The sequence below is a fragment of the Elephas maximus genome, chromosome 14 (genome assembly GCF_024166365.1).
Source record: "Elephas maximus indicus isolate mEleMax1 chromosome 14, mEleMax1 primary haplotype, whole genome shotgun sequence".
Taxonomy (NCBI): domain Eukaryota; kingdom Metazoa; phylum Chordata; class Mammalia; order Proboscidea; family Elephantidae; genus Elephas; species Elephas maximus.
This window is the reverse complement of record NC_064832.1, coordinates 60746243-60818331: the sequence shown is the minus strand read 5'-3', so window position 1 is coordinate 60818331 and position 72089 is coordinate 60746243.

Sequence of the window (72089 nt, the reverse complement as noted above, 5' to 3'; positions counted from 1 at the left end):
AAGAGTGGAGCAGATTAAAGGGTGAATGGTTCCAGTAGCCAAAGGCTTCCACTTACAAAGGCCTGAAAGAACCACCAACTAGAAAAATCACCCACACTGGGAGGTCCAGTAAGGCAGACTTTATATCTTTGAGGCCTCAACCCAAGTCAGGTAATGTCCTTGGCTTTCCAATTAGAGTACATTGCATAGAGGGCTGGTAAGGAATTGTTCTAGGCTCTAAGAAGTAAATGACTATACAATAATAACTGAAGGATTGATTAAAAAAGAAAAAAAAAAAAAAAAACTCTGGGGTGGGAGGATAAGGAGAGAAACTGGGGGTTTAAAAGCTTCTTGTCTGAGACTTAAGAGTTCAGTAGTGTTCAGAGAGTTTCCCTACCTCACAGGCGCTCCTGCTGGATTCCAGTTTGAATCCATGGTATTTCCTTTTCATTCGCCAAATGTTAACTATAAGGCAGATAATAGAGGCATATTTATACACGGGATATCCAGCGTGCCACCAAACGAAAGTAGGGCACAACATGGTCTCGCCTCATTAGCATGAGGAGACCAGCTCTCCCTCTATCTAGGCATCCAGGATACTGGTGCCTAATGATTCCCAGTGCTAAGCCTTGTCATCTCCACCTCACAGTCATCGACCGCATCACAAAGCCCTCCGGTGTCATAAAGCAGGTGTGGTAGCAAAGCCCTGTAGCTGTCTTAGGGAAGGTTATGTGGTGATTCAGTCTGCATGTGAGGGCATCTGGTTACCTCTGAGAGTTTCAGAGCTTGCAAGTAAAGATGCCATGGCCAGGCCACAGGCAGTGTCTACGCTCCCATTCTCTCTCCACTCTCCACACTCTACACTAGCCTGATGACTCAGCTCTCTCTGTTACAACAGTCTGAAACTCCCCAGAAACTGAACGTTTAAGCACACAGGGCACCTTATAAGAAAGAGTAGCCAGGACAGAGGGCCCTCCACCAACTCCTTCACCTGTAGGAGAAACTTACCTGAAAAGTACACAAGAGGTTAGGGCAGGCAGAGTCAGGTTAAGGCTTGGAAACGGAGAGCTTTGATATTACAAGTAATGGGTGATTGGTAATGAGAGGTGCAGGAAGGGGACCAAGGCTGAGGTACAGGAAAAGACCAAAGCAGCAGTATCTTTAAATGACCTTGTGGGAACAAGAAAGGGATGGCGCCAGGCTGCGTGCAGGAGAAGAGATTGTAAACGCTCCTTCTGTGGAGGTAGAGGAATGAGCCTCACCTCTGGAGGCCTGTCCGAGGCCTGGTTTTCCAGAGCTGCCCTTACAGATGTTACAGCCTTTGCCTCCTCCGGGAGATGACTACCTACAGAGGTGGGTTGGTGGCCACTTCCAACTAAGGGCCACAATCTAGTTGCTCGTGGTTAGATCTACTCATCTACTCTGGATGCATGCTGTTTGACTGGAGAAGTTTTTTGTTCTGTTTTGTTTTAAGCCTAGATTCTGGAAATCTTTAGGGAGGTAGGTGCTTTCCGATTCAGTCCCAGGGCCCAGCATTTCTACCGTCCGCCCTTATTTTACACATTTACGTTACCTGCTTGGCTCCTGTCGATACTGTGATATGCTTCTAACACCCCAGGTATTCTGCGTTTCCTTGAAAAGGCCTTTCAGTGAGACTGGTCTGACAGCCAAACAATTCTTGGGCTGATAATCTCTGAAGAGGGTGTTTGTTCTTCCTCCAGTCTCCAGTCCTCCACCAGCAGGCATGTTGAGAGCTTATTTTCAAATGTGAAAACAACCTGCATTTCTGCAATAAACCTTGTCGTGATGCTTAAGGTTGTGTGTTAGCTTGGCAAGGCCATGATTCTCAGTGCTTTGGCAGCCATATGATGTTGTGATCACTTCCATGCTGAGATTTGATATAATGTGATCACCTCTGTGATGGGATCTGTTGTGAGTAGCCAGTCGGTTGAAAGGGAGTTTCATTTGGCGTGTGGCCTGCATAGGATATAAGTGGACATTCTGGCAGAGCTCATGGGCTTTTGCTCGCTCTGTATCCTGCAGCTGGCTCCTGTTTGTCTGACCTCCGGTTCCCTGGATTAGAGCTAGCCACTTTCCTGCTGTCTTGTCTGGCGATCCTGGGCTTTGTCGATCTTTGCAGCCTGTGAGCAAGAGCCCTGCTCTCTGCCCTGCTGGTCTTGGATCCATCAGTCCCTGTGGCTATGTGAATCAGGGGACTCCTCTGTTCTGGCTTGGGATGTTCCAGCCTCTAGAACCTTGCGAGCCATTTCCTTGATATAAATCTCTCTCCGTATATATTTATATGGTTTTTTTTGGTATGATGCTTCTCTAGAGAACACAGCCTAAGACATGTGTTTAGTCGCTAATTTTATTTGCTAAAATTTGTCAAGAATATTTGCATCAACCGTCAGGTTGCACAACCTATTAATGCACTTGTTGTCAATAAGTTGTACACCTGTTAAAAGCAAAATTGGCAAAAATTGAGTGATAGATATATTTACAACAATAACCAGAAGGAAAAAAAAAAAAAAAGGGTAGCTGCTGAAGCTGCTTATGTACAACCAAATACCTCACGGGATTTGGCTCCTTGGTTTGGAGGTTTAGGGTCATGGTTTCATGGGACATCTCAGTTAATTGGCCTAATAATGTGGTTAGTGCTTCTGTTGTGCGCCCAAGTTCACTGAACAGTGCCTGTAGTCTTAAAAGCTTGCAGTCATACAAGGTCCGACAACTGCCTCCTTTGCCATGAGATCAGAAGAACTGGATGGTGTCTGGCTACCATCACTGAACATTTTGATCAAAGATTCTATAGAAGAATCTTGATCAAAGGGGCAGCAATGCAGAACAGCATTTCAAATTTTCATAGAACCCATAAGTTTTGGAGCCATGAAGGCTGGATGAACCCCTGAAACTCTTGCCCTGAGATAATCTTTAGACCTTAAGCCTGAAACAAAAAATATCCCCTGAAACCTTCTTAAAACCAAGCTATAGTAAAGAATGTCTGCCTTGAGCACTGGGATCAAATTGACAACAGCAACTCAAAAGATTACATGGGAGACTTAGGGAACAGTGAAGTTATGTTAACGGAAGAGAAACAATTTCGAAAAGAGAGTGAGAACAGTTGCACAACCTGAAGAATCAGTGTCACTGAATTGTACATGTAGAAATTGTTGAATTGGTGTATGTTCTGGTGTGTATATTAACAATGACAAAAGCAAAATTAATTAAAAAAAGAATTTTTGCATCTATATACATGAGGAATATCATTCCGTAGTTCTCTTATGATGTCTTTGTCTGGTTGTAGTGTCAAGGTGATTTTGGCTTTATAGAATGCATTGGATGTGCGTTTCAGTTATCACTGTGTACCTTCAGGTGATATTATGCCACTTCACATACCTAAGAACCTTTGTGGCAGCCTTTTGGTATTGTTGCCATATTTTGAATTCTACGTATGTTATAAATTCCACAATACAAGGTTATCTTTTCTGAAACAGAAGATTATCTTTTAAACGTACTTAAATTATTAAGAAAGCTCGTCCTGGGGTGCAGGGCCATGATTGTGGAGTAGTCAGAGTCTTAGTCCCTCTTAAAACAAAGATCTCAAAAAAACAGGTGAATCCATTATATAGGACCATCTAGGAGCCCTGAACATCAAAGGCAAAGTTAAAGAATTGGACTGAGAGGCACGGGGAGGAAGAGACAATTCAGAATCAGTGAGGAGTTGTGAGACCTGACCTGGCGGGAACTGGCACCCTGCAGACCACATGTACTGGCGAGAGCACGATGAGACAAGCAGTGGCATTTGGGAAGTTTTTTCCACTTCAGCAGAGAAAGAGCAAGCGGTGGAGAGTTCACTCACGCCTCCAGAATCAATGAAAAGCGGTGTTCTGCACATAAGATAAATACTTGAGTCTAATCTACTGCGCAATCTAAAAAACACCCCTTTGGAAAAAGCTCCCCATTTAACTGACCCTTCCCCGCTCTGCACAGGGTCCTGAGACGGCTTCCATGATAACCACTTTCCCTGTGGCAGAAGTAGGACCTGTTGCATGCCAGGAGGCATCCTCCCAGCCTCGGAGAAGGAACAAATTAACAAACAGGAAAAAATAATCTGTCATCTCCCCTAAACTGGGAATTTAAGGCCAAAATAGCTTCTTTGCCTAGGCACAGACATAAGCGGTCCACAGACTTTGAATGTCTCTCACCCCTGCATAGATCTGTTTGGGGTCATTTTAACAGTGTAGGCCCTCTTTAGCACAGTACAACTGGGCATACACCTGAAGTCTAACGTCAGCTGTTTCGGCTATATGGTGGAGAGGCAGATTTGTGACGTTTGACACCACTCTGCCTGTGAAGCAGGGTCCTCACCTTCCCACATCAGGGGCCTGAAGACTGGTGGCTTAAACCCATGCCGCCTAGCCACCCTCAATAGGGGTCATCCAAGGATAAGTGGTGCCTCCCGGTCCTTACAGCCAACAGCATTGGGTGTCCATAATTGGCTGCCAAACCCACCCACCTAGGTGCTCTAGGAAATAGGGACATGGTTTCCTCACAGACAGTCAGGGGCGGTTGTCAGTCCCCTGCCTTTCTCAGTGCATGACCCCCTACTGCAGCCAGATACCTGTGCCTTACCAATTACCCTCGCTCATCTAAGACTGTAGGTGAGAGCCTGTACCACACATGTGATACCAGCTACCTCAAAACCTGAGCTGAATCCATACAAGAAAAGTAGATGAACTCCTGGGCTTATATACCTAGTAATGGTTCTAACCATCTGATGACAGGATGTTAGAGCTTCAAAGGTGCTCACTCGGGCAGCCTATTTGGCATATCAAAACAAAACAAGAAGCTAGGACACAGTAAGCAAACATAAAATAAATAATACAACAAATTATTGATAGCTTGGAGACAACGGTCAATATCCAGTCATCTAAAGAGGTAGACCATGATGGCTTCAGTAAGCTCCCAACACAAAGAATCAAGAAATATTCCAGAAAAAGAGAACTTCTTGGAAATACCAGAGGTAGAACACAGAAGATTAATATACAGACCTCTTGAAGAGATCAGGAAGGAGATCAGGCAAAATGCAGAACAAGCCTAGGAACACACAAACATAGCATTAGAGGAATTTCGGAAGATGAGGGAAGAGCATAATGACAAATTTAACAGGCAGCAGGAATCCATAGAGAGACAGCAAATAGAAATTCAGAAGATTAACAATAAAATTTCAGAACTAGGCAACTCAAGGAAGTCATCAAGTCTATCAAGAGAAATAACCTACGAGTGACTGGAATAACAGAATGGGTGTGGGGGGTGGATAGGGATAATAGAATTTAGAGAGAGAATTGTTGAAGATTTGTTGGCAGAAAACTTCCCTGATATCGTGAAAGATGAGAAGATACCTATCCAAGATGCTCATTGAACCTCACACAAGGTAGATCCCAAAACAAAGTCACCAAGACATATTATAATCACCCTTGCCAAAACCAAAAGATAAAGAGAATTTTAAGAGCAGCTAGGGATAAACAAAGAGTCACCCACAAAGAAAAGTCAGTAAGATGAAGCTTGGACTACTTAGCAGAAACCAAGCAGGCAAGAAGGCAATAGATGAGATATATATAGCCTTGAAGGAAAAAAATGCCAGCCAAGAATGATATATCCAGCAAAACTGTCTCTCAAATGTGAAGGTGAAATTAGGACATTTCCAGATAAACAGAAGTTTAGGGAATTTGCAAAAACCAAATCAAAATTACAAGCAATACAATGTGAGTCCTCTGGTTAGAAAGTCAGTAACATCAGATAACAACACAAGACTAGAACGCAGGACAGAGCCACCAGATAACAACCCAGAGAGGGAAATCACAAAAATAAATCAAATCTCACATGCTCAAAACAGGAAAACAGAGATGTCATTATGTAAAAATGACAACATTAAAACAATAAAAAGAGACTAAGAAATGCAGTCATAGGTCTTCCGTATGCAGAAGAAGTCAAGGTGATATAAGAAATAAAAGTTAGGTTTAAACTCAGAAAAAAAAGGGAAAATCTTAAGGTAACTACAAAGGAAACTAACAATCCTACACATCAAAATAAAAAACGAGAAAAATATAAAGACTCAGCAAATACAAAAGCAACAATGAAAAAGGGAGAAAAGACAATATCTAAAGAAAAACTACTCAGCACAGAACATTAAGTGGAACAAAGAAACTGTCAACAACACACACACACACAAAATCATCAAAATGAGAGCACTAAACTCATACCAATCAATAAGTACACTGAATGTAAATGGACTAAATGCACCAATAAAGAGGCAGAGTGGGAGAATGGATATAAAAACACAATCCATTTATATGCTGCCTACAAGAGGCACACATTAGACTTAAAGAGACAAAGAAACTAAAACTCAAAGGATGGAAAAAAATATATCAAGCAAACAATAATGAAAAAAGAGCAGGAATGGCAATATTAATTTCTGACAAAATAGACTTTAAAGTAAAATCCACCACAAAGGATTAGGAAGGACACTAAAGAATGATTAAAGGGTCAATATACCAGGAGGACATAACCATCATAAATAGATACGAACCCAATGACAGGGCTCTAAAATACATTAAAAAAAAAAAAAAAAAACTCTAACCACATTGACAAGAGAGACACACAGCTCCACAATAATGGTAGGAGGCTTTAACAGGCCACTTTCGGTGCAGGACAGAACATCCAGAAAGAAGCTCAATAAAGACACGGAAGATCTAAATGCCACAATCAACCAACTTGACCTCACAGACATATACAGAACACTTCACCCAACTCCAGCCAAGTGTAATTTCTTTTTCAGCACACATGGAACATTCTCAAGAATAGACCACATCTAATGTCATAAAGCAAACCTTAACTGAATTCAAAACACCAAAATATTACAAAGCATCTTTTCTGACCAAAAAGCCATAAAAGTAGAAATCAATAATTGAAAAAGCAAGGAAAAAAATCAAACACATGGAAACTGAAAAACACCTTGCTCAAAAACTACTGCTGTATAGAAGAAATTAAGGACAGAATAAAGGAATTCATAGAATCAAACGGAAATGAAAACACTTCCTACCAGAACCTTTTGGAGACAGTAAAAGCAGTGCTCAGAAGTCAATTTACAGCAATAAATGCACACATCCAAAAAGAAGAGTGGGCCAAAATCAAAGAGTTATCCCTACAACGCTAACAAATAGAAAGAGAACAGCAAAAGGATCCCTCAGGCACCAGAAGAAAGCAAATAATAAAACTTAGAGCAGAATTAAGTGAAATAGAGAACAGAAAAACAATTGAAAGCATTAGCAAGAACAAAAGCTGATTCTTTTTGAAAAGAGCAACAAAACCAATAAACCATTGGCCAAACTGCCGAAAGAAAAACAGGAGAGGAAGCAAATAAGAAAAGAGATAGGCAATATCACAATAGGCACAACTGAAATTAAAAGAACTCCTTGGAAACCCTGTGGGTCGGTTCTATCGTATAGGGTCACTATGAGTCAGAAATGACTTGATGGCAACGGGTTTGGTTTGGTTTTGGTTAGCAGAATACTATGGAAAATTGTACTCTAACAAATTTGAAAACCTAGAAGAAATGGACAAATTTCTAGAAACACTGTACCTATCTAAACTAAAACAGAGGTAGAACAACAAAATAAACCTATAACAAAAGAAGAGATTGTAAAGGTAATTAAAAAACTCCCAACAACAACAACAAAAAGCCCTGGCCCTGACAGCTTCTGTGGAGAATTCCCCCCAAATTTCAGAGAAGATTTAACACCACTACTACTAAGGGTATTTCAGAGCATAGAAAAGGATGGATTACTCCCAAACTCAATCTGGGAAGCCTGCATAAGCCTGATACCAAAACCTGAAAAGACACCACAAAAAAAAAAAAAAAAAGGAAATTACAGACCAATATCCCTGATGAACTTAGATGCAAAGATCCTCAACAAAATTCTAGCCAATAGAATTCAAAAATGTATCAAAAAAAATAATTCACCATGACCAAGTGGGATTCATACCCAGTATGCAGGGATGGCTTAGCATTAGAAAAACAATCAATGTAATCCATCACATAAACAAAACAAAAGGCAAGAACCACATGATCTAATCAGTGGATACAGAGTAGGTATCTGACAAAGTCCAACACTGATGCACGATACAAACTCTCAGCAAAAGAGGAATAGAAGGGAAATTCCTCGACATAGTAAAGGCCATTTCTACGAAGCAAACAGCCAGCATCATCCCAAATGGAGAGAGAACGGAACCAGGCAAGAAAGCCCGGTATCAACAGTCCTAGTCAACATTGTGCTGGAGGTCCTAGCTAGAGCAATTAGGCTAGAAAAAGAAACAAAGGTCATCTGAATTGGTAAGGAAGCAGTAAAAGTATCTCTATTTGCCGATGATATGACCTTATACACAGAAAACCCTAAAGAATCCTCAAGAAAACTACTGAAACTAACAGATTTCAACAGAGTATTAGGATAAAAGATAAATATACAAAAGTCAGTTGGATTCCTCCACACCATCAACGAGAACATTGAAGAGGAAATCACCACATCAAAGCATTTAGAATAGCCCCAAAAAGATAAAATACTTTGGAATAAATCTATCCAGAGACGTAAAAGACATACATAAGAAGTGGAGCCAAGATGGCAGAACAGACAGATGCTTCTGGAGAGCCCTCTTAAAACAAAGACAAGAAAAAACAGGTGGAACGAGTATATTTATGAGAAGTTTTAGGAGCCCTGAATATCAAAGGCAAGCTTAGAAAACGAACCGAGAGGCAGAGGAGGAGGAGACAGTTCAGAAGAAGAGAGGAGTTACTGGACCTGAATCTCAGGTGCCCTCAGGCACTAATCCTGGGAGAGGCAGCAGCGTGCTGGTACTAGTGTTGGGCCGCAGTTCCCTCAGGGAGACACAGCCAGCCACACAGCCTACTCACACCTCCGGAACCAGAGAGGAACAGCGCTCTTGGCAAAAGCTAAGTACTTACATATATTTTACCGTGCCTCCCCCCTACCCGCTCCCAAACCGGATTCAGGGGCTGATTTCCCTGGACGTGAGATAGGCCCTGTTGAGTGCCTAGAGCCATCCTCCCAGCCTTGGAGAAGGAATAAATTTCAATAGGGGGAAAAGATAATTTGCCTGCTCCACGAACAGGTCAAGCTCAGGACAGAAGTGGATCCTGTCCAGGCATAAACGGTCCATGGACTTTGAGTACCTTTCCCCTCTGCATGGACGTGTGTGGGCATATTTCAGGAGAATACGCCCTTGTTGGCAGACTCCAACCATTTCAGCGGTGCGGCGGACAGGTGGCTGTTTGAGATTTAGCATTGCTTTGCCTATTAAACAGGGTCCTCGCCTACCCACCTCAGGGGCCTAAGGACTGGTGGCTCCACTCAGGTCACCCAGCCACCCGTGACAGGGGTCCAAGGAACTGGTACTTCCCAGTCCTTACAACCAAAAATACTGGGTGCCCACGATCTGTCTGCAGAATCCACCCACCTGTACGCTCTAGGGAACAGAGACACGCCTTGCTCAGAGACAAATGGGGGATGACTCTCAGCCCCCTGCCTTTTTCAGAGTGTGACCCCCTGCTGCAACCAGATACTGGTAGCTACGCCAATCACCCCCGCCCCTCTAAGTCTATAGGACAGAGCCTGTACCACACACTTGATGATCGGGTACCTGGACACTTGTGCTGAATTCATACAAGAAAAGTGAATGGACTCCTAGACTGATATACCTGATAACAGCTCTAGATATCTGGGAACCGGACGTCAGAGCGCCAAAGGTGAAAATAATCAAGCTAGCTTACTCAAGCAACCCATGTGGGCATGTCAAAACAAAACAAACCAAGAAGCTATGACACAGTAAGCAAACATAAAATAAACTAATACAATAACTTATAGATGGCTCAGAGACAACAGGCAATATCAAGTTGCATAAAGCAACAGACCATGATCGCCTCAACAAGCTCTCAAAACAAAGAATCAAGGGATCTTCTAGATGAAAGTGCCATCCTGAAACTACCAGAGGCAGAATACAAAAGATTAATACACAGAACCCTTCAAGATATCAGGAAGGAAAAGAGGGAATACCCAGAATAAGCCAAGGAACACACAGATAAAGCAATTAAAGAAATGAAAAAGATTATTCTGAAACATAATGAAAAATTTAATGAGCTGGAAAAATCCATAGGCTGATAGCAGTCAGAAATTCAGAAGATTAACAATAAAATTACAGAAGTAGGCAACTCAATAGAAAATCAGAGGAGCAGAATAGAGCAAGTGGAAGGCAGAATTTCTGAACTTGAAGATAAAGCAATTGGCACTAATATATTTGAAGAAAAATCAGATAAAAGAATTTAAAAAAAATGAAGAAAAGTTAAGAATCTTGTGGGACTCTATCAAGAGAAATAACCTACGAGTGACTGCAGTACCAGAACAGGGAGGGATAACAGAAAATACAGAGAGAATTGTTGAAGACTTTTGGTAGAAAACTTCCCTGATATTGTGAAAGATGAGAAGATATCTATCCAAGGTGCTCAACGAACTCCACGTAAGGTAGATTTGAAAGAAAGTCACCAAGACATAGTATAAGTATAATCAAACTTACCAAAACCAATGATAAGACAGAATTTTAAGAACAGCTAGGGATAAACGAAAAATCACCTACAAAGGAGAGTCAATAGGAATAAGCTGGGACTACTCGGCAGAAACCATGTGGGCAAGAAGGCAATGGGATGACTTATTTAAAAAATTGAAGGAAAAAGATTGCCAGCCAAGAATCTTATATTCAGCAAAACCGTCTCTCAAATATGAAGGTGAAATTAGGATATTTCCAGATAACCAGAAGTTTAGGGAATTTGTAAAAACCAAACCAAAACTATGAGAAATACTAAAGGGAGTGCTTTGGTTAGAAATTCAATAATATCAGGCATCAACCCAAGACTAGAACACTGGGCAGGGCAATCAGAAGTCATCCCAGACATGGAAATCGCAAAAATAAATCAAGATATGAAAAATGCTCAGAACAGGGTAACAGCGATGTTATTACATAAAAGAAGACAACATTAAAACAATAAAGAGGGACTAAGAAACGTAGTCAAAGATCTTCCATATGGAGAGGAAGATAAGGCGCTACAAAGAAATAAAAGTTAGGTTTAAATTTAGAAAAATAGGGGTAAATAATAAAGTAACCACAAAGGAGACAAACTATTCTTCGCATCAAGAAATAAAATACAAGAAACAAAAATAGAGACAGCTTTTTCTCTCTGTTGGCTCCAGCGGAAAATCATACTCACCAGTCTTCCCCTGGACTAGGAGCTTCACCATGCATGAAGCGCAGTCCCAAAGGATGCTTTGTGCTCCCCGTGCTTCTTTCTTGGTGGTGTGAGGTCCCCACTCTCTGCTTGCTTCCCTTTCCTTTTATCTCTTGCAAGATAAAAGGTCATGCATGCCACACCCCAGGGAAGCTCCCTTTACTTTGGATCAGGGATGTGGCCTTATAAAGTGTGTTATAATCCCAGCTTAATCCTCTTTAACAAAAAATTACAGTCACAAAATAGAGGACAACCACACAATACTGGGAATTATGGCCTAACCAAGTTGACACATATTTTAGGGGAACACAATTCAATCCGTGACAGGTAAGAAGAAAATAAAAATAAAGATTTCCTATGTTTGTATACCACTTCATTTGTTATATTTATTAGATGATTGTTGGTTTTGTAGAACAAAATTGTTTCTTGATTTAAATAAGAATCTGTTAAATTCAGTCTCTAATAATTAACACTTTGCTCGTATTCAACGGGGAAATCTTGACTCCAAGGAAATCAACACAGAATTTGTATTCATGAGGGTAAGGAAGGTTAGAAAAATTATATTCCAAGAGTGGCGTAATCCATTTCCTATAACAAATTTTAAGAGAACTAAACTTAATTTTAAGAACCTATTAACCATAACCTTTTCAATTTTTATTTCCCATTAAATATTAGCAAATATATAAAGATCATTTTGTTTTATTTAGATAAACCACCTAGTTTTAAAATTTTAGTGTTTCTAAGGTCACTAGAATATAATTGTTCTCTAATTCGTTTCTCCTTGACCTTGTCAAGGCAGGCCATTTTAACACTGTGGTTAAACTCTACAAGGCTTAGGGTTATAGAATATTACAAGTAATATTTTTGTATAACTAAGGTCAGTGCAAGTAATCAAGAGTATGTTTTCTGATTTCTGCATTCTTATTTTATGCCTTGTTTACTACTACTTTTTTTTAATAAAGATTTTTATACAATGAAAACTGTGAGAGCTGGAACTCCACAGGACTGCCTTGTTTTTATGGGTCTTGCACCCACCTTTGACGGGGTGCACTCTTACCACTTTTCCATCACTTCCTATTACTGGAAAATACTTGAGTTTTTCTTCTCTGACAGGTTTCTGCCTTACCCAGTTTCCAGCTTTCATTGTATTTTCTCAGCAGTATGGTACAAATTAAATCACTTTATATCTTTGCATTATTAGAACATATAAAAGAGCAATTATTTTTATATATTACCTTGGTAATATGTAGTTTACAATTTTATAATACATTACTGGACATAGAACACAAACTTTAATTTTTGGCCTGATGTAATCTTGCAGGACATGTTAAATATAAGTAAGCAATTTTGGATAATTTGATTTATCTGGAATGATCATTACTTATAAAAGAAGATACATGATTTTTTTTTAATTTAAATACTAAATTTGTCAAGTATATGGTTTTGTAGATATGTAGTTCTTATAGTGGCCAGTTACTGTTTGCCATGGAGTTGATTCTGACTCTCAGTGACCCTGTGGTTGTCAAAGTAGAACTGTGCTTCATAGGATTTAAAAGAATGATTTTTCAGATGTAGATCTCCAGGACTAATTTCCACTGCACCTCTGCGGGGGCTCGAACTTCCAACCTTTCAGTTAGCAGTCAGGCACATTAATCGTTTTCACCACCCAGGGGCTCATCTTAACAGTGAAAATCTCTGTAATTATCTGTTACAAAGAGTGGTGAATGCAGATTATTTATTTGCTTAGGTAATGTAGTTAGTACAATACTCAATACAGTTGAGTGGGTTTTAGCCATAGTTTTTCATTTACCTATAATGTTATGTCAGAATAATTCTCTGATCTCATGGGGACATGTTTTTTAAATCATGGAAATTAAGAGTGCAGAACTAGCAATTGGAGACATTTTAAAACTTTGTATACTCAGATTTATTAGAACAATAACATTTATATTAAAATGTCCACCATTCATTTGACTTTCACTTGGTCTTAGTAGCCAGTCCCTTGTATGCTGCAGTGAGAACACCTTCTTACTGTAAAATTAAAATCTAATTATCATACCGCATGAGACTATCCTGGGGGATCAGTGTAGCAACTAGTGAAACGTCGTTAGAATTGTATCTGTGAAATAATTGCTTTAGTGGCTAAGCGTCTAAGTGTGTTAGATTTCTTTTTTTCAAGCAAGAACAGGTTACATTTATTTATATTTTTTTATTATGTCTTAAGAAAAGTCATTTATCAATCGGTACAAGTGATTAAGCTCATCTCTGGTAAAAGGCTGCAAATAGACATAGAGGAATATGAAGGAACCCAGGACGTATTTGGTGTCATTAAATGGCTGACTCTACTACTGCGATTTTTAGGATTGTATGCCTTCGAGTTGCTTATCTAATGATTTTCTCATATAAATTAGTCTTGAAAAATGCCACTTTTTATTTTTAATATTTAAAAAGTATTCTTAATATGCCACACTCTTTGCAATGCAGTGTGATGAGAGACCAACTTGGATGGACTTGGAGCTTCATTTACTTTTCCCTTTTGAAGCCCTGGAGGCACAGTGGTTAAGAGCTCAGCTACCAACCAAAAGTCAAAAGTTCAAATCTACCAGCCACTCCTTGGAAACCCTACGGGGCAGTTCTACTCTGGCCTATAGGGTTGCTGTAAGTCAGAATTGACTCGATGGCAACGAGTTTTTGATAGCTTAGTTAATCAGGTGGACAAAGGTAGTCTGCAAAGAGACACCGAGGATGCTAGATGTTGTCCTCACCCTTGGGAACTAATTTGTTCTGTACAGAAGGTGCAACCAGAACAAAGTGATTTAGTAGGGCTAAAAATAACTTTCTGGAGATATTAATATCAGACAATTAGAATAAGAGAAATATGAATTGTGATCCCCATACCAAAGTAAAAGCCAAATGAAAAAGCATTAACTGTGACAAGGAGAGACTTTTATTAACGTTAAAATCTACAGTTCATACCAAGTTTACAGTTCAGGGAAATAATTTTCACTGAGAATTATTACATGCCAATGAAACTGTCAGTTGGACATGTTCTACATCTAAGTACAGCTAAGTCTGGTTTTGCTATAGAATTACCATATAAGCCGCCTCTCCAAGACTCCAAAGGAGAGTCAGTTGTGATATGCAGCCATAATATTATCCTTGTGGCTCAATGATCAAGAGCTCACTGCTAACCAAATGTTTGGCAGTTTAATTCTACCAGCCACCCCTTGGAAACATTATGGGGCAATTCTACTCTATCCCATAAGGTCACTATGAGTCGGAATCAACATGATGGCAACAAATTTTTGGTTTATTACCCCTATGTCCACTTTCCTTTAACATATCCAGGCTCTACTGCTGCTTTTAAAAGACATTCTATTCACTTTTACATTTACTAAATCAAAAATCAAACCCATTGCCATCAAGTCAATTCTGATGCATAGCGACCCTATAGGACAGAATAGAACTGCCCCATAGTGTTTCCAAGGAGCTCCTGGTGGATTTGAACTGCTGACCTTTTGGTCAGTAGCCGTAGCACTTAACCACTATGCACCAGGGCTTCCATTTACATTTACCAGACATAGCCAACTGACATACCAAGCAGGAAGTGACAATCTGCTTCCCACTGTCTCCAAGGATTGTCTTGTAATCAGTCAGATTTTGTAGTATGGTTATCATTTGTGGTGAAGCTATATTCCTTCAGCTGGCAAGATAAGTGCATCCTTGGCCCCAAGATTGGGCAAGAAAGAAAAAAAAGTAAAAGAAATTTCTGAGGTTATAATCATGACTGAGTTTATAAATGAGCCTATATTTGTGCTATGGATGTTTAAAGTCCTTAAGTAATCCAGTATATCTTTTTCAAGGAAACAGTTATGATATTGTTTGTGCAATGCACCTACTTATCAAGTCCAAGCCTCACTCTGCTAGACTGTGACAGTATGACAGTGAATTCTAGTGTTCCTTTAGCAATACTGAAAAGTGTGCAAGAAACTATCCCACATAAATGGAAATTGTTCTTGGTTAAAATCAGTAGTAATAATGACAAATGTAATGACTAGGTATAACACAAATACTAATCCCTTTTGTCTATAACCTTACTTTACATTATTCACCATGTTGAGTATGACTGAAACTATTGGTGAGATCACCTCTTTTAACCTCCAATTGCCCACGCTATCAGCCTCCAGGTATCATCTGCTTTGCCTATGACCCAGTTAGGGGAATTAAAAAAGGAGTTAGTGACAATAAAAATTCTCACTTCACCCATTACCAGTAACTTCTTTTTGCTTTCAAAATTACTGTATTGCTTAATAAGTATTACAGAGAAGGAACTGGGAAGTTCCACAAGTTCATAATTAGCATACTTGACAAAAACTCTGTGAGGAGTAGACTTTGTCCGTCTTTAATTACAGAATGATAGAGACAGAGCTCTCTTTTCACACATAATAAATCAAAACCGGTTGCCGTAGGGTCGATTCCTACTCATAGTGACCCTACAGGACAGAGTAGAACTGCCCCATAGGGTTTCCAAGCAGCACCTTGTGGATTTGAACTGCTGGGTTTTTTGGTTAACAGCTGTAGCTCTTAACTACTATGCCACTAGGGATTCCTTAGAGACACCTCAGTTATGCATCCCGGTAAGGTGACAAACCATGGAAATTCCCTCCAGTGAGATTTCCTATTTCATGCTTAAATAAGACCTTAGTATTCTCCAACGCAGCATCCTTGTACCCTCCATATTTATTTTAGAATATTTATCTGTCTTCCTTTCATGAGGATTAGTATTCTTGGCCAGCCTGTGTCTTGTAATCTTCCAGATCCTCTTGCCCCTGTCATTGAAAAGGGCTTTGGAAGTCCCAGTGGAGTTTACTGAGCCAAATCCAGCCCTTTGGTCATTCATTTTTGTTTTATCATTTTAACTGAGGTGGAACTTCAACCCCTTTTTCAAGTGTTTTTTTTTTTTTTATTCTAATTGGATACTTATAAATGAATTTGAGTATATTCTAATTTAACCTGAATCTTTAAGGATATAATTGGTCACAGCACCTTTTTCTCATCTCTTAGGCATACAGAATATGGTAGCCATTAAACTATCAATTCTTTCCTTCTTTATTATCATTATTTAGACATATTTTTAATATGTCTAAAGTCTTTTGCCACTTCATGTCAAGGATAGGTAAGGAGTCGTCCCAATAAAACTTTCTCTTCTAATGTTTCTTCTTCCCTTTCATTTCCTTGACAAAACAAAGAAACAAATGAACAAAGCAAAAAACATTATCCGCTATGGTTTTGGGGTCTAAAAGGCAATCCTACAACTGTCATCATTCTGTATTACCAAGGACTGTATTGTCAAAGAAAATTCACTCAAAGTGTATTTATTAACCAACATCAAAGCTTTTTTTAATTTTTTTTTTTAAAATCAAAGGATTAAAACAGAAGCTAGCTAAGAATGCAATATGCCTCTCTGGAGGAACCCTGCCTTGTCTGGAGTTTGGTTTAGGATTAATAGATAAACTCTAACAATGGGAACATAAGAAATCAGATCATAGGCAACTGCTTAATGTTGGGACTTCTTGCTTTTTTATACTTGCTTAGTCACAGAGAAGAAAAGAAATTCTGTGACTAACTTCTACTGGCCAGCCAGCTGTGATTAAGAAATCCAAAAATCCAAGTTTATTTACAGCAACCACTTTAGACAAAATAGGCATAAGTTGCTAAGACGCTCTTTGATAAGAACTCCATGGGTAATCTACCAACTACTCAATACTATTAGAATGCTTAGGGAAGTTCTAGTAGTAGTCAGCTGCCCTTGATGTTGTGTGTATTAGTTATTCAAAAATTTATATTAACATTAAAAAGAGAAATCTGATTTTTACTCAAAGCAAAGGGAGAAGACATGTGCATTTCATAGATTTGAATGTATCAAAATTTGACCTCACTCTTTAAAATGTGTGTTTGTCACAGTGGCTTTTTCTCATTATGGGGAAGGAGCATAGAATGGGCTTAATTATTTCTAAAACATTCAAGGAGGCTAATTTAAAAAATAGATGTTTTCACGTTAATGTTGAGGAGGCATAGCCTAATAAAAATGTAGTTTATATCCCAAACTGAGAAAACAGTAGAATGAATATTTCACACAGAATTCATTTCAAAAAAGTTGTGTTAATTGGCATAAGCTATAAATTATCAACCAAAAAAGGAACATTTAAAACATGTAGTTACTTCATCCTACTTAGATGTACTGAACCATCATCTATAGGTAGTTCCCACACAACAGGTATGTCTCTATATCCATATACAAATACATTATTTGAATTACAGTTCCTGTGGTATAAATATTGTGAAATTGATGTTACTCTTAGTCTTGGAGAAATGAGTCAACATAATAATGTAGTTTGTGTGAATCATGAAGAAGTTTTACATGAAGCTTTGTAGAGCTAAAATGATCAAGATGTTATTTTCCCTTTCTGGCTAAGAAATTAATTTTGCTTTGCAATTCTTCATGAGCTATTCAAACACTATTTCAATAAATTCTAATTTTAGTCATATTATGTATTGACTTTTGTACTTCAGACTAAACTAAATTATTGAAAGAAATGCTTTTGATTAAATGGATTATATTTGATCCCAAACAGCACTAAATCAAAACTTTACAAAATTAGCATTAATGCTCTTTGTTCTTTATTTCTGAATTTTATTCGATTATAGCTCATATGACATGTGTTTCCTTTAGACCTTTTGTGTATACAAAAATGTGCATTTCTATATAGAGTGAGCAGAAACAGTCTGGCTGATGAATTTTAGATTCTGCCTCTATGTGGCAGTGTAAAGTGTAATGTGTTTGAAGGAAATTCAATAATAGTACAGACAAAAGTTAGAATTTCTTATTATATATATATAAAGAATGCAATTTATATGCTTACAGGGAGCTACTAAATCAGAGTATACCACACTATTCCAATCAGAGGCAAGCTTACATAGTCTCGAACTCATATTCAGTAACAAATGTATCCAGCTACTAAATATATCACCTGATGAAGGTCAGGATACAGCCAGGTTCACCAAGAAGCTCGCTCATCCAGCTTAATCATCCATAAGTCCCCAGGTGTTTTAATTGTTTTGGAGACTCCAAGTAGATTCTTGAAACCTCACAAGTTGCAAGAAAGAGACAACCTGAGCACCCTCTGAATGTTTACAATAAGCTAAGGTGAATTGAAGTTGCGTTTCAAAGGTAGTGTGTCCCCTAGTAGATCCAGAACCACTGCAGTTCACTCCTGTCCCTCAGTATGAAGTTTATTGTTCTCATTCTTTAGCTTTTAACATATATTGCTTGCATATGTGATAAAAAAACAAACAAAAATGCCCATATAATAAACACAATTACTACAAAAATTCCCAGTGATGAGGAGAGGTTCAATTTGAACAGTTTAAAGAATTCTGCACTCCTTATGTAAATTAATTAGTTTCTCCCTATTTTGATCACTTTGGAAGAGAAATCACCGCCTCCACTCTTTCCAGTTACAAGTAATCATATGTGTAGGTATTCAGATTGCCACTATGTAAACAGTAGTAGTGTTCTCTTCGAGGAGTCCTGGTGGCTCCGTGATTAAGCTCTAGGCTGCTAACCAAAAGGTTGGCAGTTAGAACCCCAGCAGCCGCTCTGTGGGAGGAAGACCTGGTGATCTGCACCTGAAAAGGTTCAGCCTAGGAAACCCTACAGGAAAGTTCTGTTCTGTCACATGGCATTGCTATGAGTTGGAATCAACTCAATGACAACTAGAAGCAACAACAGCCTTCTCTCATCAAGATGCACTGTATAAATGCTGTATTCATACACACCTAAAATCATTCTATAGGGCCTATAGGGTCACTATGAATCAGAATCGACTTGATGACAATAGGTTTGGTTTTTTGGGTTTAAAATCATTCTACTTCTCTACCTACAAACAGATGACCCAGGTTTAATTAGTCCAATTGTGGAATGTACTGCTTTCCAAAGATGCTGACCCTTTTAGTGTAATAGGTGTTTTTTTTTCTTTGAATAAAATACACGTACACACCCACACACTTTTAACACACATCTAAAATAATTCAAGGATGTGATAACAAGCATGTAGAGAAAAACTGTAGAAAAATCTAATTATTAGACATCCGCTCACAGTGATGACGGAGCAATAAGGACAAGGATTGATGTCTCTAAGCAAGTAGAAAACTGGAGACATATATGAAAACAATGTCCCCAGACGGTGGACAAAAATTACAGAAATATGATTCCTGAGAGACAGGGAAAAAATAAGTGAACCCTGTGATTGCTCTCACTTTCTACTTGGAGACAACATCTGGAAAGGGAATTCTAACGGAAATTGATAAACTTGCTGAGGTAAGGAGATGGAGGGAGTGATTCATGAAAGATGAGACCAATGGAGATGTCAGGGAAGATATCACCTGTTACACTGATAAAGAATTGAAAATGTGCATAACATTTTATTTGAGTGTTTGCTGAGTACTATATTTTCCAGGTATAAAGTGAAAATACACAAAATTTGGCACAGGAAGGCTAGATAGTTTTAAACTGAACGTTTTGCAGAGATTACACCTAAGAGGGGGACATGTGAGCCCTGACCAGTCAGAAGAGAGAGTACCCGAAAATCACTTGAGGCTTACGGGGGAAACCATAGAGAATGATCTATCTCTGTAGTAAGGCTGAATTATTCCTGGGGGGGAGTATAATATAGACACATCCTTCGAAAATCATTCTATATAACAAAAAACAAACTGCAAGGAGATCCAACCAGTGTCAAATCAAGTTAACTGTCCTTCAAAACAAAGCCTGTGTACTAATTTTGATCTGAAGGGGTGTGTGGGTGTCTTGGATGTGGTCTGTCTGGTGTGGCATGAAGAAGTGAGACTCATGCGTGAAGACCAGGAAACAAATAGAATTTAATCCTCACAAGTCTCTGAGAGAAAACTATAGCACACCCCAGTGCAGGACCACAGGGGGGATTGCACCTGGAGACAAGAAAGGACAAGCTGGAACTGTAGCTATATATATATGGCAAGTGGAGTGAGGTCTCAGGGTTTGTGCACACTGAAGTGTGATTTACCTGTTACGTCAAGTTGATGTTAACTCATGGCAACCCTAGTCAGTTTAAAATTTCTAGTGCATTAGCCAGGGGAGAAGGGAAAAGTTTTAATTATGGGAACCTATATAGGGCATGAAGCCCTGGTGGTACAGTAGTTAAGAGCTACAGCTGCTAACCAAAAGTTGGCAGTTCAAATCCACTAGGAGCTCTTTGGAAACCCCATGGGGCAGTTCTTCTCTGTCCCACAGGGTCACTATGTATAGCAGTCAATTTGACAGCAACAGGTTTGGCTTTTTTATTTTATACTCATATATATTTCACCCAATTTCCTTTAAAGTTAATATATTACATTGCTATGATACATTGCTCATAATTAAAAAACCAACAATGATACATTACTAATAACTAAACTCCATAATTTATTCAGGTTTCACTAGTTATTCCACTAATATCTTTCTTCTGTTTTAGCATCAAATATAGGATATCACATTTCATGTATAGATATGTTTTTAAAAATTACTTGAGCAATATACTTGTGCAAACTTTGCATATGTTATAGATAATAAAATTTCAGAAAAGAGAAAACAAACAAACTCTTATGCTCCAAACAGACAGTAAGCTACGTGAAAAATCAAGTAAGGGACCATAAAGATCAAGGTACCTTTCCCACACGCCTCCCTTCGTAAAGCCACTTAGGTTGGGATTGAAACAAGACTTTAGAAACTGGGTAATTTGGCCTATGAGGAACACTAAGAACTCAGAAATATGGTAGATTGAGTGGTCAGAATAAAATTTCTAATTTTTTGTTTAAGGACTTGAGTTTTCTGTCTCCTGATTACTGCCTTTTTGAGGAAAATTCCCAAAAAGAACAAAGCAATGAGATCATGATTAATAAATATGAAATATTAAAAATGATTATAATGTACAAAAGACTGAAACAGTGCCTGGTCCTGTGCCATCTTCACAATTGTTGGAACATTTGAGCCCATGGTTGCAGCCACTGTGTCAATCCATCTCATTGAGGGTTTTCCTCTTTTTCGCTGACCCTCTACAATACTAAGCATGATGTCCTTCTCCAGGTACTGGTCCCTGTTGGTAGCATATCCAAAGTACATGAGACTAAGTCTCACCATCCTCACTTCTAAGGAGCATTCTGGCTGTACTTCTTCCAAGACAGGTTTGTTCGTTCTTCTGGCAGTCCATGATATACTTAATACTCTTCGTCGACACCGTAATTCAAATGAATCAATTCTTCTTCAGTCTTCCTTATTTATTGTCCAGCTTTCAAATGGATATGAGGCAATTGAAAACACCATGGCTTGGGGTCAGGCTCACCTTAGTCCTCAAAAATAAATAAGCTATAATGACATTTAAACTTATAAAAACATACTTATAGGGACAAAAAACCCCAAACCCACTGTCCGTCGAGTCAATTCTGACTCAAAGGGGCCTTACAGGACAGAGTAGAACTGCCCCCATGGGGTTTCCAAGGAGAGCCTGGCAGATTGAATATGCCAACCTTCTGATTAACAGCCATAGTAGCTCTTAACCACTGTGGTACCTTTTGTAGATATTTTTGTTGTAGAAAAATATAAGGTGATTAATAAATGAATTTTAGGCATAAATTATTTGATTTTGATTAATTGCTAAGGGAGAAGATGAATGGAGAAATGAGTTCACTGTGAAATACAAGATTTTTAAATGTAAAAGAGACCTTTTTTATGTAATTTTTTAATGGATGGCAATGGGACCCAAATTGTGGTATTTAGACTCTATTAGTTACATTTACAACACTGATACAATAATTACTTTAAAATTTTATCATTTATAATGTTCTAGAAAAGTTTTTTTCTTTTCTATGTTTTTTAAACTTAGAATTAAACATTTGATATGCCAGCTTAAATACATGTAAGGGAGAGTATATACATAGGCTTTGAATTTATTTTGTTTGCAAGGATGAAAAATATTTAGAAGAAAATTATTATTATATAACTTTACTGAAGACATAATGTGACCACTAAAATGTATAACAATCTTCTTGAAAGAGAAGAAAAGTCTCTGAGAGAAATTATTTCACTTGATTTGTGAAGCAAAAATAAGAATTTGCCAGGACGAGGTGAGAAAATATATTTAAAACAGAATGAAAAGCATGTGCAAAGACACAGGGATGTGAAATAACTTGTTCAATATAAGGACTGGTAAGTTGGTCATTATTGGAAGCAATTGGAGACAATGAAGGAAAGATAGGACCCAGTTGTATAGCCTTGATTTATTCTGAGTATAAGAGTGAAATATTGAAAAACTTCATTTAATGGCAGCAAGATCAAATTTGTTTACTGGGATGACTACTGTATTTGTGGTAGCAAAAACATGTATTTAAAAAGAGAAAGTCTGGAGATTGAGATTCTACAAGTGGAACTGAAAAATAATGAGCCCTTGAACTAACAGGACATCAGAAAGAATAAGATAAAATGATCAGCTACAGAAAGAGGAAAACCAGATATAGTATACACAAAAATCTGGTTTTATCAGATCTAGTAGATCCAAGATGACGCATAGGTTGCTGGCTTTAGGAATTTAGACATATGAATTCCCTTAACAAATTAAATAAATAAATAAATAGATGTTAGAAATATTGATAGATAATGTAATTTGATGGTGGTGCTTAATTGATATTTTTACATCTTGAAAATTAAGTATTTATTGGACATTCAAGGAGCTCTGGTGACACAATGGTTAAGCGCTTGGCTGCTAACCAAAAGGTCAGTGGTTTGAACCCACCAGTTGCTCCACAGGAGAAAAGACCTGGAGATCTGCTCCTGCAGAGATTACAGCCTAAGAAACACTATGGGGCAGCCACTCTGTGATATATGGTTACTACGTGTCAGAGTTGAGTCAACAGCACACAACAACAACAAGATTAAACATCCAGGAAGTGATTTTGAAAAAAAATAATTTGAAATCTCTGTCTATAGCTCAGAGAATGGACTAGATTTGGAGATAGAGTTTTGAAGTCTTGAGATTTTAGTAAAAAACTAAGGCACAGAATGGAAGTAAACAGAATTAGAATTCAGCCCAGAAGCAATCTGGAGCAACTAAAGCATTCAAGGAAAGAGTAGAATGCAAGGAATCAAAAAAACAAACAATAACAAAAAAACACAGAGAAGGAATAATTGTAGTGGGAAAGAAAGATAACAAGGGAAAAAGTGGTGCCACTGAAGTAAGTAGATGCTGGAATAAGTAATGGATAATATCACATTCTGAAAAGGTCAAAAAATGTATTACTTGCATATAGAATTTATGAGATTATTAGTGACATAGCAAAAGCAGTCATTGTGTAAAAAAAAGAGGAAATATTTTAATGTATCAAGGAAGGAAATGGAATTCAGTGCTTGAAGAAAGCAAGAATTTTTTTTTTTTTTTTAAAGAAATGAGAGCTATAAAAGCAGTAGCCAGATTACTACTATTATTACCAAAGATGAGATATATCAGGGTTTAAAGGCTAGGGATAAGAATTCCAAAGCAGAGGAGAAGTAGATTTTATAGGAGTAAAAATAAATTATTTATGGATCATTTATAGAGGAGGCCTTTTCTCTCAGACACTGAGAGTGTTTCAGAGTCTGGCTGAAGAATTAGATGACCTTGATTTAATCAAAGTTCATCCCTCCCTACCTGTGTGATTGGGATGGGCTACTAAACATAGGCCTTAGTTGACTCCTTTATATAGTGAGTATGATAAAGGTACCTACCTTCTACAGTAGCTGTGAATTCTAAAGCATCTATTACTGTTAATCACCAGAACAAGGCATGACCCAGAGGATACATTCAATATTTGTAGGCTTCAGAAGCTGTGAAAAGTTGGAATGACTGATGTAAAAAACGATGAAGTTGACCTCAGAAAAATAAAAGGATAGTTGTCTGACTATAAAAGTCTCAGTAACAGTGGAAAGTATGTGTTGAAAATGGCATAAATATACATTTTTTTGTAATTTTATCTGGAAGAAAGAGATTGCCCGTCCAATGGTGGAGAAGGCAAATGGCTAGGTTGACTCAGATGGAGGGTTTACAGGATAGGTGGATTAGCATAACAAAAAATATGAGAGAGTGCTAACTAAAGACTAGTCAAACTCACAAATCATACCTGTGGAAGAAAAGCAGCACACGGCAAGAAGCAGAAATAACAAAAATGTTAGTGTACATACCTGTTTTGTGAGATCTGTCATTCAGCTTGTAGAAGTTCGAGACCCAAGGGATGATAAAAAAGTGGCCACAAATGTAAGGAAAATTAGAAAAATTGGTTTAATAGGGGCCAAGAAGAGAATGTTTCAAGACAGAAAGTGTGAAATACGATATCAAATGTCTGAAATATCAAACAGCATGAAAACTGAGAGATGTACATTGAGTAAACTACCATGGGAATCATAGGTGGCTCTGACAAGAGTGGTTTGTGGGGAAGGATGTAGTGGCAGACCGATGCCAAGAGACAAGACGGATATAAGGAAATATGAAAATAAAGACAACTGATTCAAGAAATCACACTATGACGAGGAAGACAGAAAAATTGCAGCTCCTCTCTCTTCTCTCTATCCTTCTCTCCTTTTATGACGTGTATGTGTGTGTGTGTGGTATGTGCATGTGTGCATTTGGGTATTTGTGTTATATGTGACAGATTTCATTATTTTTAAATAACAATGGGGTGAAATCAGCAGGAGGAGAGTGTTTTGGAGCCTTTCATTCTAACGTACACCTTCTAAAGAACCATTAAGAAAGGGCTATAAAATGTAGCACTTCAAAAATGGAATGTGATGCCATAACATCAATAATAAAAATAATAGTAATAGTGAATACTTATATAAACCAAAACCAAACTCGTTGCTGTTGAGTCGATTCCAACTCATAGCGACCCTATAGGACGACAGAGTAGAATTGCCATAAAGTTTCCAAGGAGCGCCTGGTGGATTCGAACTGCTGATCATTTGGTTAGCATAAGTAGCTCTTAACCACTATGCTACCAGGGTTCCCAAATACTTACATAGGCCTTCCTAATTGCTGGAGTCTCTGGGTGGTACAAACAGTTAAGGACTGAGCAACTAACCAAATGGCTGGTGATTTGAACCCACCCAGAGGTTCCTCAGAAGAAAGGTCTAGCAATCTGTTTCTGAAAGGTCACAGCCATAAGAACCCTATGAAGCACAGATCAACTCTGCAATACGTGGAGTCACCATGAGTCAGAATCAACACAACTGCAACTATTTATGTGTGCTAGGTCCTTTTATATAGTGATCATTTAATATGGACAACAACTCTTTAAATTCAATGATGTTACAATATTATCCAGAGCAGATACTTAATCCCCTAGTAGCCAGTCACCAGGGAGTAGGTAGCTAAGACAAGATTCAGGCTGCAGGATACAGCACCACAAAAATATGCCACTTCTTCCAGAGAGTTTGAGGTATGTCTCCCCCTATTAAGGTTCTTTAGAATCTGTCTTGGGCAATACTGACATAGATTGATAAAAGCTGAGGAATAAAATCTAAGTGCTGGAGAACACTGGAATTTAATGTATAGATACATGAGCAAGAGAATGCAGAACAGATGTGGGAGGGAAATCAGGATAGAAAAAGATTAGAAAATATCTGAGATGGAAATTTGTTGCAATATTAATGGGATCATAATAACAAACGATAAAAAGATGTAACAGAAATTCTTTCCTTTTTAGTGAAATTCTAGATTCAATTTTACCTAAGCCACAGTTCCTCAGGGTTTCATATTTCCATGTTTTTCTTCTCCATATATAAAAAGTTACCTTGGCTTGCAGAAGTCAACCCCCCATCTATGTACCTAACTTAGTAGGAGCTGACTTAGACCTTGAAGATAATATGGCTCTTTCTGTAGAAAATAAGATGGGTATTCGCTTGGTACTAATCCAAACTTTATAGTAGGTTGCTTTGATTAAAATAATTGTGAACTTGCCACTTGCTCTAAGGCATGCAGACCATGGGGTGCTGTAATTTGAACTGGATAACTACTGCTTCCTCCACATGAAATGTTGTAACATCAACTTTACTGAAGTTGGTCATTCAATAAACATTTAATGAACACTGACTATGTGTACAGCCTTAGACTTGATATGAATCAAAATATATGTCTTCAGATCAAAGGGTATTTTGTAGATGGGAATTCATATTTCATACTCTGATTATTGTGAAACATCATAGCAGTGGTTCTTACCTAAGAGTTAAGAATCATGTAGAAAACTTTTATTATTTCTCTTCCTCAAATAAGTACTTGATTAAAGACCCTGATGCAAACTCAAAGAATACAATACTCTGGAAGCGGGGCCAGAGATGTTTATAATATCAAATTATGTGCAGGTAAACTAATAGATTGCCTTCCTCCCATTAGAGGTCACTACCTTGTAACATGTAACATACAAAATTCAATAGAATTGATTGTAACCCAGATACCTTGTCTAACCTCCAGCCCAATGCAGTTATGTGTCTGTAACATCACTGAAAGACTATCATATAACATTTCCATAATTTTCCATTATTCATAGATATGGTTTTTGATAATATTTCAAATATGTATAACACTCTACAGTTTCTGAATTTTATATAGATGGTTCAATCTGTACCCAAGGCTATCTTCAGAATGGATTACACCTCAACGTAAAGAAAACCCAATCCTCACAACTGGACCAATAAGTAACATGATAAATGGGGAAAATATTGGAGGTGTCAAGGATTTCACTTTGTTGGGATACACAATTAATGCCCATGGAGGAAGCAGTCAAGGAATCAAATGATGTATTGCTTTCGGCAAATCTGCTGCAGAAGATCTCTTAAAAGTATTGAAAAACAAAGACGCCACTTTGAGAGCTATGGTGCTCCTGACCTAAGCCATGTTTTTTTCATTCACCATGCATTAGAAAGCTGGACAAGGAATTAGGAAGACCAGACAAGAACTGACGTCTTTGAATTATGATATTGGCAAAAAAAATATTGGATATATCATGGACTGCCAGAAGAACAAACAAATCTGTCTTGGAGGAATTACAACCAGAATGCTCCTTAGAAGCACTTGGTCTCACGTACTTTGGACATCTTATCAGGAGGAACCAGTCTTTGCCTGGTAAAGTAGAGGGTCAACAATGGACTCAAGCATAGCAAAGATTGTGAGGATAGTGCAGGACTGGTCAGTGTTTTGTTCTGTTGTACATAGGGTGGCTGTGAGTCGGAACCAACTGAGTGGCACCTAACAACAACATAGATGGTACCCTATTAGATCTATTCAACATTCCTGTGAAGTGGGAAGTCCTAGAAAATTATCTCCATTTTGCAATTGAAGAGATTAGTCCTGGAAAAAATTTATTGATTTTTACAATGCCTGGCAAGTATTCAATTTTAGATTTGGGAATAAAATTCAAGTCTATTATACCATGTGATTTTTTTCCTTTGCCTGAGATAATCATAGAAGACTTCTATTTCCATGAAATCTATTAATATCTACTAACCCAGTGCCATCGAGGATATCTACTAGATGGTATAAAAATACACCTCTTGTGCATGCTTTGCCAAAATCCCTCTCCAATGTCATAGACTTACTAGAAATTTTGCTTGATATGATCTGGACATCCAGTAAGAGACTTCTGGTTGTCCTCCAATATCTCTTAACTCCTTTCTCCATGTTAATAGTTTTAGCTGACCACAAGCCTGTGCACCTAAAGACTTTATTTTCCAAACCCTTGCCTTTTTCCTTCATTCTGCTGCCTTTCTGTTCTGAAGTATTACTAACTTTAGATTCTCATACCCAAATCTCTCTTGACTGTAAACTTTGTACCTAACATTCACCTCTTTTCCAACCATCACATCACCTTGATCTGCTTCTAAAAATTTTTATGGCTCCTAACTCCTAGCACTGTCTCCAGTGTTGTTCTCCTTCATCTATTTTATCAGCCATTGATCCTAAAACAAAACTTTCCACTTCTTCATTTAAAATCCCTTAATGGTCTTTCTTCACCTGCCCTCATTAGAAACTTTTCCATGTTATTTGCCAGAAATTCTGCCACACTACTTCTCAGGCCCTATGATCCATCACTGCACATTTATTTCCACATCCTCCAAAGCACTCTCTCTTCCAGCAGCTACAACTGTTTGTTCAATGCTCCATTATCCTTGGCTCCATCTGCATTTCTCTCATCATTATACTTTTCTAAGTCTTACATACCCTTCGGTTCTTGACATAAAAGTGATTTTCTTTATTCCTGGCCCAGCTAGTTTAGGTGATCCTCTTATGTAATACCCTTTAATTCCCTGTCTTAGCACTTAATTCATTTGCCTGTGTAATGGTTCCTCATGGCTGAAAGACTAAAAGCTCTTTATGTTCATTGACCATATTTTACTGGCTCGCAGTAAATCTTCTATGTCTAGTTCAGTGTGTGGGAGAAATCCAATCCTCAGTGGATATTTGTTGAGTTAATGGGAGAGAGAAAGAATGAAGTCATTCTTAATTTTGAGGAAAAAAAACTAGTTAATAGTTGAAGATAGTGACTTCTCAGCCCTGTCGCTAATTATTTAAAGGAAAGCTTTTACTTGCTTTATCCAAGTTAATAAAATATATACACAATACCCATTTATATATGTTCAATTTTGTGGACATTCTTTGTAACTTGCAGAGCTCAGAGCTGATCTCAGTATCTCTGCTGTTGTCTTGGTAGGGTTGACAGCTAGGAATGGTTCCCTGCTTTAATACGGACACTGTAGTTGTATTAATTTTCTTTAAGTCAAAATTGCCTTTCTGACAGCCCTGTCATGCCACTGACTTATAGTCCACTTGTAGTTATCTTAAACTCCTGGTCTTTTTCTCTTAAACTATAGAAAATTCAGAACTCACCTGTCCTGTACTTCAAATTTGGTTTATGAATTTAAGTACAGCAATAAATTAGGAAATATGTTATTCAGTATTGCCAATGGCTAATATTGCTGTCCTAGTTTTCTACTCTGAAGTTATCCAGTGATACTTGTTGGTGAATTATGAATACATTTTTCCTTCACATTTTTTTTCTATTTCTGCAATCATAAAATGTATGTAGCAGGTTTGCTGAGGCACTAAATGTTTCACATCTTTCTTTATGATCAGCTATATTCTGATTTTCCTTTACCAGGGACTAGAAATAATGACATTGACCTTCAATAAACTGTTCAATTATCCAGTGATTCTGCTACTTCGTCTAAGAAATTAATGTGACAATGATCAAATTTCAAAATAGTATCCATTACTCCAAAGGCCATTAATCTGAGAAAAACCCACATGGTGAATTCTGAAACTACTAGTGTTAAAAGGTATACAAAATTTTCTCTACATTTTTGTTAATAGACAGTTTTATATTCTATTCTTGCTTCCCTAAACTTTATAGGGTCTCAGTGAGCCAGAGTCGACTCCACGGCACACAACAACAACATGTGTGTATGTATACATATTATGTCTATGTATGTATATAGGGTCGCTATGAGTCGGAATCGACTTGACGGTAACGGGTCTATGCATATGTATGTGCATGTATCATAGAGGTTGTAAACTTTAGTGATAGTTCAGGATTCATGTTGATTAATAAGTGAGGGTAATTGTATTAATTTCCTAGGGTTGCTGTAATAAAGCACCACAAACTAGATGGTTAGAAACAACAGAAATTTATTGTTTACAGTTCTGGAGACTACAAGTTCAAAATCAAATAATTAGCAGGGCTGTGCTCTATCTGAAGGCACTAGGAATAGATCCCCTCTTGTGCCTTTCTGGCTTCTAGTGATAACTGCAATTCTTGGCATTCATTGACTTGTAGACACATCAATATATCTCCATGTTCAAATGGCAAACTTTCCTCTCTGTTTCTCTCCTCTTTTTCTAAGGACACCACGCACACTGATTTAGGACCCACCCTACTCCAGCATGACCTCATGTTAACTGATAACATTTTCAAACACCTTATTTTCAAGCAAGGTCATAGTCCCAAGTTGGCAGTTAGGACTTCAACATGTCTTTTTTGAGGGATACAATCAACCTGTAACAGTGACATAATTGTATTCTTGTTGTATTTAGTACTTAAATCTCCTTGAATTTAATTAAAAAAAGAGTTGGTAGAATTATTTAGCTAGGGTATTTATGTACTAAGATTTTCACTTCAAATTAATGTCTGTACTATATTTTTAAAAATCCTAAAACTCTTTATCTCTTCATATATATATGTACATATATGTTTGTGTGTGTATATATGTGTGTGTGTATATATGTGTATATATATATATATGAAAATACTTCTCTGAGGAAATAAAATAACGTTCAGCTAGCTGATTATAAGGGAGTATCCTTAGCATAGTTTCTAGATGATCATTGACTTTAATATAAATGAAAATAAGAAGAGGGAAAATCTGTGATTTCAAGGATTTAGCAAGAAGTACAAATGAGCTACTTTATCATGACTCTCATCAATCTACCCCAGTGAAACTGTGGTTTATAAATCTGGAAACAAAGATTCTTAATAATTAAATCATGCCTCTTGTTTTTGTTTCTTTCGTCTGAGTATGTCTTTACTGACTTCACAGACTCCTGATGACTTAGTGAAAGATAGAAATAGGAAGAAACAGACACACACAATGAAAATATATTTCAGTTCTATCTCAATATGTCTGGTGATTAGGCAGTATTGAAGAACATTCTGTGTACTCTTCAGCATAGTTAATGTTGAGGAATTCAGTATTATCTAAGTATGTGCTTAAATATTTCTGTTTAGGGAAGCCAGAGCAAACTCACTTGCCTTAGTAGGGCAGAGTAGTTAGAAATCATCTCCTCTAAAGACAGAGAGGGAGTGTTGTGCCCATCTGTCTCCTCTTCTGTTTTCACTCTTCACTTTCTTCTTCCCTAACTTAATCTTATTCATTAATTCCACCTGCTATGAGGTGGCAGAGGGGGGTGAGGCAACTACAAAATGACTTGCTTTTTGCCCATAACTTTACTTGCCCACAACTTTACTTGCCCATATTTATCATTTCCTGTTTTTTTACTTGTTGGAATCCATAGGATTATGACCCATAATTATGACTTTGATTACTAAGGTGCATCAGGCCCAAGCTATAGTCTTTTCAATCATCTCATATGCATGTGGAATTTGGATAGTGAAAATAGGGTAACCGAAGAACTGATGCATTCAAATTGATGTTGACAAAGAATATTGAATATACTGTGGAATTTCCAAAAGAACAGACAAGTCATTCTTAACAGAAACTCAAGCAGAATGTTCCTTAGAAGTAAGGATGTGAGACTTCAGCTCACTTACTTTGGGCATGTCATCAGGAAAAGCCAATCACTAGAAAAAAACATCACATTTGATAAAGCAGAGGGCCGATGAAAATGAAGGACATCCTCAATGAAATGGATTGACACAATAACTTCAGCAATGGCTCAGGCATACCAAACAAAGATTATGAAGAACAGGGCAATGTTTCCTCCTGTTATACGTAGGTTTGCCAGAGCTGACTCAATGGCAACAGCTAACAACAACAACAAAAACTTTATATAGCTCCCTCTGCAGCACTGATGGTGAATCTACTGACAAGGAAATGTAGTGTTGGAATATTTCTTGATCAGGAGAGGAAAGTCAGTGCTACATAGTGGGAAGGGTTTTAGAATATGTCCAACCTGGATTTAAACACTAGGTTCATGGTTTCCTTATTTCGTGGCCCCAGACAAATTTCTTAATATTGGGCCCTCATTGCCCTTATTTTAAAAAGAGGATGGGACCTAATTTATGTTTTTGGTTGTTGTTGTTGGTATTAAATAAGGTATATTATGTAAGGCATTAATGGGGTACCTGTTAAATAACTGACATTTCAACAATTCTAATTCTCTTAAGTAAAACAATAGCACACCCTGTTGTTCTGTTGTTGTTACATGCTGTCGAGTCAGTTCTGACTCATAGCGACCCTATGTACAACAGAACGAAACACTGCCTGGTTCTATGCCATCCTCGCAATCGTTGTTATGCCTAAGCCCATTCTTGCAGCCACTGTGTCAGTCCATCACATTGAGGGTGTTCCTCTTTTTCACTGACACCATACCAAGCATGATGTCCTTCTCCAGCAACTAATCCTTCCTGACATGTCCAAAGTATATGAGACGTAGCCTTGCCATCCTTGCTTTTAAGGGGGATTCTGGTTGTACATCTTCCAATATAGATTCGTCCATTCTTTTGGCAGTCCATGGTATATTCAATATTCTCCAACACCACAATTCAAACGCATTGATTCTTCTTCACTCTTCCTTATTCATCATCCAGCTTTCACATGCATTGAAAAATTCAAACACAAAATGAATAGTTTTATACATATCAATAGTTAAGTAAAAAAAAAAAAAGTCATGTGCAGGATTTTATCATCTCAGCAAGAAAAATGAAGACATTCACTCTTAGGCTATCTTTAGAACTGACATGTATTCTATTCAAAAAATTCCTCTTCTAATATGTTCTTTAAAATATTAGTTGGGAAATTGGATTTTCTTGCTTTGATTTTTTTCTTGTAGAAGTTACATAAAATTATATTTTCAAGTTTTTTTTTTCTTTTTTTTTACTTGTTTGAAAATCTAGCAATGAAAGCTCCCAAGGAAGAATAAATGTACTATTGAATAATTTTCCATTCTGGGCGCCAACTTCTTACTCAAAGGCAAACTTTGAAATACGTGTTTAAGATAACTGAAGTGAAAATTACAAAAACAATGAGGTAAAATCCCACCAGCTTGTAAAGTTTTATATGATCATTCTAATCCACAGTTCTCTTTCTCTTCTGTTAATAATTGAACTAAATCATACACTGGTATTCTAAAGGCATTTTTGATTGGGCACATGGTCTTAAAATATTGTTGTCTGAGTTTCTCTTGACAGGAATGGGTTTTCCAGTTTTCCAACCTTCCCACCTCTCTTCATTGCCTTCTACCTGACTGCTTTCCTAATTTAAATTTTCTTCTGTGTCTCTAAAGGCATTTGAGTTTAAAACCACTGAGCAGCTTTAATATATTTGGGATTGTTAAAAACACAAACAAAACAGATAAGCAAAAACTTCATGTTGTTTGTAATTTCCTTAGACTATAACTCTGTACCTTCAATACACATTAATTTACTCTTGGAATCTATCCTAAGTAGAAAAACATCTGATGGTTACATATTTAAAAAATTCTAATGCTATGTTTTAAACTATGTAAAAGCACTCAAGTAGAATGCAGTTAGTTGTTCTTTATCTCCCTGCTTCCAATACAAAAATAACACAGGCAGTATTCTAGAAGTGATTCATTGGCTTATGAAGTCTCAAAATATTTTGTTTACTGGCTTTTTTTTTTTTTTTCCAAACCTAAATTTACAGCTTCCGTTATGAAAGAGACTAGAAAATTGTAAAACCTGACGCATACTGACTTAGACGATATAGGTATACAGGTTTTTAGGATCATACCAAAGTTAGAATGCATCATTATGTATCATAACTTTTCTTTGTATGTTACATGTTATGCATAAGAATCCTCTGCAAATTTTTGTTTACTGAAGCAGGAAGAAACCTGAACATAGGATATTACAATTTGAAAACAACTTATAGAAATGTTTTCACATAAACAATATTGCATATTGTTAGCCTAAATTGTTTAACAGAACAACCTTGCCTAAATGCTAAAAAAAAATGCTAGGGGTCAATAATAAAGCCAATGATCACTTCTATAATATGTAAGTGCTTATTAATGTGCTTAATTATATCCATTAAGATACATGATCACATAAGGTAAACACAAAACTATGCTTATTTAGATTCCTGGACATCTCAGAGTGGTACTTATTTAATAAACAGTTTTTCAAAACAATTAGTTTAAGGCGGAGGCATAAATTCAATTTAAGAAATACTTTTAGGTAATGTTTCAAAAATAAAGTTTGTAAAATATGAATACTTACTATTTAATGCCATTTTTCATTTTTTCTTGTCTTTATATTTTTTCCTATAAAGTGTTTTAAACATTATACAACTATATCTAATGGTGAAAATCTTCAAAACCATGTGTCTTAGAACAAGTGTTACCCAGTTTGTACATGGTTTTAATGGAAGGATTCTGTCGACCAAGAAATGCACAACTAAGGCAATACTTATTTCAATAAAAGATGCCTTTGTCAAAAACTAGATCTCAGAGCTTTACTTCTATGTTTTTTTTTCCTAAGAGATTTTTTTTGTTCTTACATTTAGTTCCTTGATACATTTTTAATTAATTTTCCAACAAGTGGAAATCCACTTCTCTAGCACCATTTATTAAAGAAATTATTGTTCCCCCATTGAACAGATTTAGCACCCTTGTTGAAATTAATTGATTATAGATATATGGACCTATTTCTCAAATCTAATCCATTGGTGTATATGTCTATCATTATCCCCATACCAGATGGTACATTATAGTGTGCTTTACGATCAGGAAGTGTGAGTTCTCCTACTTTATACTCTTTTTTCAGGATGGCTTTTGCTAGTCAAGATCTCTTGCCATTTCATGTAAGTTTGAAAATTGGCTTTGCCATTTCTTCAAAAATCGTTGTTTGAATTTTTATGGGGGTTTCATTGAACCTATAGATTTCTTTGAGTAATATTGCCATGTTAACAATTGTAAGTCTTCCAATTTTTGAACACAGAATGTCCTTCCATTTGGTTAGTTGTCTTCAATTTCTTTCAATAATACTTTATAATTTTCAGTGTGCAATTCTTTCACATCCCTTATTAAATTTATCTATAAGTATTTTATTCTTTTAGATGTCATTGTAAATAAAATTCTTAATTTCCATTTCAGAATTGTCATTGCTAGCATACAAAAACCCAGTTTATTTTTGTGTGTTGGTATTATACCCTGCCACTTTGCTGAATTCACTGATTAGCTCTAGTAGTGTTCATGTGGAAATTTTGAGGTTTTCTTTGTATAGGATCATGTCATCTATGAAAAGAAAGAATTTCCCTTCTTCTTTCCTGATTTGGATACCTTTTATTACTTTTTCTTGCCTAACTGCTTAGGATAGGCTATCCAGTACAATATTGAATAGTAGTGCTGGCTGAAGACATCCTTATCTTGTTACTGATCTTGAGGGGAAAGCTCTCAGTTTCTCCATTTAGGATGATGTTAGCTGTAGAGTTTCCGTAAGTGCCCTTTATCATGTTGAGGAATTTACCTTCTATTCCTAGCTTCTTGATCGTTCTAATCATGAAAGGTTGTTAGATTTGTCAAATGCCTTTTCTGCATAAACTTAGATGATCACATGGTTGTTTTCTTTGGTTTATTAACGTAGTGTATTATATAGATTGATTTTCTAATGTTGAACCAGTCTTGGTCAAAAGGTGGTAACAACCTAAATATCCATCAAGAGATGAATGGATAAGCAAAAATGTGGCATATATACACAATGAAATATTACTCAGCCTCAAAGATAAATGATGTCCTGATACATGCTACAACATGGGTGAGCCTTGAAAACATTGTGCTGAGGGAAACAAGTCACTCACAAAAAGATAAATAGTGTATGATCCAACTTATATAAAATATCAGGAATAGGCAAATGTATAGAGTCCAAAGTTTATTACTGGTTCCTAGACATAATCAAACACTTCATGGCACTCAATTACTGGGTTTGAAGTCTAGAGACCATAGTTTCAGGGGACATCAGGTCAATTGGTATAACGTAGTTCATAAAGACAATGTTCTATAACATACTTAGGTGAGTAGCAACTGAGGTCTCAAAAGCTTGTGAGCAGGCCATCCAAGATGCAACTATTGGTCTCTTTCCATCTGGCAAAAAAGACAGTGAAGAAAATCAAAGACTCAGGAAGCAATTAGTCCAAAGCACTAATGGATCATAGGAAACAGAGCCTCCACTAGCCTGATACCAAAAGAACTAGATTGTGTCTAGCTAACACTACTAACTGCTCTGATGGAGATCATAATAGAAGGTCCTGATTAGAGTGGGAAAAAATGTAGAACAAAATTCAAATTCATAAAAGAGACCAGACTTAGTGATCTAAGAGAAACTGAAGAAACCCTAGAGACTACGCCTTTAGATACTCTTCTAACTTGGAACTGAAGCCACGTCCAGACGTCACCTTTTAGTCTAATAACGGACCCATTAAAAACAAAAAAAAGTTGCCACTGGGGTCAATTCAGACTCATAGCGGTCCTATAGAAAAGTGCTCCTGAGAAAAATCATCTATCTGAGACCAAAAAGGGAACATCATCCCAAAAGCAAAGACGAGAATGCAGGAAGGGGCAGGAAAATGGGACTAAAGGAAATGGGGAACTCAGTATGGTAATGGGGACAGTGCTGACACATTGCAGGGGTTGTAGCCAATGTCATGGAATAGTTTTTGTATAAGTTACTGAATGGGGAAACCAATTTGCTCTGTAAACCTTCACCTAAAACACACACACACACAATAGTAATAATAATAATGGTTACCAGGGAAGGGTAGAAGGAGAGAAAGGAGAGTCATAATTTAGGAAGTACTGAATGTCTCTTTATGATGCTGGAAAAATTTAGAAATGAATAGTGGTGTTTTTATGCAACATGATGAACATAATTAGTGTCATTCAATCATGCATATAAAAATGTTAAAATAAATAATTTGTTATATATATGCATGTATGTATATTAAAAGTAAAATAATAAAATAAAGCTAAGAAAAATGAAAAGGATGCCAGAGTATCCATGTAGTTTTGTAGTTTACTTTTTGCTTATTAGCTCTTTAACATCTCTTCTTTTTCTAGCATGTGTGTCTCTACCACCACCAGCTGCCACGCAGTCACCTCTCACTCACATCCACCCATGTGTTTCAGAGTACAACCCTAGGATTGTAAATGGCTGATTTTTCAGAATTTGATCACTAGTCCTTTTTTTTGAAGTGCTGCTGGATGAACTCAAGCCACCAAACTTCCCACAAACAGTTGAGCAAGTTAACTATTTGCACCATGCAGGGACTAAGACGTAGGATGCATATCTACTTAAAACTTTTTTCGTGGGTGCATATGATTTTTTAAAGAATTTAATCACATTTAAACTTCTTTTTTAGCTGGATACTTCAGTCATCTAGATATTATTTTTCTACAAACAATATTGCAAAGAACAGCCTCGTGCACACATCTACAGGTTCCTTCTTTTTATTACAATATTTTTTATAATGAGGAGTCTGACTCCACTTTTTGATATTTGACTGTTGACAGCTTTTGCACCTCACTCTTCCTTCTTCCCCTGCGTTCACATCTGGGCAAGTTGATTAGAAATATCCTGGATAATACCTCGTTTTGAACCAGTGGGAAATTCAAACCACGTAAGACCCTGCCCGCACAGAGAGGCTCTTATTCTTGAACAATCACGCAACAGTAAAAGCTCTAAGCCAGTCTGTTTTTCTTGCTCTCTAGCCATATTCGTCCAGCTTGAGAAGCTCACCCTTTCTCCCCAGAGACTTCAATTATATAAGTAATAAACATTTTCATATTCCCTTGGTATGTGTGGGGAGCCATCATTAGTCTTGACATTAGAATTGGGTAGGGATCCATCTGTCTCTACAATTGTACTAGTTATTTAATTGTATATGATACAAAAACTAAGAAAAAAGTGATTACAAAGATAGAAGCATTTGGAAAAGCAATTCTTTGAAGCTTCAAGGTTCAAATAAATTTAGCCATATTTATTAGCGAATTGCTTTTTTTCTTAATTTTTTGTTATTATAATTCTAAAATATTTACACAAAATTCTACCAACTCTTGTTTTCCAGATTTTCACTCTGTTCAAGTTTCTTTCATTCATGTTATCTCTATATACTCCTCCCGTCTGCCAGGTGAAAGCCCCTTCTGTATTTTCTGAAATAAATCCCTTCAGCTAATTCCTACACTACTACATTTCAAGCAGTTTATTATAAATCATTCTGAAATCCTGTCTGCAAAACCCAATGTATTTCATTTTTTGTCTGATCTGACATAATGGAGAACTGAGTTAGAAAAATGCCTTATCTTGATCATCTTGACTTAGACCTTATTCTTTTATTCAAAATGAATTTACATGTTTGTAAAGTTTTAAATGCATCTATGATTATAAGAACTAGAAAAACCCAACACTTACTAATTGTGTATTCTAAAAAAAGGACTTCATTATGTTATAATTTTATACTTCATTAAAGCTTTATTTGTGTATGTCATATTCTCTTTCATCATCAAAGAGCATCTGAAGCTCATTAACTATCTTGAAATGACAAATTACCCTCTTTGACTACACATTTCTCTCCTTTTTATATGTGTTTTCCTTTCAAGATTAAATTTAATCTTTTTTTACACTTTAAATGATTTACTTCGTAGCTAACATGAACAATTTTATAATTAAATGTTTTGACAGGAAAAGCTTATCTGTTTTGCTAAAGAGCATGGATATAGATTGGCCCCCTTTATAAAAAGTCTTTTTCACCAACAGTTTGGAAATAGGAAAGCTAGGGAGATTACAAATACCTAAAATAATCTTTAAGCTTGATGAACTAAATGTTTTTAATAATTATAAATTTTAATGGACTTGGGGTTTTCATATTTATTTCATAAGGTTGAATCACGTAGGTGAACTATCTTCCACTGACAACTCTGACGAATATTGCTGTGCCTAGGTCATTTTAATATTTGTAAATGTTGTACCACAGTGTCAGTAAATGATAACGACTCTTTCTGTTTTCAATTTTTTGCCCTATTGACTTTCAAGGCTGAATTTTGTCTGGTTGGCAATTGCAATGTAAACAACTAAACAGAGCAGATTCCACTGAGCAGTTCCAACAGATGAATGGTTGCCAAGTTAGAACCATCCAAGTCCCAGCCTCTTAAAGAGCTGTGGGATAAAGGCTGGACTGCCAATATTTCCATATTTGAAAAACGAAAAAAAGGCACAGAAATAAGTCATGACCATGGGAAGCTTTTCATTTAACCTTAGCAGGGCTTCACTTCTGCCAATATGTTTTTATACTTTATCAACTTAATCTTTTTTTTTTTTAACTGTTTATCAAAATCATAACAATTGACATACATATAGTGAGTAGTTAAGATGGCATCTCAGGCAAATTATTTTTGAACAAGATTTTTTTTTCCAGAAATATGTGCCTCTGTCTGATGATGCATTCAAAATTTTAAAATATTAGTTTCCTATTTACACATAAATACACACAATACTACCAGGGTATGATATAAAAGCAGAATTGATTTTTTTCAAATAATGTACTTTTTATAAGCACATATAATATCGAAAAAATACGTTGTTCTAATTTTAAGCAGACAGGTTTATAGGTGTAATATTTCAGTTTATTTTATGGGAATACTGTATATTAAAAGTAAGTCAGTATATAATATACCAACATAGGAGCTTGGGAAAACTAATTCTGTGACAGCAACTAGTTTTTCAGTCTTTTCAGGATTTAACAATTGAAACTTTATATACTGCATATATATATATATATATATATATATAGAAAGTCAGTGTTTAAAAAATGAAATTACTAAGAATAAGGGATCAGTCCAGGAATAAAGTTTGTTTTTTTTTTTTTAATTTTGGATCTTAACTTTATGTAGGGTGTTCGGGGATTAAAAGACTAAACTACACTTGAATGGGTTTTTGGTGGGTGGGCTATACAGAAATCGTGAGCAATAGACAGCTGTTACATCTCCTAGCAACAATACTCCCATGACCTCAGAGTCAGTTAAGCATGCGAAACAGAAGCCAGCACTCTATAATTATGCATAATCTCCTCTACTTTTCCTATTTATACTGAGTATTCAGTTTTCTTAATATGTAGATTATGCACTTAGAAGAGGGAATAACCCACATACTATATATATATATTTTTTTTTTCCCCTAACTTTTACATTATCTATATTTGGAAAAAATACAATTGAGTGAGCCTATCAAGTAAAAATACCTAATGTTGTCTTCAATATTTTTAAGGAATTTCAGCAATAATTGGAGCCCTTGTAAGTAAACAGTGGGGTTAGTGACATTGGTCAGAATAAATAGACTTAGCACTCAGGAAAGGATTTTCTGTTTCCATTCTCTCATTCAGTCAGTGTTGATAGAGCAACTACTACATCTAACAGTGGATGAAAACTCCATGGGTCTATGTGGAAGGAATTAATAATCCAGTATATAGCTATATTCTATATATGGAATTTCACAATGTTGATCAACCTTGGGGTATAGGACAAGATGCTTGTGCAATTTCAACTACCTATATCAGGAGGCCTTGTGGTGCAGTGGTTAAGAGCTTAATTGCTAACTGAAGAGTCAGCAGTTCAAATCCACCAGCCAATTCAAAGGAGAAAGAAGTGGAAGTTTGCTTTGATAAAGATTAACATCCTTGGAATCACTATGGGGCACTTCTACTCTGTCTCACAGGGTTACTATGAGTCAGAATCAACCTGATGGCAACAGGTTCAACAGGATGTAGAATAATAGGCCGGCTTATTTTTAAGCAATGTCAATTTAAATGTGTAGTACAAATTTCTGCACAATATCTACTATTGTATTTGCTTCATTAAATAAGTCTTTTCAGCTTAGGAATTTCAAGAAACCGATAGATAACAACAAATATTTATGTGCCCTGACATAGCAATTTTAAACACACATTCTACTCTTTTTTTTAATGTAGAAAAAGCACTAAACTGTCTAGAAAACAAATGTGTTTAAATAAATGTACATCAGATACCATTGTCTAACTGACAAAAATAATATCATTTACTAAGTACTTTGTATTTTTTTAAAATGTGTACTTTTTAATGTGCATTTATACAATTTTCACAACCCTGTGGTCTTTGTGTTAATATTAACCCTATTTGTTAGATGACGATAAGCCTTATGTATTAAATAACTTACTCAATGCCATACTAACATAACCTGTTTATTTAAAGTTTTAGTCCAATCTTATATCAAAACTGTAATCCCTAACCCTTTTTAAAGCTTCCTTCGTCTTTTACTCATCTATAGTATTTTTTTTTTTTTTTAGTATAGCATCGGACTACATCATTCCATACACCAGCAGTGCCGTTTAGGGCTGGTGGGTTGGTCTTCTTGCTCCAACTCTTCCATTTCTTTCTCTTCTGCTTCTGACCTCTTTGTTGTCCTGGCAGAGAATGGGTGACAAAAAAGCTGAAAATACTGTAATAATGAGGCAAACCCATATGAGATGTTGGCAGTTTTGATTGTAAACTACTCCTATCTCTCTAGCAGGGTTCAATACCTGCCATTAACCATGGTTAACAAAAGTTTTGGCTTAATCCTTACAACTTCCTTAAATCTTTGAGAAAAACAATTTCCCAGGTTGTTTCTTTACATTTTTGTATCATCTTTTGTTATAGACTATTTTTTTTTTCCAGAGATGTTTGCACAGCAAACAGCTTTAGAAGATAGAGACAATGTCTTCCTATGAGGCATACCAAAAAATCCCATTGCTGTGGAGTCAATTCCAACTCTATAGGCCTAGGGCGCATTATTTGATGTCTAGGAAAATAAAGTTAATATCTCCCTTCAAGGCGGTTATGGCAAGTTGGTTAGCAACACCTTAGTCTTAGGGTTCTTCGGTTTTGAAATATCTTACCTGCTTCTACATTGTTCTCTTGGGCCCTGGTGAGGAGAACAAGGACAACTGATGTGAATATGAAGCTCATGCTGCTTGCTGTGTCATCATTAATAAATCCCTTTGTCAGTGAACCATTAGTCTCATGTATTCTCAGATGCCCACGTTTATGAAATTGTAACAGACTAATTTATTAGCTTGCAAGTAGAGTAAAATTTTAGGCTTTTTAGACATCTTGACAAGGTCCACCTTCACTGATAAATCCCTAAAAGGGGTCACAATTCAGCAGCGTTCTTTCAGAAAAATCAAGTCCTATTCCTTTCCCAAAAATGAAGCCCTGGTGGTGCAGCGGTTAAGGGCTGGGCTACTAACCTGAAGGTCAGAGATTCAAACCCACTAGTTGCTCCATGGGAGAAGGATATGGCAGCATGCTCCCATAAAGATTACAGCCTTGGAAACCCTACGGGGCAGTTCTACTCTGTCCTACAGGGTCACTATGAGTCAGAATCAACTTGACAGCAGTGGCTTTGGTTTTTTGGTTTGGTTCCTTTCCCTAAGTTATTTGGTATAAGGGAAAAGGCAGCCCCACCAAACTCTGATGTTTTAGGCCTTCTCATTGCTGTTTTGCTTTTTATCTAGACATAAAGGCGTTAGGTATTCCATCTACAGATTTCATTAGATTAAAGTTGACACTAGGATGTGTGACTCTCCATCTCCATGAGGCATGCATTAAGATCTCCCAAGAATGTTTTATGTTCTGCTCATGTGGCAGCACTGTAGGACTGGAAGATACTTCAACAGAGGCCTCCAACTCTTTAAAGAGGTGCTAGTAATTGTTTGTTTGTTTTGCATTGAAATCTAATCTATTTAAAGGTACTTCTTAAAATAACCAGTCTGACAAATTTTTTGCTACTGGTTTTTGAGATAAGGCGTGTTTGCCAAACTGTAAATCTCTGCACTGTTTCAATTATTGGAAAACGTTTTGCTTCTGTTATTGGAACAGAAAAAATTGAAGTTAAACAAAGCAGTATCCTTGGTGATGTAATTCCTTTATATTATGGTGAAAACTTGCTGTCTCATCTTGGGCCTGAGTACCACTGCTGATACTGCGTTTTCATACCATCCATTCACTTATAACGTGAGATTGTCCCCTTTCATTACCAGGAAAGGAAAAATGCCTACAAAGCTCCCTCCATCCTCTTACAGTTCCCTCAGAAAAATCATTTTTCCAATCTGTGCCTAGTCATTTTATTCTATCAGCTTTTGGGAGCATCGGTCACTTCTAATTTTTGTCTCCTCTTTACAAGTCTTGTTGCAATGTATCTATCCTTCACTCATTCCCTACTACCCTCAGCTTTGAGGCCGTAGGAACTTCTAATATGTGACCTAGATCAGGTTCACATTCAGATGTGCCTGAAGGCGGACTGCGAGCTCTTCTTGATTATACTCAAGTTCCTCACAGAGAAGAAAAAGGGGGAGCAATAGACAAATTTGGGGAGATGCAGAGAGAAATATACATACAGCCTCTCATAATTGGGTCGCACAAGCATGTAATATCAAGAGCTCTAAAATAGTGCTTCTCAATATCTCTGTATTTCTTTTTAATTTTCACTCTATTGGGGACTAATGCTTTTAAAAACGCCATACAAATTAACTAATTGGAAATTTTAAATGAAAAGACATATGAAATACAAATTCAACATTTTCCTCATTAGATACAACAGACATAAATTTACTTTGTCAAATTGTTTTACAAAAGGTTATAAATGTTTTATGTTCATTTCTGTACCAACTCAAGGACAGCAATAGTCTATAAAATGAAATGAGTCTGTGAACTATAGTTTAAGTAGTGCCATGCCACGGTATTTGTGGTTATTAGTAATACACACCAAACTCAAACCAACCAAACCCACTGCTGTGGAGTTGATTCCGACTCATGGTGACCTCATTTCCAGGGCTGCAAATCTCTATGGAAGCAGAATGCCACATCTTTCTCCCATGGAGCTGCTGGTGGTTTTGAATCACTGACTTTTTGGTTAGCAGTCAATTACTTTGACCACTGTGCCACCAGTGCTCAATACTACAGATAGGGACCCACATTATCACTTATTATCTATAGTATCTCAGATGACAAGGATTGTTTCCAAGTAAAGTGAGTTTTTTTCTTTATTAAATCACACCATGATATTCTAAATCTTACTTAATATTTTATCTTTCCCATAACAATGGTCTCTTTTTAAGGGTTCTTTTAACAATTATTGGTTTCCTGCTGTTGCTTCATGTGATTCATTACTGAAATGTTATTAAATCACTTACAGGTATACTGAATTTTAATTTCTATATGAACTGCTGCTAACTAATGCTCTCTCTCTCTCTATTTTTTTGCTATTTTTTTGAGTATTTGTACTAAATCCTAGGAGTCTTGGTGGTACAGTGGTTAAGCCCCACTAACTAAAAGGTAGGCAGTTCAAACTCAGCAGGGACTCCACAGGAGAAAGACCTGGCAATCTGCTCCTGTAAAGATTACAGCCTAGGAAAACCCTACGGGGCAGCTCTACTCTGGGGCTTGGGGTCCCTGTGAGTCAGAATCAACTCGACAACAAAGGGTTTTTTGTGTAATAAATTCTTACTTTAAAAAAAAAAAAAACTTCTTTTATTAAACTATAAATACAATGCTTATAAGGTTACGTTCCTTGCTATATTTTACAATGATGTATTCAAACTAAAAAATTAGAGATCTTGCCCACTCTTAATAACCTGTAATAATAATTCCTTTCTCATTAGTCAAAATCTTTCAGGAATTTGCATGATCTTCAGTGTTAACTGGTTGGCACTGATGATTGCTGGCCATTCATGTCTTTGTCAAAGAACCTAGATTCTGGCCCAGTAATAGCAGAATTTTTTTAAAAAATTAATTCATCTTTATTTAATAATGTTAATAAGCTTTTCAAATCATGTTGCTCTTCTTTACTATTCTCTTCACACAACCATCAAGGATCCTTTGGTTATTATTTTTCTGTTCACTCTTGAATTCTGTAGCTTCGGAGGGTTACATTTCATTTCCTTATAGCATTTCAAATAATGAGGGTCTATCAGTGACACCAAAGGTTTTCTTCTGGATCTGATTAAATCCTCGGAGCTCTTGTGTTTCTTTTATATTCGGAGCTACCATCTCTGCCCATTTAATCCTCCTATGTTATCTAATTCCAAAATGTGATTGTCATTTTGAGGTGTCTTTGTAGTTCCTTATTCCTAGAAGACTGCTGCTTTTTCAGTCATAAAACCAACATGCAAAAATGATGATTCCTTTTCTCGCTCCTGTTGCATCTGATTTAAGGTAATAGCTAGTAATGACAAACTTTGCTGCTTCTAGCAAGATAGATTCTAAAAGACAAGTTGTCTTGAATGATGAAATGTCTATTTTTCCACTCATTTTTATTGTTTCTCCCAGTAACTTTTCTTAAATTTTCACGGTTCAGTCATTCTAATAATATCTTTACCACCCAGCTAATATGGGATACTAACTACATCTTAATACAAGAAAAATAAGTTTATTGAATTTGGTTTTAAGCTCAAAGAGAAGAAAATTGTGAGACTTTTCAAATGTTTGGAATTAGTTGTACTCATTCGTTCAATTATTCCTTTGTTCATTCATTAAGTTAAAATTTTTGGAGAGCTTCTTGTCAGTTGTAGAAGGTAATATGGGCAAGAGCTGGTTAGAGTTCTAGGAAGTTAACTCAAAAGAATACATGAAAATTTAATAGGCATGTCAGTTTATTTGTTGTTTTGCTTCTGATCATTCAATAACCTTTCTATTTATTAAGATTCCCCTATTGTATGAGTCTTAGTAGAATGCAGGGCCCCATATTGAAATATGGAAGTAGAAAGGAGCCAAAGTTTCTCTTCTTCCTGCTAAAAGCTAGAATCTGAGAACTGAATCTAGGTTTACTCAATCAGGCACCCTTGCCTGGGACTTTGGATATTGAGTGATTAAAATACTAAGAACACCTGTGAAATTTTTCATTGTAGCAGAGGTGCTGAGAGTCCATTGCCAGCTCACTAGTGACTGTATCCTAAGGGGACTGCCCCTCTGTATGTTGGTCTCTGAACCTCTGGACCTCACTGCCCAGCCTCCCCTGGCTCCTGCCAGTTTTCTGAGCTTGGTTCTTCAGCTGACCCATTGATTTAATAAACTCTCTGTATCTTTTACCCCAAATTATTTTCTCTTCAGTTTCACCAAATATACAGTTTCTGTTTCAAACAAGGTTAACTGATAAATTTTGTAGAAGACTGTCATGAAACAAATTAGAGTTTTCTTTTTTTTCTAGTAATTATTTCTGAAGCTTTTTCTTTCCCAAATTTTAAGTCTTCACTGAAGTATACCATGATTTCTATTACACAGAATTAGATTCAGCTGTGATGTCAGAAAATAAAAATAATAGTGTCTTAAATAAAGAAAAAAAAAAACTTTCTAAAATGTGTCTCGAGGTAAACAGTCCAGAAATGGAAGAGTGGCTCTGCTCTTCTAAGTCCTCCAAAAACCACACTCTTTCAGATTTATGTTTCGCCATCCTGATGGTGTAGTCCTAGTTCCCATGGTTCAAGTGGGAGCTCCACTTTCCTAGCAGCAGTAAGAGGAAGTAGGAAAGAAGGGGCAAAGTGTATGTCCCTCTGCTTAAAAAGGTTCCTAGAGAAAGTGCCATGTTTCTTCTGCTTACGTGCTAGAACAACAATCTTTCCTCATCAATCAAAACTTAATTCCATGGTCACCTCTAACAGAAAGAGAGGCTGAATGGCGTATGTAGCCTTTATTATAAGTCACTATGTATGTATCCTCCAGAGCCCTGGAAATGCAGTATTTAAGAGCTTAGCTGCTAACCAAAAGATCAACAGTTCGAATTTACCTGCTGCTCCTTGGAAACTCTATGAAGCAGTTCTATTCTATTCTGTCCTACAGGGTTGCCATAGTCGGAATCGACTCCACGGCATTTTTTTTTTTCTTTTTAAATATATCTGCCTAAAATTAATGCTGGAGAGTAATAAAAAGTCTCTGTGATAATCTCATTTGGCCTCCCAAGTATCCACGTGCCCTTCTCTTCCTTCAGACAGGGTATAGTCAACCCTTGCCCAAGAAAGACAGTTACTTTATTCAACTTCTTTCTAGGAGATGTGCAATGCTGTCCACCACGTAAGATTTGAGATCATTACAATCAGATGATTCATAAATGAAAATATATATTACCTAAATGTCCACCCCAACCTTGAAAAAATAGGAAGTAGGAACAATATAAATGCAATTGAAAAAAAAAAAAGACTCACAATTGGACAAAGGGACATGGCTCAAAGCACTCAGGGGTTACATGTCCACAGTAATTATTAACCCATACTTGAAAATGCAAAGATTTCCTTCTCTGGCATTAGTATCTGTTCTTTGGCTAGCTCATCTGACATCCCTAAATGCATTAGGAAGAACTCTCTTGTCCATTACCCTCCATGGTCTCTGACTTTACTTGCTTGGAGGTTTTTCGTTATCTCTTATCTACTGTTGCCTCTTCTGAATTGTGCATTATAGAAATATGCCTTTCTACAACTTAAGATAGTATGTTTGTGAACTTGGGGATTTCCATGAGTTGAAAATGTTAGGCTGTTGTGATGTCTTTGGCAATGTAATCCCTTTGAAACTTAGCAGTCTTCTGATTTATTGCTTCTGATCAGCTCCATATGTAAGAAAGCACAAGGGTCTTGTCTTTTTAAGTTTTCAAGTCTGAAGACTTTTTTTTTTTTTTTTTTTTACTTATTGATATTTGTGTTCTACCTGTCCCTCTCTCTCAATTTAATGATGTCTAAGTTGATACCATTAGAAATAATGGGTTGAATTTTAAGGAAACACCTTTGGTCCATTTTCTGAGAGCATTACTGGCTTTTGTATAGCAGGGCATCAATGTTAACTCCTACTAAGACTTCCCCTTCAAAACCACCAGTAATAACTATATTTCAGTTTGAGGTATTTAGCTTTTTCTGTCTTAAGACTAAGGCTAAGAAATAAGACTTTCCAAGAATCTTAGTCAAACTGAATTGCAAGCAGAGGGATTGTCTGCATAAATCTGTATGTCCTTGTTATCTCTGCTTGAAAACAAGAATTTCTACTCTGAATTTATCTCTCATTTAAATTCTGTATTAAAAAAAAATTTTTTTTTTTTTTTTAATTCTGTATTAGCAGTCATAAAAACATTGCTGCACTGGCACTTCAGAGGATATGTTTAATTTTTTTTATTTTAGTGTCCAATGAGACCAAATAAATGACACTGAAAAATTTTCACAAATGCTAATCATAATACAGCTTTCTGCCAAAAATATACGAAGGTTTTCTCTCAGTCAACTTAAGAAAAATATCTAAGCTCTTACTGGCATTTGAGACCCCACATGATCTGACTCCTGCCTCTTTCCTCAATGTCTCCGAATACCGTATCTTTTACTACACACCATCCTCTTTCTCTTTGTTCCACAAGCATTTCAAGCTCAATCTTGACTGAGGACATTTTTTCTTTCTTTTTTTTTTTTTTTTTTTTTGCCTAAAATGCTTTTCACCCAAATCTTCATATGTCTATTGACTTTTCTACATTCAGGCTCTAATGACCACTTTACCAAATGCTGCCAGATTCCTTTAGTCTAAGTCACTCAATGTTGTAATAGACTTGACTTTCCTCATAGAAATACTCAGAAAGGATCTTATTTCTATTTTTATTATTTCTTACCTCACTATGTCTTCTACTTGAATGTAAATTCAAAACAAGAAGAAAGCTAGTGTTTTCTTTGTGCTTAGAAAAGAAACTTTCTACAACAGAATCCCATACTCAATTTGCTACCATTCCTCATTTCAGAGTTCTGCTATTTTACCTTAATCTTAAAAAAAAAAAAAAATTAAACTTTATCTATTTATATGTAATCACTTTAGACTAGAAAGCTATCAGATTAGCTGATGTTGATTATAGCATCTATTTGTATCCTAAACTCTCAAGAACTGTTAGTTATCAATAATAACAAAACATTCAACCAGTGCCTATAAAGAGGGGACCTAAAAGGATTTTGGCAAGTTTTATCAATTTAGCATTGCCACAGAAAATGAAAAATATTCTTAAAATGTATAGGCATCATAAAGTTTTCATAAAATGAAAAACTGAATGATGATTAAAACTGTGCAAATGATATTACTTAAAAAAAAGATCCTATGTCATTTTCTGTGATGTATATACCAGTTAAGAGCAGAAATCTTTCACATTAAATACATGTTTAAAAAGAAAGAAATCCAAGAAAGTAGGAATTCAGTCAGTAATCTGAGAAATTAGATTTGCTACTGGTGCTACCTTTTTCTTGAATTATAGTACATTTGCCATGCACTGTATAGTGTAGGAGACACATAGTAATGTTTATATGAAAACATCCCTTTTTGTTACCGTTGTTTGCTAGGCCACTACAATTTAATGAAAGCATTTTCTTTCCCACAATTCCCAACAAAAACAATGCTCAATAGTTTATTATAGGTCATTTAGAGTTTGTGAAAAATTATATATTCCATGTGTACAATATAGAAATATTATTTTTACTACTTTAATCTCAAGTGAACAACAAATTTACTATTTTTCAGTCAGATTCAGTACTAGCCTCTTCCTCTTTGAGCCCAAGAAAACATAGTTGTAACATGCAGACTAGGAGTTTCTAATGTCACTGAGTAATTCTAAATTTTAAATGAAGGAGATATTTCATGAAGAGATTCTAGCTAGAGCAAAACTGAATGTTTTGATTCCTTTAATATCTTCCTGATTGCTTATTTATCCAGTCATTGAAATCTTCTTCACTTCACTAAGGAAACATTTATAGAACCTATCGGTAGTTTGTCCGCAAGATTAATACACTCTTCAATAAAGTTGACTTTCAATGAAGATCATGAAGAATGTTTGTAAATTTATGTTTGTTTTAATTGGAGCAATATCACTAATACCTCACAAAGACACATTTTGGTGTTTTTAGTAATCTCCTTGATCTCTATGGCCAGGGAACTATTTCAATCTCTTGTGCTCCTCTCAAGTGTATTGTATGAATCATACCAATGTACTCACAAGCCTCACAATCCCCCAGATACCAGCACACACACTTACATACACGCACACATATACCACCTTCACCATCACCAACACCACCACCATAATCTTAGGGAGTTTTGTTTCTGAGTGATCCAGGCAGACACACTCTCAACTTCCTGCATGCTGACACACAGCAAGACTTATCTATACAGTCCATTTTTCTTTCTCTTTTTTTTTTTCTGAAGCATATGTGGTCAAAGTGAATACTTGCAGATGTAGCCCATATCTCATTTTCTCGCACATTTTTCAGACATTTCTTGCATCATTTATTTTATCTCTTTCAAATCTTTATCCTCATTTTCTTTAACAGATCTTTCTCCTCAGGCTTAAAAATGACAGGTTCTCACATCATAAAATAGTTTTGTCTGGATTCTAAATTTTTTTAAATTCATCTTAAGCTACTTTGTGACTTTGTTCCTTCATTTCACTACCCTCAGTAATGTTTTCTATGCCCATTATGTTGGATAACATAATCAAGATTTCCCTTTATTTTGATTCATATGTAAGCCATATGTTCAGTTCATGCAAAAGTTACGTCCTGCTGAGTTTCCAAATTCTCTGCATTCCAAAATTTGATTTTGGCTCACAGATTAAACAATTAAGAGACAATGTACACTTAAGATGCCAGTGGCAGGGCCTTTATATACATGTATGTGAATGTGTGTTTGGGATGGTGGTTAGTGGGAGTGCCAGTCACAGCTTATTGACAAACTGCATACATTAAAGTCTCTATCTCAGTTCCTCCATGTTGTTGTTATTGTTAGATGCCGGTGTCAGTTCCGACTCATAGAGAACCTATGTGCAACAGAATGAAACACTGCCCAATCTTGGGTCATCCTCACAATCACTGATATGGTTGAACTCATTGTTGCAGCCATTGTGTCAGTCCATCTCATTGAGGGACTCCCTCTTTTTCACTAACCCTCTTCTCTGCCAAGCATGGTGTCCTCCAGGGATTTGTCCCTTCTAAGAATATGTCCAAAGTATGTGAGATGAAGTCTTGCCATCTTTGGTTCCGATGATCATTCTGGCTGTATTTCTTCCAAGACAGATTTGTTTGCTCTTCTGGCAGTTCATGGTAAACTCAATATTCTTCGCCAACACCACAATTCAAAGGCATCAATTCTTCTTTGGTCTTCCTTATTCATTGTCCAGCTTTCACATGCGTATGAGGCAATTGAAAACTCCATGGCTTGGGTCAGGCACACCTTAGTCCTTAGAGTTATATTTTGGCTTTTTAACATTTTACAGAGATCTATTGCAGCAGATTTTCCCAATGAAATGTGTCATTTGATTTCTTGATTGTTGCTTCAATGGGTGTTGATTGTGGATCCAAGTAAAATGAAAGCCTACACAACTTCAATCTTTTTTCCATTTATCATGATGTTGTTTATTGGTCCAGTTGTGAAGATTTTTGTTTTCTTTTTGTTGTGGTATAATCCCTACTGAAGACTGTGGTCTTTGATCTTCATCAGTAAGTGCTCCAAGTCTTCTTCACTTTCAGCAAGCCAGGTCATGTCATCTGCATAATGCAGGTTGTTAATGAGTCTTCCTCCAATTCTGATGCTGCATAACAGTACACTTTCTCAGATTATTTACTCAGCATACATATTGAATAAATATGGTAAAAGGATACAACCCTGATACACAACTTTCCTGATTTTAAACCACCCAGTACTCCCTCGTTCTGTTTGAAAGGCTGTCTTTTAGTCTAAGTACAGGTTCCTCAGGAGCACAATTAAGTGCTCTGGAATTCCCATTCTTAGTAGTTTATCCATAATTTGTTAATATTCACAAAGTCAAATGGTATCCCATAGTCAATAAAGGTGAGAGTGGAGAATGCCAGAAAGGTGTTTACCACTTTTACTGGTAAACACCTTTCTGGCATTCTCCTCCTTCAGCCATGATCCATCTGACAACAGCAATGATATTCCTTGTTCCAAGTCCTCCTCTGAACTCAGCTTGAACTTCTGACAGTTCCCTTTTGATGTACTGCTGCAACCTCTTTTGAACGACCGTCAGCAAAATTTTACTTGTGTGTGTTATTAATGATATTGTTCCATAATTACTGCATTAAACACTTTTTTTTGTAATGAGTACCTATACGGATCTTTTCCAGTGGGTTGGCCAGGTAGCTGTTTTCCACAGTTCTTGGCATAGAAGAACGAGCACTTCTAGCACTGCATCCATTTGTTGAAACATCTCAATTGGTATTCCATCAATTCCTGGAGCTTTGTTTTTTGCCAATAATTTCAGTGCAGCTTGGACCTCTGCCTTCAGTACCATCGGTTCTTGATGATATCCTACCTCCTAAAATGGTTGACCAATTAATTTTGGTACTCTGACTGTGTATTTCCCTCATCTGCTTTTGATGCTTCTTGTGTTGTTTAGTATTTTCCCTGTAGAATCCTTCAATATTGCAACTTGAGGCTTGATTTTTTTTTTTTTCCTTTAGTTCTTTCAGCTTAAGAAAAGCAGAGCATTTTGTTCCCTTCTGGATTTCTATATCCAGGTCTTTGCACATTTCATTATAATAATTTATTTTGACTTCTTAAGCCACCCTTTGAAATCTTCTGTTCAGCTCTTTTACTTCATCATTTTTTTCCTATTGCTTTAGCTACTGTGCTTTCATGAGCAATTTTCAGAGTCTCTTCTGACATTCATTTTGGTCTTTTATTTCTTTCCTGTCTTTTTTTTTTTTTTTGATTAACTTTTATTGAGCTTCAAATGAACGTTTACAAATCAGGTCAGTCTGTCACATATAAGCTTATATACACCTTACTCCATACTCCCACTTACGCTCCCTCTAATGAGTCAGCCCTTCCAGTCTCTCCTTTCGTGACAATTTTGCCAGCTTCCAACTCTCTCTATCCTCCCATCCCCCCTCCACACAGGAGATGTCAACACAGTCTCAAGTGTCCACCTGATACAAATAGCTCACTCTTCATCAGCATCTCTCTCCTACCCACTGTCCAGTCCCTTCCATGTGTGATGAGTTGTCTTCAGGAATGGTTCCTGTCCTGGGCCAGCAGAAGGTTTGGGGACCATGACCGCCAGGATTCCTCTAGTCTCAGTCAGACCATTAAGTCTGGTCTTTTTATGAGAATTTGGGGTCTGCATCCCACTGATCTCCTGCTCCTTCAGGGGATCTCTGATGTGCTCCCTGTCAGGGCAGTCATCAGTTGTGGCCAGGCACCATCTAGTTCTTCTGGTCTCAGGATGATTTAAGTCTCTGGTTCATGTGGCCCTTTCTGTCTCTTGGGCTCATAGTTATCGTGTGATCTTGGTGTTATTCATTCTCCTTTGATCCACGTGGGTTGAGACCAATTGATGCATCTTAGATGGCTGCATGTTAACATTTAAGACCCGAGACGCCACATTTCAAAGTGGGATGCAGAATGTTTTCATACTAGAATTATTTTGCCAATTGACTTAGAAGTCCCCTTAAACCATAGTCCCCAAACCTCCGCCCTTGCTCCACTGACCTTCGAACCATTCATTTTATCCCGGAAACGTCTTTGCTTTTGGTCCAGTCCAGCTGAGCTGACATTCCGTGTATTGAGTATTGTCCTTCTCTTCACCCAAAGTAGTTCTTATCAACTAACTAATCAGTAAATAACCCTCTCCCACCCTCCCTCCCTCCCCCTCTCATAACCACAAAAGTATGTGTTCTTCTCAGTTTATGTTATTTCTCAAGATCTTATAATAGTGGTCTTATACAGTATTTGTCCTTTTGCCTCTGACTCATTTCGCTCAGCATAATGACTTCCAGGTTCCTCCATGTTATGAAATGTTTCACAGATTCGTCAATGTTCTTTATCGATGCGTAGTATTCCATTGTGTGAATATACCACAATTTATTTACCCATTCATCCGTTGATGGACACCTTGGTTGCTTCCAGCTTTTTGCTATTGTAAACAGAGCTGCAATAAACATGGGTGTGCATATATCTGTTTGTGTGAAGGTTCTTATTTCTCTAGGGTATATTCCGAGGAGTGCGATTTCTGGGTTGTATGGTAGTTCTATTTCTAACTTTTTGAGAAAACGCCAGATAGATTTCCAAAGTGGTTGTACCATTTTACATTCCCACCAGCAGTGTATAAGAGTTCTAATCTCTCCGCAGCCTCTCCAGCATTTATTATTTGGTGTTTTTTGGATTAATGCCAGCCTTGTTGTAGTGAGATGGAATCTCATCGTAGTTTTAATTTGCATTTCTCTAATGGCTAATGATCGAGAGCATTTTTTCATGTATCTGTTAGCTGCCTGAATATCTTCTTTAGTGAAGTGAGTGTTCATATCCTTTGCCCACTTCTTGATTGGGTTGTTTGTCTTTTTGTGGTTGAGTTTTAACAGAATCATATAGATTTTAGAGATCAGGCGCTGGTCGGAGATGTCATAGCTGAAAATTCTTCCCAATCTGTAGGTAGTCTTTTTACTCTTTTGATGAAGTCTTTAGATGAGCATAGGTGTTTGATTTTTAGGAGCTCCCAGTTATCTGGTTTCTTTTCGTCATTTTTGGTAATGTTTTGTATTCTGTTTATGCCTTGTATTAGGGGTCCTAACGTTGTCAGTATTTTTTCGTCTATGATCTTTATCGTTTTAGTCTTTATGTTTAGGTCTTTGATCCACTTGGAGTTAGTTTTTGTGCATGGTGTGAGGTATGGGTCCTGTTTCATTTTTTTGCAAATGGATATCCAGTTATGCCAGCACCATTTGTTAAAAAAAAGACTATCTTTTCCCCAATTAACTGACTCTGGGCCTTTGTCAAATATCAGCTCCTCATATGTGGATGGATTTATATCTGGGTTCTCAATGCTGTTCCATTGGTCTATGTGCCTGTTGTTGTACCAGTACCAGGCTGTTTTGACTACTGTGGGTATATAATATGTTCTGAAATCAGGTAGAGTGAGGCCTCCCACTTTCTTCTTCTTTTTCAGTAATGCTTTACTTATCCGAGGCTTCTTTCCCTTCCATATGAAGTTGGTGATTTGTTTCTCCATCACATTAAAAAATGTCATTGGAATTTTGATCGGAAGTGCATTGTATGTATAGATGGCTTTTGGTAGAATAGACATTTTTACAATTTTAAGTCTTCCTATCCACGAGCAAGGTATGCTTTTCCACTTAAAAAACTTAGGTAGGTCCTTTTTAGTTTCTTGCAGTAGTACTTTGTAGTTTTCTTTGTATAGGTCTTTTACATCTTTGGTAAGATTTATTCCTCAGTATTTTATCTCCTTGGGGGCTACTGTGAATGGTATTGATTTGGTGATTTCCTCTTTGATGTTCTTTTTGTTGATGTAGAGGAATCCAACTGATTTTTGTATGTTTATCTTATAACCTGAGACTCTGCCAAACTCTTCTATTAGTTTCAGTAGTTTTCTGAAGGATTCCTTAGGGTTTTCTGTGTATAAGAGCATGTCATCTGCAAATAGAGATAATTTTACTTCCTCCTTGACAATCTGGATGCCCTTTATTTCTTCCTCTAGCTTAATTGCTCTGGCTAGGACCTCTAGCACAATGTTGAATAAAAGCGGTGATAAGGGGCATCCTTGTCTGGTTCCCGTTCTCAAGGGAAATGCTTTCAGGCTTTCTACATTTAGAGTGATGTTGGCTGTTAGATAGATGCCCTTTATTCTGTTGAGGAATTTTCCTTCAATTCCTGTTTTGCTGAGAGTTTTTATCATAAATGGGTGTTGGACTTTGTTAAATGCCTTTTCTGCATCAATTGATAAGATCATGTGGTTTTTGTCTTTTATGTATATGGTGGACTACATTAATGGTTTTTCTAATATTAAACCAGCCTTGCATAAAAAAAAATTTTTTTTTTTTTTTTTTTTTTTTTAAGCATACCTGGTATAAATCCTACTTGGTCATGGTGGATTATTTTTTTGATATGTTGTTGAATTCTATTGGCTAGAATTTTGTTGAGGATTTTTGCATCTATGTTCATGAGGGATATAGGTCTGTAATTTTCTTTTATTGTGATGTCTTTACCCGGTTTTGGTATCAGGGATATGCTGGCTTCATAGAATGAGTTAGGCAGTATTTCATCATTTTCTATGCTTTGAAATACCTTTAGTAGTAGTGGTGTTAACTCTTCTCTGAAAGTTTTGTAGAACTCTGCAGTGAAGCCATCCGGGCCAGGGCAGTTTTTTGTTGGGAGTTTTTTGATTACCGTTTCAATCTCTTTTTTTTGTTATGGGTCTATTTAGTTGTTCTACTTCTGATTGTGTTAGTTTAGGTAGGTAGTGTTTTTCTAGGAATTCATCCATTTCTTCAAGGTTTTCAAATTTGTTATAATACAATTTTTCGTAATAATCTGATATGATTCTTTTAATTTCAGTTGGGTCTGTTGTGATGTGGCCCATCTCATTTCTTATTCGTATTATTGGTTTCCTTTCCTGTATTTCTTTATTCAGTCTGGCCAATGGTTTATCAATTTTTTAAATTTTTTCAAAGAACCAGCTTTTGGCTTTGTTAATTCTTTCAATTGTTTTTCTGTTCTCTAATTCATTTAGTTCAGCTCTAATTTTTATTCTTTGTTTTCTTCTGGTGCCTGATGGATTTTTTTGTTGCTCGCTTTCTATTTGTTCAAGTTGTAGGGACAGTTCTCTGATTTTGGCTCTTTCTTCTTTTTGTATGTGTGCATTTATCGATATAAATTGACCTCTGAGCACTGCTTTTGCTGTGTCTCAGAGGTTTTGATAGGAAGTGTTTTCATTCTCGTTGCATTCTATGAATTTCTTTATTCCCTCCTTAACGTCTTCTATAACCCAGTCTTTTTTGAGCAGGGTATTGTTCAGTTTCCAAGTATTTGATTTCTTTTCCCTAATTTTTCTGTTATTGATTTCCACTTTTATGGCCTTATGGTCTGAGAAGATGCTTTGTAATATTTTGATGTTTTGGATTCTACAAAGGTTTGTTTTATGACCTAATATGTGGTCTATTCTAGAGAATGTTCCATGTGCGCTAGAAAAAAAAGTATACTTTGCAGCAGCTGGGTGGAGTGTTCTGTATGAGTCTATGAGGTCAAGTTGGTTGATTGTAGCAATTAGGTCTTCCGTGTCTCTATTGAGCTTCTTACTGGAAGTCCTGTCCTTCTCCGAAAGTGGTGTGTTGAAGTCTCCTACTATAATTGTGGAGGTGTCCCTCCCACTTTTCAGTTTTGTTAAAGTTGTTTTATGTATTTGCAGCCCTGTTATTGGGTGTATAAATATTTAATATGGTTATATCTTCCTGGTCAATTGTCCCTTTAATCATTATGTAGTGTCCTTGTTTATCCTTCGTAGTGGACTTAACTTCGAAGTCTATTTTGTCAGAAATTAATATTGCTACTCCTGCTCTTTTTTGATTGTTGTTTGCTTGGTATATTTTTTTCCATCCTTTGAGTTTAGTTTGTTTGTGTCTCTAAGTCTAGGGTGTGTCTCTTGTAGCCAGCATATAGACGGATCGTGTTTCTTTATCCAGTCTGAGACTCTCTGTCTCTTTATTGGTGCATTTAGTCCATTTACATTCAGTGTAATTATAGATAAGTATGTGTTTAGTGTTGTCATTTTGATGCCTTTTTGTGTGTGTTGTTGACAATTTCATTTTTCCGCTTACTTTTTTGTGCTGAGACTTTTTCTTTGCAAGTTATGTGTTCCTTATTTTCATACTAGTCGAATTTATGTTTGCTGAGTCGTTGCGCTTTTCTTGGTTTTTATTTTGAGTTATGGAGTTGTTATACCTCTTTGTGGTTACTTTAATATTTACCCCTATTTTTCTACGTAAAAACCTAACTTGTATTGTCCTATATCGCCTTGTTTCCCTTTCCATATGGCAGTTCTATGCCACCTGTATTTAGTTCCTCTTTTTGACTATTGTGATCTTTTACGTAATGACTTCAATGATTCCCTGTTTTAGGCATTTTTTTCTTTTTAAAATTAATCTTAATATGTTTTTGTGATTTCCCTATTTGAGTTGATATTAGGATGTTCTGTTCTGTGTCCTTGTGTTGTGCTGGTATCTGATATTATTGTTTTTCTGACCAATTTCCTTTAGTATTTCTTGTAGCTTTGGTTTGGTTTTTGCAAATTCTCTAAGCTTGTGTTTATCTGTAAATGTTTTAATTTTACCTTCATATTTGATAGAGAGTTTTGCTGGATATATGATCCTTGGCTGGCAGTTTTTCTCCTTCAGTGCTCTCTATATGTTATCCCATTGCCTTCTTGACTGCATTGTTCCTGCTGAGTAGTCTGAACTCATTCTTATTGATTCTCCTTTTTGGGGGACCTTTCTTTTATCCCTGGCTGCTTTTAAAATTTTCTCTTTATCTTTGGTTTTGGCAAGTTTGATGATAATATGTCTTGGTGATTTTCTTTTTGGATCAATCTTAGATGGGGTTCGACGAGCATCTTGGATAGATATCCTTTCGTCTTTCATGATGTCAGGGAAGTTTTCTGCCAACAGATCTTCAACTATTCTCTCTGTATTTCCTGGTATCCCTCCCTGTTCTGGGACCCCAATCACACGCAAGTTATTCTTCTTGATAGAGTCCCACATGATTCTTAAGGTTTCTTCATTTTTTTAAATTCTTTTATCTGATTTTTTTTCCAGCTATTTTGGTGTCAATTCCTTTGTCCTCCAGATCCCCCACCCTGCATTCCAATTGCTCGAGTATGCTCCTCTGACTTCCTATTGAGCTGTCTAATTCTGTAATTTTGCTGCTAATCTTTTGGATTTCTGAATGTTGTCTCTCTATGGATTCTTGCAGTTTATTAATTTTTCCACTATGTTCTTGAATAATCTTTTTGAGTTCTTCAACTGCTTTATCAGTGTGTTCCTTGGCTTTTTCTGCAGTTTGCTTTATTTCATTGCTGAGGTCATCCCTGATGTCTTGAAGCGTTCTGTAGATTAGTTTTTTATATTCTGCATCTGGCCATTCCAGGATCGTGTCTTCATTTGGGAAAGATTTTGATTCTTTAGTTTGGGGAGTTGTAGAAGCAATCATGGTCTGCTTCTTTATGTGGTTTGATATCGACTGCTGTGTCCGAGCCAACTCTAAGATATTGTAGTGATTTATTCTATATTTGCTCACTGAGTCTTATCTTGTTTTGTTCTCTTTCAATATACGTAGATGGGCTACTAGATTGCACTGTCTTGATTGTTGTAGCCCTTGAATCACTTATGTCCTATTACCAGCTGGTTTGGGCTGTTACCAGATATATAAGCCTAAGAGTCCATTCACTATTCTTGAGTAGAATCTGATTTTGGGTCATCAAGTGTGTGGTGCAGACTGTCACCTATCCCCCTAGAGAAGTAGTGATGTGAGTTGTGTGTACCAGATTCTAGTAGTAGCAGGGTTTCACGCTCCAGGGCGGCAGGATGCTGACAGGCTTCCCCCAAGTGCCAGTGAGGTAGGTGTGTCTCTATTCCTAAAGCACTTTGGTGGGTGGGCTCTGCAGGTGTACCTTAGGCCCCCAATGCATGTACCTGTAAAGATTGGTAGGTGTCACCCTCCTTAGACCCCTAAGGCAGGAGGCTAGGTGGTCTGGGGGGAGCTTCAGCCCTCAGTTCCCTGTAGTGGGTCAGTGAGGTCTCTGTTGAATACGCAGAGATATCAGACCTGGGAAACTTGTCTTTCCAGTAATCCCCTAAAAGAATTAAAGTCAGATCCCTATCAGAATTGCCTTTGCATTGTAATAGCCACCTTGTTCCCTGTAGGGATGAAAACCCAAGACTGTGGATCACATATGTTTGGCTGGAGCTGGTTCTGTGTTTTTAGTCCAATTAGGGAAGGATTTTTGGTCCCTGGGTTTTTTGTAGCTGCTTATCTCAGGCCAGGAGAATGGGTTAGGAAGAGACCAAAAAAAAAAAAAAATCCACAGAGCACTTCACTCTCTGGCTCAGGAAATTCCAATGTTAATGAAGCTGCCTAGGAAGGGAAGGGGAGTGTTCAGATAAATAGGAGAGAGTAGCACCCTGGAATATACACAGTTACTTATCTTGCTTGGGATGACTGTTTTATCTGAGATTCCCGAGGGTCATGTTGACTGTGTGCCCTGGCTGTGTAGAGATTGCCCCAAGGTTCAGGCCCTCATCCTGTGCTTGTGCTGTCTTAGAAGCCATGGTCAGTTCCTCAGCTCCCAGTCCAAACCCCAGCGCTAAGGTTTCCCGGCTGGGATGCTGCACTCCAGGCTCCAAAACCAGTCACTGCCTCCCGGTGACTTCTCCTGTCAGCCGTGTCACTGCGCTGCCTGCGTGCACTGGCTGGGCTTCCCCCGAGGTCACTTCTGGAGGCTAGGGCTGCATCCCGTGTTTGTGCTGTCTCAGGATGCCTTGCTCAGTTCCCCAGTGCCCAGTCCAAAGCCAGGCGCCAAGGTTTCCTGACGGGGACGCTGGCTCCAGGCTTCCGAAAACAGTTGCTGCTTCCCCGTGATTGTTCATTCTCAGTCTCAGTCACTCAGGTCAACTCTTTAGATCTGTGTTTGATGGCCAGGGTTCTTAGATTGTCATGTATGTGATCGATTCACTGTTTTTCCGAGTCTTTGTTGCAAGAGGAATCCGAGGTAGCGTCTACCTAGTCAGCCATCTCGGCCCCGCTCTCTGTCTTTCCTGTCTTTTTAATGACCTCTTGCTTTCTTCATGTATGATGTCCTTGATGGCATTCCAAAACTGGTCTGGGCTTCAGTCATTGGTGTTCAATGCATCAAATCTTTCTTGAGGTGATCTCTAAATTCAGGTGGGATGTACTCAAGATCATACTTTGGCTCTTGTGGACTTGTTCTAATTTTCTTTTGCTTGAACTTGAACTGGTATATGTGTATTGATGGTCTATTCCACAGTTGGCCCCTGGCCTTGTTCTGATGATATTGACCCTTTCCATTGTCTCTTTGCACAGATGTAGTCAATTTGATTCCTGTATATTCCATCTGGTGAAATCCACATGTATAGCCTCTGTTTATGTTGTTGAAATAAAGTATTTGCAATGAAATAGTCATTGGTCTTGCAACATTCTGTCATATGATCTCCTGCATTGTTTGTATGTTTTCCAACTGCCAATCCTTCTTTGTTTCCAGCTTTCACGTTCCAACCCCTGGTAATTATCAATGCATCTTAATTGCGTGTTTGAACAATTTCCAACTGCAGAAGTTGTTAAAAGTCTTCAATTTTCTTCATCTTTGGTCCTAGTGGTTCGTTTTAAATTTGAATAATAGTTGTATTAACTGACCTTCTTTGTAGGTGTATGGATATTATCCTATCACTGACAGCACTGTACTTCAGGATAGATCTTGAAATGTTCTTTTTGACTATGGTCACAATGTCATCCTCTTCCTTTTGTCATTCCCAGCATAATAGATAATATGTTTGTCCAATTCATAACGGCCAAGACCAGTCCATTTCAAGTCACTAATGCATAGAATATCGATGTTTATGCGTTCCATTTCATTTTTGATGATTTCCAATTTTCCTAGATTCTTACTTCATACATTCCATGTTCCTGTTATTAATTGACATTTACAGCTATTTCTTCTCATTTTTAGTTGTACCACATCAGCTAATGAAGGTCTTGAAAGCTTGACTCCATCCACTTCACTAAGGTTGACTCTATTTTGACGTGGGAGCTCTTCATCAGCTGTATTTTGAGTGTCTCCCAAACTGAGGGACTCATCTCCTGCCATTTTATCAGACAATGTTCCCCAACTATTCATAAGTTTTTTTCTGGCTAATTTTTTTTTTTTTTCAGAAGTAGGCTGCCAGATCTTTCTTTCTAGTCTGCCTTAGTCTGGAAGCTCAGCTGAAACCTGTCCACCATGGTTGATGCTGCTGGTATCTGAATATTGGTGACGTAACGTCCAGCATCTCAGCAACATGTAAGCCCCCACAGAACAACAGATGTGTGGGGGAGTTTCTCCATGATGCTCTACAAGGCAGATTATAATTTGAGGACACTATGCTAGTGCTGTTTGCCATTTTTCATAGTTACTTACTTCAAAACTTTTTAAAAAATAAATCAAATTAGTAGTTTCTGTAGTGTAAAATCCAGAAGTGTTATTCTTCATGTCCCATTGATTCAGTGTATTTATTATCTATGAAACTGCCAAATATTTTTCTATGTCCTTTAAATACTCCAAAACAAAACTAAAGGATCTTACCCTTCAAGGACAAATACATTATAAATCTGCTATAGTCTATGATAAAAAGTTAATTATAAAATATTTAAGAATTTTAGAAGGGGTAAGATGAAGAAAGGCAATTAAATAGATCAGGATAAAAGTTATCAATAATTTTGGGTGCTTAAAGTAGACTGAAAGAAATGACATTTGAGAAGACATCTGCAAAAAGTGCAACAGATGCCATGGCACGTCTAGGCAATTCCATTCCAGGCAGAGGAAAGTGCCATTACAGAGGCCCTGAGGCCTGAGCATGGTTGTTTTGTCTGAGGAACAACACGATCGTTGTTCTGGGCTAAATAGAGTGACAAGCTGTCATGGAAGTTGAGGTCAGAAGAGGAACAGTTTTGCAGGCTCTAAATGGAAATTTGTCATCTCCCATGGCCTCTTCAATCATTGAGAAATGAACGTATCTCATCAATTAAGGTTTCCTAAAAGAACTTGTGACTTCAGGAAAAAAAATTCATTCTGGATACATGGTCATATTCCTATTTCATATTTTTATTTGAGTCTCCAAACTACATTTCCTAGTGCCCTAAACTTAATTCTTTTATACTTAAATTGAGTCTATAACTGAGAACACCAAACGAAGGGGTGTACAGTTTTCCAAACACTGCAGCCCACACAGTTCATACATATTAAGAATAGATGTGGTGTTCTACCAGGAGCCTTGTTCTCCACATACCACACTCTGGCCCCCTGTGCTAATGCTCTGTGTGATACACATAAGCTACTGGGCCTGGCAGAAGGGTAGAGACTTCAGATCCTCCTTTACTCCCCTGCTGATGCAGAATAGACAGCAAATGCTGTTATACAAATAGAAACCTAGGAAAAATAAGTCAAGTGATTTAATAAGCAGAAAAGCACACACTATCCCCTTAGATACTTGGCCTATAGGAAATGATAAACTGAAGAATGTTACCACATGTTTTAACAAAGTTAACTTGGCTTGCTAACCCAAGTGTTGGTGATGAATGTAAAAAATTACATACTACACTATCCCATCTCCTCTCTGTGGTTGCTTTCCCATGATGCACTTACCACAGGGAGAAAAAAAGAGAAATCTCAGTCCAAAGGTGAAAGAGGCCATGCAATTCATGAGCAATTATTTATAAAGGCTTCAAGCTGACCAATATATGAATTTGGGCCTCTACACGTCAGGTTCACACCTGCTGCTTCTGTACGTGGTGTTCAGAAAGTAATTTTTTTTTTCCCAGAAAAGAAAGGGTAGAAAAAATGACCAAAATTTTCTTCTCAATGCACTAGATGAAAAAAAAGAGTGGGGGTGGGGGTGGGGGTGGGAATGAGAAACATATATATTTGCTTTTAATTGTAATTAATTCATTTATTTACATTTATTTATGTATTTATTCTGTGGAAGATATGTTACATGCTGGGGGTGTATATATGACTAGATGAAGGAAAGTAGATTGGATAATACTGGCAAAATTCCAATAGAGTATTGTGTATTTTAATTGACTGACTTTATAGGGTTATATATAATAAAATACTGTCAGATAAAAGAAATAACAATGTTGAAAATTGTCCACCATTGAAGTGAGAAGAAGAATGAGAAATATGGAATAATTTTATATTTTGGCTTGGAGAGCATGCTAAATCTTCCTATCTTTTACTCAGATATGGGATGAAGCTGTAGGAGCAACTTAGACAATATTGAAGGACAGTTAAACATATTATTTGAAAGGAAAGGACAGCAATTAGGCTACACATACAGCTTTAATAAAAATCCTGCATATATTTAAAAACACAATAAATAATGTCATGAAATTGAAAGAGAACTGTTACTTTGTACAAAATTAGAATTTTTCTTTAAAGACTAGTAGAAAAATAGAGACAAGAAGTCAGTGTTAGCAACTTAATTTTCCCAGTACTATCCCCCCCAAAAAACAGATTAACTAGTATAACAAGAAAGCATAATTCTCAAAAAACTGACAAATAAATTTCATGATAAGTTATCCCCAATATAGCAGCAAGTATGTCTAAATCTCAGAAAGGAACTGAACACAAACACAGTAAAAGTAGCAGAGGAAAGAGAGAGACTTCAGCAGGTCCTGAAAATCAGGTACCTCAGAAATCACCAAAGATGAATTAAACCCAAAATACGAGATTCCTCTCAGAATCAAGAGCTTGCTGAATTAATCTGAGAAGAGCAGCACAAACTGGAAGAGATTTTACTAGTCTACATTTTTCAATGGGTGGCAAATAACTCTAAAAGTTTATAAAATAACCATTAGAAGTTCCCTCACTGAGGAAAAACTGCTGGATATATAACCTAAAATTGTGCAGAACTAAAACATGAGAACTATAAGAAGGTCAAAAAAGAGGATATACCAGGGCTCAGTGCTATCATACCCATTGCCATTGAGTCAATTCCTACTGATAACGACACTATAGGATGGTTTCTAAGGAACACAACTTGTGGATTTGAACTCCTGACCTTTTGGTTAGCAGCCATAGCTCTTAACCATTATGCAGCCAGGGTTTCCCATGCTATTATAAGTGGTATTATTTTTAATTTAAATTTTATTTTCCTTTCTAGTATATTAAGATACAGTTATAATTATTATTTTAGTATATTGACTTTGAGTTCTGAAATCTTGATAACCTCAACTATTAGTTCTAGAGGCATATTTGGAGCTCTGGTGGCACAGTGCTTAAAAGCTCGGCTGCTAATCAAAAGGTCAGCAGTTGGAATCCGCGAGTCACTCCTTGGAAACCCTATGGGGCAGCTCTACTATATCCTATAGAATCGCCGTAAGTAGAAATCAACAGCAGCGGGTTTGTTTTTTCTTGGTTTAGAACCATGTTTGTACATCTTATCTGATTTTCTACATAAGCAATCATGCCATATTCAAATAAGCAAGTTTGTGTTTATTCCATTCCAATTTGGGTACCTTACATTTATTTTTATTGCCTGATTGTACCAGTCAGAAATTATAATACAATGCTGAATCCAAAAAAAAAAATTAAATAGAAATGTTTAAATATTGCTTTTGCTCTTTGGTGGAAAGCATTCACTGTAAAATATCATGTTAGTCATAGGTTTTCCATAGATGCAGTTACAGGTTGAGACAATTTTCTTCTGTTAGATATTCTCAGAGATTTTATTGGGAACAAATACTGTATTTTGACAAATAATTTTCCTGACTCTATTGAGTTGTTTTTGTTTTTTTCTTTTTCAGTATCTTAATAAGGTGTCTTAATATGGTGAGTTACACTGGCTATTTTACAAATATTAAAATAATCTTGCATTAGTGGGATAATCTACACTTGGTCATGATGAATTATATTTTTTTTTATAATGTTAGCAAGAGTGCTCCTCAGAAGCAAGGATGGTGAGACATCATCTCACATACTGTGGCCATGTTATCAGGAGAGACCAGTCCCTGGAGAAGGACTTCATGCTTAATAGAGAAAAAGAGGAAGGCCTTTGACAAGATGGATTGAGGCAGTGGCTGCAACAGTGGGCATAAATGCTCTGGTGGTGAAGTGGTTAAGAACTCACCTGCTAACCAAAAGGATGATAATTTCAATCTACCAGCTGCTCCTTGGAAACCCTATGAGGCAGTTCTATCCTGTCCTATAGGGTCGCTATGACTTGGAATTGACTTGACAACAACAAGTTTGGTTTTTTTGGTTTTATGATAGCATAAAAATATGAAATCTTTAAGGATAAATCTGACAAAATATATTCAAGATCTATACCCAGAAAGTAAACATAAAGTTGAGAGAAATTGAAGAAGGCTTAAATAAATGGAGAGATATCCATTATGCTGAAAGGCTCTATACAATATGGCAATTCTTGTCAAATTGATCTATAGACTCAATTCAATCCCAATCAAAACCCCAGCAGACTCCTTGTTAGAAATTGATAAAATCCATTGCTGTTGAGTCAATTATGACTCATAAGAACCCTATAGGACAGAGTAGAACTACCTCATTGGGCTTCCAAGGAGCAGCTGATATTGTTGGATTCAAACTGCCAACCTTTTGGATAGCACCTGTAGCTCTTAATCACTGTGCTACCAGGGCACAGAAATTGATAAGGTGATTCAAATATCCATGTGGAAATACAAGAGAACTTGAATAAATAAAATGACTTTGAAAAGAAGAACAAAGTTTAAGGGCTAAAACTACTAAATATCATGACTTATAGCTGCATTAATCGAGTATTAAAACATGGATGGAGATGAAGATATTATGCTGAGTGAACCAAATCAATCACAAAAGGACAAATATTGCATGATTTCACTTACATTGATATTGTCATCTTCCTTTCATCTTCCTTCTTTCTTTCCTAATAGGATCCTGTAGGTAAAGGAAGGGACTGAATCTATGGTATATGTAGATCTGCTGCTAGCCACTTTCTTTCCAATTTCGTAACTGCAATCTTCGTGGAATCTGTAAGCAATTAAACTCTTTATAAAAATTTGTATAAGAATTTCCATACTTACAGATGTGAAAAACATCCAAATGAGTATAAACAGAAGATTTAAAAAAAAAAAAATTTTTTTTTTTTTTTAAATTTATACAGTTTGTTTAGCAATGGAGTCAGCCACCATCATTTGCATTTACCAAGACTCAAAGGCCAGCAGGACAAGAAGGTACTTTTAGGGTTAAATTTGAAAGAAAAAAATCTTCAGGTTTGCTTGATTGGAGATTGTTAGCATGACAATGTTGGAGCCAGGCAAATTAAAAGTGGAGTATTACATAATTGGTTTGGGGAGCATATTTAGCTGTCCCTGGTTGATCCTGAATTGGAATTAGGGGCAAAAAAAAGAAGCTGATAGTTATTGACAAAGTTCTGATCATTTCTTGGCTTATTGGTACAGACGTTGTGTTTTGGGTTCCTGAAGTGGTTGCCACAGAGGTTGTGGTTTGGCTTCCCTGGCTAGTTACTGCCGTGATAGTAGATCAGAATTCTATTGTTGTAGATGGTCTCTGCATTGTTCATTTACACACTCAGCGTTTTAGCCATCCATTTCAATCATTTTCTTGCTTGCAAAAGTTTGACCAATTCAAGAAATATTAGAGATCCAGATCTTTACCAGTCAGGGTTATTCAGTTGTCTCCATAGTCAATTGTATCATAAGATCGTCTTGACCTTTTTGTTTTTGTATCATCATGGCAATCATTTTGAAGGAGAGACTGCACAGAAATTTTTAAGATTCAGGAGAGATCCAATGGACTAGCATTATGACCACTATGAGGATGATAATTAATAGTCCCTACGCCGCAGTTCAAATCTACCAGCTGCTCCTTGGAAACTGTATGGAGCTGTTCTACTCTGTCCTATAGGGGCGCTATGAGTTGGAAATGACTTGACAGCAACAGGTTTGCTTTTTTTTTTTTTTTTTGATGACTGTGCATGGAATTGACTCCACAGCAATGAACAACAATAAAAAAGATACTTAAAAAATATATAAAGAAAACTAAAATCTTTACAACTGAGCCAATAAACAACAGCAGAATAAATGGCGAAGAAATTAAAGTTGTGAAGGATTTCACTCTTCTTGGATAAGAAATCAATGTCCATGGAAACAGCAAAGAAGAAATCAAACAACTTATCACATTGGGCAAATTTGCTTCAAAAGACTTCTTTAAAGTGTTAAAAAAAAAAAAAAGGAAAGATATCACTTTGATGACTAAAGTGCTCCTGACCCAAGCTATGGTATTTTCGATTACCTTATACATGTAAACCTGGACAATGAAAAAGAAAGGTCAAAAAAGAATTGACACATTTGAATTATGTCATTGGAAAGAATATTGAATACAACATGAACAAATCTGTCTCAGAAGAAGTAAATCAGAATGCTGCTTAGAAACAAAGATGGTGAGACTTAATTTCACTTGGTTTGGATATGTCATTAGAAGGGACAAATTGTTGGAGAAAGAAATCAAGCTTGGTAAAATAGAGGTCACAGAAAAATAGAGAGACTCTCAACAAGATGAACTGACACAGTGAATGCAACAATGGGCTCAAATATAACAACAATTGTGAGGATGGTTCAAGACTAGGCAGCATTTCAACTATGAATTGGAGCCAGTTTGATGGTACCTAACAACAGTAACAAAAAAAGATACTTTGGAATTAGGAAAGTCCTTTTTTATTGCCCAACTCAGGCCAAAAGAACAAATCTTATTGGCCATCAGGATTGACCTTAGAGAACCAAGTAGATTTTTTTCTTAGTGATATATAGCCTGTTCTATATTGTCATGCTCATTAATTTGAATATAGCAAGAAGTACTAGCAATGTCATACATGGCACCACCTCGCCAGTAAGAAATCTAGAGCAAAGTGACTGACAATCACTACTTATGCCACTAAGTTGAGACAGATCTGAACTGTATCTAGGGCAAAGAGGCTATCATTAACAACTTCTTCCAGAGTTAGCGGTAAGTTTCTTAAAGTCTTTTCTATTTGTATAATTCCCACCATTAGGAATGCTGCTCTGATTTTTTTTTTTTTTTTAACCTAAACATGTCAGAAATTCCTCCAGGTAAAGTAGCTAAATAATCAAAATGGCCTTATTTTGGACCTTGTGCCTGAGTTGGAATTTCCAGACTTGATGATTTATAAAATTAGTGTCTCTTTAGAGATATGTCTTGGACTAGTACTCCTAAAGTGCATGAAGTGCTAGCCTGAGGTAAATAAGACCAGGCAGCCTTGTAGAAACTGAAAAATACCATTTAGAGTCTCATAAGGATCCAGGAATATACGAGTTATTCATGACACAAGGTCAGAACGAAGGCCTTGTGTTGTCTTGGTTAGGTATTTGGATCTCTGTTAGTCCCTTTCAGGTGGCAAGTATTTGACTCATTGCCCCATGATGGCTGTGGAATTCAAATTTAGAAACACCTAGGATCTGTTCAGTAGCTTGTAGTCACAGTTTGTATGTTTCTGTTTTTATTTACCCACCCTCTGAGAGTCAGGGACACTACTGAATTTATAGGATGATTTTTTTAGTTGTTTGTCCATGTAGGGGAAGTGTGAATGCCATTGTCTGTAATCCCCTATTGCCTCATTTGATGACCCCAGAATTACCCAGAGGTTAGTATCATATGAAAAATGGCATATCTAATAGTTGATAAGACTGAGGGTAATGGCAAAGTTTGAGATAATCTAAGAATGAAAATTAGAATGAGTATATTTAGCCTAACTATAAGGAAGGAAAGAAAGAAAAAAAGGAGCATTATGGGTGAAAGACAATTAGGGGTCAGTAGAATATGGAAAGCAAAATGATTACAGCAAACAGGTTAATAAAACAAAAAATAAATAAATAAACTGAAATGAAACAGAGTTCTTGGTATAAAATCCCGGAGGTAAGTTGTCTACTGTATGAAGTCATCTTCTTGTTTCAAAGATCTTGGATCAGCTGTCAACCTCTGAAAAATGACTGATTATAGAGAATCTCTGAGAAATCTTCAGTTTGAGGTCTCCTGCTCTTGGGTTTGGGTTATCGCAGTAGCAGAATTCTTAATTGCTTTTTTAGTTGTTGTGTTGGTTTCCTAGGGCTACCATAACAAAGCACCACAAACTGGGTGGCTTATAAGAATGGAAAGTTATTGTCTCACAGTTCTGGAAGCTAAAATCTGAAATTAGGGTGTTAGCAGGCTATAATCTCTCTGAAGTCTCTAGAAGAAGGTCTTTTGTCTCTCCTCCAAATGGTCGACCCAGGTGTTCTTTGGCTTGTAACTGCAATGTCACATGGAATTCTTCCCTCTGAGTGTCTCTCTGGCTCTTCTTTTTATGAGAACACCACTCATATTGGATTAGGACCACTGATAATATGTTCAAAGACACTATTTCCAAACAAGTTCACATTCATAGGCACCGGGGTTAGGACTTAAACATATTTTTGTGGGGGACACAATTCAATTTATAACAGTTGTGAAACATAAACCCAAGGATTGACTTACTGAAGTTTGACTGCTATTGCTATATTGGCTATTAACAGTACCTAATAAAAAAAAAAAAAAAAATTTTTTTTTTTTTTAATAAGATCCCTTTCAATAAGATTTAAGAGCAGATGTTCTCTGATGTCTTTTCCAATAGATGAAATCTGGATGAAGATCAGAAAGAGGCTGTTTAGAAATATGTTGTGGAAAAAAAGGGGTTAATCATTTGGTGAAAAAAACTGGGTATAGTACATGTGTCTTTTGCAATATTTTGTCATGTTTGCATGTGGAAGTACAGAGTCTAGTATTGAAGGTGAAATCCCTAAACACATGGGCCTTCTGGTTACCAATTCATAGGGAGTTATTTGATGTGTCCTCAAAATATTAAAAAAAAAAAAATTAAGTGTGCCTTTGCCCTAGGGAGATCAAAGACTTCTGAAATTTTTGTTAATTAAAAAAAAAAATTTAGTCAATATATTTTTTAATTGCTGTAAAAATATGAAGAACACATTTGCCAATTCAACTTTTTTCACTTGTACAATTTATTAAAACCAATCACATCAATCATGTTGTACAACCATCACTAACATCCATTGCCTAATTTAAGGATTCCTTTAATGTTTTTATTGTCCAGATTATGGGTGGAAAAGACAGTGTAGTTTTTGAATAAAGAATAGTTCTTTATTGAATTCTTTTATAATATTTCACATAAATTATATGACTTGGTCACTTGATATAAAAGTTGGTGTTATGAATGTTGGAAATACAAAATCAAGCAGCTTTTTACTATCATTTTCAGCAAGCAAATGCTTCAAACAAACCTGGAAGTAGACATACAAAAAGTAAAGCATATCTAAACCCCATGGAGGGTGGAAGGGTAGAAGCTGGGTGAAATCCATTTGAATGTATTCAAAGGGCCAGGACATGCCCCAGTTTATAGTGTCTCCAGGATTATGTTATTATTGATAGTTGACACAGGACTTAAAAATAAGCTCAGCTGCCTTTTTTAAAGTTTTCCCACCAATGCTGGTTTAAGACAGTAACAATTTGTCTGTATCATAAGTAGTTTCTTGGGGGGAAAAATGTAGCTACTTTGCATTTGGGAAACCCTGGTGGCACAGTGGTTAGGTGCTACTCTGAGGAGTTCTACCCTGTCCCGTAGAGTCTTATGAGTCGGAATCAACTCAACAGCAACAGGTTTGTTTTTGTGGTTTTATTATGCATTTGAAATCATCTGGTGCCACCAAGGAGCTCTCATGGAATGCCAGAAGTTCTCAGAGTGAAAAGTTTAACCGTATTTTCTTCCATTCATCGTTTTCAATTTCAGGGGCTAAATGTTGCTATTTTATAAGACTTCTTTGAATTTCTTCATATATTTATCCTTTAAGGGTTTAGATAGGATCATAATCTTGGTTCCTATTGCTTCTTTGGCATAACGACCTGATAGATTGTTTCCTTTAGTTTCTATTTTGTCGCTTCTTGCATGAGCCTTAAAATTTATAATAGCTTCTATGGGAAGTAGGAGTGCTTCATCCTCGCAAGGTTCTTGTTTTCTATGCCAGTCCGAGACTTGTCAGTGGCCCAAGCAAATGACTGGGCCATTATCCACAGCCTGCATGTCAGTAAAAATATAACATAGCTCATTAGTTGGAGTGGGTTGGATAGACATCCATACCTCATGAAATTCTTACCATTGTGCTGAGTGTCTTTTACCACATGCAGTAAGGGACAGACTTCTCTCAGGTTGGATAACAGCTGCTCTTCATTTTATCCTGGTAGAAGGTAACCTGAAGGAGCCATTGATGGACCACACCCAAGTATA